Genomic DNA, 70,554 nt, shown 5'->3' with positions numbered 1-70,554 from the left:
TGGTGTTGATCAATTTTATCCAACTCACATATGTAGAATACAAATGATGCATCTCTTTGCATATTTGAAATGTACAGAAATATATTAACAAAAAATGAAAAATCTCAGCATAATGTTGCTCCAAAGAAGAAAGAACAAAATTACATCCACTTTATGATTTTATTCATATTAAACTCAAAAGTTGACTAAAAACTCATCTGGAGTGACAAAGGTAAAGAAGGATAATGATAATTATCCTCCAGAAGATAGTGAGTAGGATCCTTGGGAGGCTGGAAATGGCCTCTTTCTCGATCCAAGTGCAGGTTACAGGGATGTGTACAGATTGTGAAATTTAACCACCTTGCACACCTATCTATACACATTTTAAAAATGTATCATTCCCCAATAAATTTCTAAAGTAAAAATAGCCCTTCACCTATCTCTTATTTTATTCCCTTCTTCTGGAGTTACTATGTTTAATAGTTCTCTATTTGCTTCCAAGATATTTTTCTATTTGTTTATATTGCTAGGGGATGAATGGATGGGTGGATGGATGGATGGATGGATGAATGTGTGGTTGGGTTGGTGAGTGGATGGATGGATGATGGAGGATGGATGGATGATTGTGTATGAATGTATGAATGAATGGATGGATGGATGGGTGGATGGATGGATGGATGGTTGGATGGGTGGGTGGATGGATGCATGAGTGGGTGGGTGGATGGGTGGATGGGTGGGTGGGCAAATGGATGAATGGATGGATGGATGGATGGGTGGATGGATGGATGGATGGATGGGTGGGTGGATGGATGGATGAGTGGGTGGGTGGATGGGTGGATGGGTGGGTGGGCAAATGGATGAATGGATGGATGGATGGGTGGATGGATGGATGGATGGATGGATGGGTGGGTGGATGGATGGATGAGTGGGTGGGTGGATGGGTGGATGGGTGGGTGGGCAAATGGATGAATGGATGGATGGATGGATGGATTGGTGAATGGATAGATGGGTGGGTGGATGATGGGTGGGTGGATGGATGGATGGATGGATAGGTGGGTGGGTACACAGACTGATGACAGATTTCTAGCTAGATGGAATTTGCTTTGTTACATGCTTGCTCTGTGACTTGCTATTTTCCTTAATTATATGTCTTAGAGATCCAACCACAATAGTATTAAGTATCCGTTTTCTTTTCCCTCCCTCGCCCCTTTGGTGCTAGGATTGAACCTGGGATCCGGTGCGTGCTAAGCACATGCTCTACCACTTAAGGACACCCCCAGCCCTGTGCTCCTTTTTAAAGAACATGTGGTACACAGGACCATAACTAACTTAACGAGTGTCATATTGCTGGGAGTCTAGGTCATTCCAGCTTTTGCCGTTTAGACGATGCAGCCAGGAGCGCGCTCCTGCCTGCTCCTTGGAGTCGTGTTGTGTTTCCATCGAGCATATGGCTGAAGGGGGATTTCCTGAATCAACGTGTGTGCATTTGAATTCTAGGGGCTGTTGCCAGATCGCCAACCAAGTTGTCACCCTGGCTCATGCCTGTCTCCGTTCTTTCATTCACTCGTGCCCTTTATAAGTTATTGATTGCTTCCTCTGGGGCCTCGGTCCTAGTTCTGGGAACAAGAGGAAGTCCTCACCCTCCAGAGCTCAATCTGGTCAGGAAGAGAGCCTCAAGCAAGTGAAAACAGAATCCTACCATCTGTCTGCTGAGGAGAGGCATTAAAACAAATGAAGGTGCCTGAGCGTGCCCGTGTCCTGTGGCTTCGCCCACACCGGTGTCACCTGTCCCTTAGACCTTGGCTGATTTGATAGCCACTTCTTCTGTGGTGAGCTGGGCATGGGTTCCCCTTTGCCAGTTTTACGGCGGGGTGTTTTGTTCTTCCCTTACTGATTTGCAGGAGGTCTTGATTTATTACGGATTTCGATCCTCGGACTATGAACCCTGCTGCGACCCTTCCCTCCAACCCGCTGCTAGCCTTTTATCTTTGCTCAGGGTGTTTCACAAAGTTCTTTTGATGGGGAACCCTGGCAAGATTTATTTCAGTCTTTTATTCCAGGAAAAGTTAGGCTTCTTACTCTTTTGTGTCCCCACCCGCCATGGATCCATGCAACGGTGCATCCTCGTACTTGCTCTGGCCTCAAGGAGTCTCAAGAGGAAGGGACGCCCCTCCACCTGGAGCACTGTGCAGCGCGGCAGCAGGCATGCAGTAACCTGACCCCCGCCTCGGCTCACCTTGCTTCCCTCCTCACAATTTCATGCTCCTTCTTCTCCTGGCCTCTGGTTTTATTACATCTTCTATAAACAGATGCCTAAATTTTGTCTAAAATTGTATTTTGCAACAAGGTGGGACATAAACAAATGATTTTATTTCCTGCTCACAGAAGGAACAGATGTTGTCCCAAGAGAGGCAGCAATGTGAGCCAGGGCCGCAGGGAGTCAGTGAAGTACAGACTTACTCTCCGTGCCTGGTGGTTCTGCATCTGAAGAGGGGAACTAACTGTCTCTCTCAGTTACGGATGGTATTCATCAAAATTCTTTCAATGTCGAGTGAAAGAAATCCTATTAAATAAGCAAAGGGAATTGCTTATCCATAAAAGGGGCAAACGCAATGGGCTGCAGGCATGGCTTGATCCAGGCACGGGGGCAACATGGGTACTCTCTCCCAGCACACCCAGCTTTGCTTCTCTGTCTCTCTTTGCTTGGAAAGATCGTCCTGGCCTGCTTCAGACAGCTTCCTTCTGTGTGAGATAAATACACCATCAGCAGTCCCAAGGCTATATCCCGACAGCATAAAGAGGCAACCCTTCTCCTACACCCCCACAAAAGAAAGGATTCTGATTGACTCTTTCTGGACTTTCTGGAAAGTCCTACAAGTGTTAGGCATCTTGCATCGTGAATCAGAGAAGAGTTCCCCAGAGACAAGGAAGGGGCTGGGAGTTGATGGGCAGACACAACCTGGAGATGACCGCTTGAGACGCAGAGGATTCCCCAGCCAGCGGGGAACGTGGTGCTGGTTCCAGGCTCACATCTTCCAGGACGCACTTTGGCTCTCCGTAATGGGGACTTATCTTTCTCTTACCCCTGAGCCCTCTGTGGCCTTGGGGGCCCCTACCATCATCACCTCTGCAACAGCGTCTCTCAGCTCATCCCACCTCCCCGCTCTGGTTTGCCTTGTCCTGTCCCTTCCCGTCACCTCGACAAATGACAGCTTTTCTTACAGCCGTGACTGTGGGGTTGGCCCGTCTGGAAGAGACAGAGCCAGGCCGCTGGCTGCAGGTGCATTAGACTTGACCTGGAAGGCAGCTTCCGAGGGGCAGCTCCACGGTTCCGAGAGGTTAGGGTTCCCAGTGCAGAAGGCCAGGGACACACCTCTCCTGGTCCTGAGGGAACTGGGAGGGCCCTGAACATGGATCACCCACTGTGTGCACAGGGGAGTTTCTTAAGGGCACAATCTGCTTTAGAGCTCCCCCACCCCCTGTCAGATAAGTACTCATTTACAGACAAGGAAACTAGTGTTCAGAGAGGGAAAGGGGCTCCCCCAAGACCACACAGCCAGTGTCTCAAAGAACTAGGATCTGCGTTGTCCTATGGACCTGTCCTCTTTCCACCCATTCTTTAATAAATACCCCCCCAATTATTATTAAGTGATGATTCACTTGACAGAAATGTCTCCTAATTTAATTTGAAAATACAGAAAGCATCTGGAACGTACTCCAAGGAGGCTAGCCTTAGCAGAATTACTTCCACACCAAGAATTAATTCCTCGGTGACAGAGAAGCTGGATATATTTTTTTCTTCATGTTCCTGATGAGTGGAATGTAAAAAGCAGAGGAGATGACCAGCTTCCACCGGTCCCCTCCTTACCCGGGGTGCCTCAAACACAACAGGTACATAGATCAAGTCATTAAGATGCTTATCGATGAATGAATAAGCCCCCCTTTTACCAGATGGGCTATGCTTGTTGGGGGCGCTCATTGACCCATAGTGGACACTGGTGAAGTCCGAGACTCATCTCCCAAAGTACAGTGACAAAGTCACTTTGTTTTACAGCCAACAGTCCAAGAACACATCCAGTGTCAAGCTCCAAGTTCAGCCACTAAAACTGCAGAGGCAACCATGAACCCTTTTCCCTTTCCTTCTGTGTAGAGTCAGACTAGAAGAAGCTGAGTTTGAATATCCCAGCTTCACCACCTCTAAGCTGAGTGACCCTAGGGTGTGGCTTCTTTGAGCCTCTGTTTCTCCATTGGTGGAATGGTGGGCTGGCCCAGGCCGTGCCTCCCCAGGGGCAGTGAATGAATCTGCAGCACCTTTCCTTCCAAGTCTGTTAACAAATCATGTTTTTTTTGAAAGAGTTGATAGGGCGGGCTCTGTGTTGGTTAGCTTTCTGTCACTATAACAAAATATCTGAGAAAATCCACTTATAGAGAGAAAAGTTTTGTTTGGGTTCATGGTTTTAGTTTCCAGTGCATGACTGGTTGACCCCACTGCTTTCAGGCCTCTGGTGGGGACGCAGATGGCAATGGTGGAGAGCACAAGCAAGCTCACACTGCTCACATCATGACCACCTAAGCAAGAGGAAGAGGAAGAGGAAGAGACTGAGGTCCCACAATCCCTTTCCAGAGCACAACCCTCAATGACTTAAGACCCGCCCACTAGGCTCCACCTCTTAAAGGTCCCATCGCCTCCCAAGAGCACCCCCCTGAGGACCAGGTTTTTCAAACAGGGACCTTTGAGGGGCATTCAGCCTCCAACTGGAACAGGGACTTAAGAGTTGGGTGAGTCTGGTGCCACCTCCTGGCCATGTGACCTCCAGCAAGCTGCATGACCTCTCTGAGCCCCATGAAGCTGGTGACGGCACCCTCGTGGGTGGTGGCGGTGAGGGGGCTAAGGGAGGTGAATGGTACGTCGCAGTCACTCCTCTCTTTACCTAGGAGGTAGGCGCACCTCCTGCAGACCCCGATGCCAAATTCGGGCCTCCTGAACTTCCACTCGGCCCTGCTGTGAGCACCAGAGGCCGGCCGGCCAAGGAGGGGTCAGGAGGCGCCTGCGTTTGGCACTCTGTGGCCTCCCTCCAGCAGAGGAGAGAGTGTCCTGCCACTGGGGAGACCCACGCGCCAGCTCACTCGGAATAAACCCAGGTCCCCACGGGACCACGAGGCCTGCTGTGACCCAGCCCTGGCTGTCCTCCACCGCTCCTTCCATCACCCCAATCGGTCTACACTGCCCATCAACCTCATGCCCACCTCGGGGCCTTGCACAGCTGTCCCTCTGCCCGGAATGCTCCTCTCCCACGTTGCCCTGGGTTGGCTCCCTCCCTTTCTTCAGGTGTCTGCTCAGAAGTCAGCTGGTCAGGGAGGACTTTCCTGCCTACCACCCTGCATAGTCACTGTGACCTCACAGCTCAAGTAAAACGGGCATTCATTGGACTGTTGTCTGCTCTCCACACCCAGAATGAGTTCTAGGGGGCAGGACTCTGTCCAGCTAAAAGTCGTGTCTACTGAGACGACTTGGACTTGGACTTGGTCTAGTGATGGTGAACGTTAGACTCTCAGCAACTGTGGAATAAATGGGAGGCTGAGAGACTTGGTGGTCAGAGATGGGAGGCTGGGTAGCCACAGGTGGGAGGCTTGGTGGTCAGAGATGGGAGGCTGGGTGGTCAGAGATGGGAGGCTGGGTGGTCAGAGATGGGAGGCTTGGCGGTCACAGATAAGAGGCTGGGTGGCCATAGATGGGAGGCTGGGTGGCCATAGATGGGAGGCTGGGTGGTCATAGATGGGAGGCTTGTTGGTCATAGACGGGAAGCTGGGTGGTCAGAGATGGGAGGCTGCCTGGTCACAGGTGGGAGGCTGGGTGGTCAGAGACAGGAGGCTGGGTAGCCATAGATGGGAGGCTTGGTGGGCAGAGATGGGAGGCTGGGCCAATGCGTAGGGTGGAAGGATCACGGGAGTTTGGCCTCAGACACCGGCTCTCGTTGCAATCCTCTGCCCGCGCCCCGCGTGAACTAGCTGAGGGTCCGACCACTGTTCACACGCTGCAGCACACAGAATGAGTTCTGCCTCGGGGGCCGCTGGAGTCAGATGGTAAGATGGAACCCCCCTCGTTGTTCCTGGGTTCCTCACTAGCTGGTCAGAGTAAGAGCTTCCACCTGACGCTCCTGGGGCCACAGTAGCGACCACGTTCTCTGAGCCCAACCTCTTCGCTTCCCTTACAAGCGAGTGAACTAAATGCTTTTCGTACCATGAGTCTAGCAATTATTATGCACCAAGTGTGGATTCTAGAAATTGTTATGCACCAAGTATGATGTCCCATGACCTCCCATGGACACGAGTTAGCAAGGACCAAGCAGGAACTCCAACCAGCCCACCTGACACCAAGGTCCAGGCCAGGCATTTGTGGATGTAGAGGGAGGAACAAAGGAAATAATAATAATGTTAAATATAATATATAATAATATTATTATTAAATATAACAATATAATATAAATATAATTATTGTGATTATATAATCATATATACTATATAATAAAATATAATAATATATAATAATAATAATTGTTACTGTGTTTATTGATTTATCAGCCATAGGGCTTGACCAGAAAGTGCCATTTCTAGTGCTCTGGGGTGAGTCCAGGGCCTTCCTGTGGCTCTGGGACCATTCTGCACATCTCCGTCATCCAGGAGGCTGGCTGGAGGAGAGCGGAGGTCAGGTGAGGTGGTCCAGCGGAGGAACGGCAGCAGAGGGCGCGGCTCCTCTGACCGTCTGCAGCTGGGAGACCAGGTGCCTGAAGCAGCAGGACCAGATCAGGGAGGGAATACGGCAGTAATCCTGGGGAGGGGCTGGACGGGACCAGGGGCTCACGTGACAGAGGGTCTGAGAGAAGACGGAGGCCTCCCCAGCTGGCGATGGAGAGAGCAGGACCCTGCCCCAGCAAGGACAGCCTCAGCGGGCCCCGGGTGACTTCCAGGCCCAGAGCAAGGGTGGGGACTCTGTGGTATGAAAGACGGCCCACAGCTGAGAACAGGGCTCCGCAGCCAGGGACCTGGGCTCTGGTCCTAGCTTTGTCCCTGACACCGGCAAGTCGCTTCTCCACCTGAGCCCTGGCTTCCTCTGCGGATGTGGGGTGACCCTTTCTGTTCCTTAAGGCTGCCTGTGAGGACTGCAGTGCTGAGCATGGACGCCCTCATGGGGAAACCAGCTGCCACGTTGGGAGGACGCTGGAACGGCCCACGGAGGTCCACACAGAGGGGACCGAGGCCCCAGCCCTCTGCCAGCACCCCTCCCTGGCCACACACGTGTCACCTTGGAGGCAGGTCTCCCAGTCCCAGCCAAACCCTGGCTGTGCGCCGTCCCAACCTTCCGAGGGACCCCCAGCCAGAACCACCCAGCCAATCCCCCCAGGTTCCTGGTCCTCGGGAGCTGTTGTGAGATCATCACTGTGACTGAGGGCTAAGCCGCTGAACGTGTTCTGGAAAGGTCTATACAGCGAATCCTAGAGTCTGCGGGTCGTAGGCCGCGATTGCTCTGCCATTCTAGTGCACAGCAGCCATACCTGATAGATAAATGTGACTGTGTTCGTGACCCAGGTGACAGGCTGCGGTCTCTCTCTTGACAACTCTCATTTTAAGCTACTAAAATAATAGATTCATGCGTTTCTCCTGGAACCACTGGTCTTGCGAATCCCATGTCCGGTACCTCTCCATGGGACAGCTCAGATCTCAGGGCAGGGTCTGTGTCGGGGCGTGCCCTGGTCCCCAACTCTCAGGGCCATGCCCAGAGAAAATCTCAACCTCAGCATTGTTAGAGGAACAGATCAAGGAAAGCTCAAGGCCCTATTCACGCCCACGCCGACGCTTGGGGTGCAGGAAGACTCCCAGGATTAACGTGGCCTGGGAGGTTTCCTGGGGAAGGTGAACTTGACCTCAGCCTTGGAGGGTAGGTACAACTCGGGACAAGCTTCAGACAAAAGGAGGCTTGTTGGAGGCCACGGGGGAGAGCGGGAACCAGGCGTGGAAGGTGGACGGACGTGGTCGTGAGGTCGGCTCGTCGGGGGTCTCGAAGGTCAGGCGGGAGGGCTGCGACGTCGCCCTGGAGACCAGTGCTACTTGCACAGAGTTTAAGAGGCTTCCTGGAAGGACCCTGGGGAGAGGGACAGTGGCTTTCAAAGAACTGTGCGGCCTGGAGGCAACGAAGAGTGAGTCATGGAAGCCTCCGATGTGTAGTTAAGCAGGTCATTGATGGGGGCCTTGGCTCGGCCTGCGGGGCCCTGTGCGGACGGCGGAGAGCCCGCCTCCCAGGCACCCGTGTGAGGACGGCCGTGCCGACCGGCCCCTCCCACTGTGGCTTGGTCCCCGGCTGCTGGCAGCAGCCAGAACCCAGCACTTCCAGCCTTAGGGGTGTTTGCAGAAGGCTCCTCGGTCCTGGAAAGGTGCCTGCTGAGGGGACAGAGGCCTGTGCCACAGGTGGGGTGACGCAGGCAGTCTGCTGGGAGTCACGTGCCATGGAGTCGGGCAGGGTGGCAGCTGCGTCAGCCGGAAGAGAGCAGGGGCCTGGGGGGAGGCCCAGGCTCCACCGACAGACGCAGCCAGGGTCAGGAGCCAGGAGAAAAGAGACACCCTGGCCTGGAGACGGCCAGCCAGCTGGGTGCAATGAGAGCTGGTGGCCAGATCCTCGGCCGATGGACCAGTGCTGAAGGAATGAGTCTGGCTCCCGGGTCCCTGCAGAGGCCAAGGCCAGCCGGCCTCTCTCAGCACCTCCCTGGGCACCATGACCCACTGCAGGCCTGGGTTTCAGAGCCTCCCTGACTGTTGGAATCACCGGCTCTGCTTCTGTGTGTCCCTGGCAGGCCACGAGGACTGTGACATCAGCTCTCACCACTCCCGGGCACACAGTGGGTGCTGGGTAATGGACAAAAGAAGGAATCCACCCATGAATTGCTAATGGCAGGAACTGAAATGAGAGGTTCCGGGCAGGAGAACTCTGGAGCCCAGGGCCGCTCCCTGCACCTCATGTGAAGTCATCCTTTGTCCCTGCCGGCTACGCATTGCGTGGAATATTTCTGAACAGATACTAAGAGCTCACACCTCTTGGGCACCGGCTACACACCAGGCAGGGTGCTAAGTACTTTGCACGTACTGAATCCTTTAATCCTCATAATGGTACGATCCCCCTTGTATGGATGAGGAGACTGAAGTTCATAGTGGTTCAGTAACATGCTCAAGGTCACAGATGTAGGAAGTGAGAGAACTGGGATTGAAATGCAAGAGATCTGACTGGTCTCCATGTACCATCGAGCCTCAGTGCCTCTCAGCTGATGAATGATTACAATGCAAATAATTACCATGGCAACAACTACCACTTGAATCTGTTCAAGGTCAGCACTGTGCTAGGTGCTTTAAAGCTGCCTTGTTCACCTTGACGCCATTTAGCAAAGAAATTGCAAGGCTGGGAGGAAAGGTCACTCAGCAAAGGGCAACTCTGCTTTCAGCTCCTTCCAGAGGCTTAACAGGCTTTTCTCCTCCACCTTCTCGGGCCAGGCTCCCCACCCGTCTTCTCCACACCCATCACGACCATCTGCAGACCAAGAACCACTGCTGACCCCCATGTCCCTGCTGCTCAGCCATCAAAGACCTGCTGTCCCCTCATTATGAAAAACCTCTTTGTCCTTCCCCACCCTCCCCATCCAATTACCAAGGGATCAACTTGATGGTGAACATATTTTGGAAATATTTTCACTGTTGTTTTTAAAATTTTTTCCTTTGTTTGAAACAGTGTTTCAACTTCAACCACAAGGGGAAGAAAACCTCTACCCCGGGCTGACCAAGGCTGCAAATGTAAAACCAGAAACGACGGCACTAAATAATCAGAGCTGAAAACCACCCAAACAGTGGGGCTCCTCAGAGTTCTGGCGTCAGGAGGACTTGGGTCTTTAAGGCTGTGTCCCCTGGGGTGGGGTCGGAGAGGTTCCAAATACAGGAGGAGAGAGGGGGGTCCTGTCTCCTGCAATGGCTTGCTCCAAAGCGTCCTGAAAGTTTTCTCTTCCGTGGTTTCCTGGGTAGATGAACTGAAGCCGGGGAAGATCCAGGATGGGACCAGAAGTAGTGTTCCAAGTTGGGGGTTCCCATTGGGAGTTCAATCTGGGACCAGAGGGGGGCTCAGTATGGCACCAAGATCAAAAGTCAATGTGGGATCAGAATTAAAGCTCCATCTATAAAAAGGATAGGGCATCTGTCTGAAGCTGGAGTCAGGGCCTGGTGTGAAATGAGATTCAGAGTTCCGACTTAGTCTTGATCAAGACTAGGGTCACATAACATCAAGAATAGGGTCAGAACCCCACCTGGAACCAGGGTTCTGATTTGATCTAGGATTAGCTTCAAATTCCAGGGTGTGATGCAGGATCAGTGCTCAGTCTTAAGACCAGGATGGGGCTCAGTATGTGACCAGGGTCAGGATTCATCCTAGGTCCTCAAACAACCCAAATAGAGTCCTGACTTTCCCATTTTCTGAGAGCAGTTTGCCTATTATGCCTTAGTTTCATCTTCTGTAAGCTGCAGATAATCAAAACCCTGTCCTGAAAGTTTCCATAGTTAAATATTAGACCAAATGCGATGGCAGAGGCCAGAAACCTTGCAAACTGCAGAGTGCTGGGCAGACATTTCTTCCCAGAGGAAAGAGGTTCACTTTGGAAAAGTCCAAATGTCACTAAGCCTCCTACTGCATCTTCTACCCTAGTTTTTCTTCCGCCTATAAAACTAATAATAGCTACCAGTTCTTCGGCATGGCTGCGTGCATGTCCTGAGAACTGCATGTATACTTAACTGATTCCCTTCTCGCACAACCGTGGGAAACATCACTCTTTTCAGTGGGGAAGCTGAAGTTCAGGTAGGTTAAATAACTTTTGCTTAAAGTCACATTGAATAACTGGGAAATCTCTGATTCAAATCAGGGCGGTTTGGTTCTCAAGTTGAGGCAGAGTGTGGGAGCTGGGACGGGGGCCCAGGATGAGTATTGGAGATTCTTTGTAGAGCAGACAGACAGACGGATGGGTGAGAGAGAGAAGTCATCTCAAAGACCGAGGGGTGACCTGTGGCCCCAACAGCCTGCACTGACCCAGGAGGCTCAATCTCCCCACAGACCCCACTTCCCCAGGGGGACATGAAAGGCCAGCGGGGAGACCTGGCGGGTGGCTGGAAGGCATCTCTTTCAACTTGTTTGTTTATGGAAAGAAATTTCAAGCCAGCTGCTGAGAACCTGTATTTTATGGGTAATCTTTCAATTTATTTCACACTGGTATTAAAACAATAACAAGCCAACCCCCCGTGGAGGCTGCGATTCCACGGGGGTTGGCGAGGGAGGGGCGGCTGGCTGGCAGCACCTCCTTTGTGAGCCTGAGCATCCCACCCAGACAAGGCTGCCTGCCTTCCCTGGGGAAAAGGCAGAGGAAGTGAGGACTCAGACGGGGGTGCAGAGCTTTGACTTAAGAGGAGAAGGGGAGGAAGTCCAGGGTAGCGGGGGAGCTCCAGGTCTCCGTTTTGCAGATGACAACGAGGTGGAGATGCAAGACGAAAGCAGTAAGGAAGCCCTTCCTCTGGGAAGGGTGCTGCTCCAAGTCTGACCTGCACTACCTGATGGCTGTGGTGAGAATAAGATGCCTTGGATTGAGGTTTCACGAGGCAGACCCTGGCGCCAAGATTTGACTTCAAGAATTGGGAAAAGACCCCAAGAACCATGGCATGAGACATAAAGAGTGACACAGGAAGGGAAGGCAGCGGGCCATCCAGATGGTTCCACCATGGACAGCGGGAGCTCAGGCCTCGTGGCTCTGGGAGACCACACCACGCTTGGGCTCTCTTACCCATGCAGTGAGGGAACCGGGGCATCTGTCCATCCTCGCTCATCTCCACCTCCTATCATGTCCATTAGCAAGGGAGATGTTTTCTTCCAGTTATTGCATTTGTCGGTTCAATGATTTCAATCTGATTCTTTCTCATGACTTCAATTTCTTTGCTGAGATTTTATATGCTTTCATTTACTTCAAGATAATTCATCATGGGCTGGCGTTGTGGCTCAGTGGTAGAGCACTTGCCTGGCATGTGTGAGGCCCTGGGTTCGATACTCAGCACCATATATAAACAAACAAACAAACAAACAAATAAATAAATAAAAGATCCATTGACAACTAAAAAAAATTTTGAAAAAAAAGAGATAATTCATCATTTCTTGCCAAAGCATTTTTATGATGGATGCTTTGAAATCTTTTTCAGATGATCTCAACATCGTGATCTATTTTTTTGTTTGTTTGCTCTTTTTAGATAGACATGACAGTAGAGTGTATCTTGATGTATCACCCATGCATGGAGTATCACTTCCCATTCTTGTGATTGTACGTGAGGTGGAGTTACACGGGTGGTGTATTCTTATAGGAACACAGGAAAGTTATGTCTGATTCTTTCTACTGTCTTTGCTGTTCACATCCCTTCATTCCCCTTTGTCTAATCCAATCAGCATCTTAATCTTGATATTAGCATCTTGCTACTTTTCTCACTAAAATTGTTATCCTGATTCTTGCTGTGACAGGTAATTTTCTATTATGTGCTGGACATTGTGGCTTTTATGTTGGGAAACTTTAGGTCCCATCACATCTCTTATCTTAACAGACGATCTCGCTGTCCAGGTGTAGCACGTAGTTACCACCTGCTCTTGGGGACTGTGGGCAATAACAGGTCAGTTGTCAGATCTGCGCAACTCTGTTCTGGTCTGTTTTATTCTAGTGCCACAGGGGCTAGTATTACCCTGATACCAAAATAAGAGAGAGAACGACTACAACAAAAGAAATACAGACCAATATCCTTCCTGGGTATATTCCCAAGAGTTCCTAGCAAAATATGAACTGATAGGATTAAACAAATCACACAAGCAATAGTACACAATGATTACATGAGGGTTAATCCATCATGAGAAGACATATTCTGTATTTGAAAAGTTATCAATGTAATACTTGTTATCAATAGGCAAAAGGAGAAAAATCAAATGAATATATAAACATACAGGGGGGAAATTTGACAGAATTTAACATCCAGGCATGATACAAAAACTCTCAGAAAATAAATAGCAATAGAGAGAAACTTCCTCAACTTGATAAAGAGTTTCCACAAAAACCTGACAGCTGACAGTATACTCAATGCTGGACAATTGATGCTTTCTCACGAAGATTGAGAACAAAGCAAGGACGTCTGTTCTCATCACTCTTATTCAGCCTAGTTCTAGTCATCGCAGTAGGGCAGAAAAAAGGACAAGGCACAAAGATCAGAAAGAAAGAAAGAAAACTACCCCTATTTGCTGGTGACATTGTCTATGTAGAAAAATCCAAAAAACCTATAAAAAATACTCCTAGAACTAATAAATGGATTCAGTAAGGTGACAGGATACAAGATCAACACACAAAAATCCATTGTATTTCTATATACCAGTGAATGTGTGGACAGCAAAATTTAAAGTAGCAGTTACAATTACTAAGAGAAAAAAGAAAACACTTAGGCATAAATCTAATAGTTCATGTCCAAAACTTCTATGTTGAAAATGATAACACTGATGTTAAAATTAATAAAGATCTAAGGAGAGAGCCAGGTGTGATGGTGCATGCCTGTAATCCCAGTGGAGGCTGAGGCAGGAGGATTATGAGCTCACAGCCAGCCTCAGCAATTCAGTGAGGCCCTAAGCAACTTGAGACCTGTCTCAAAATAAAAAGTAAAAAGGATGGGTTCACCCTAGGTTCACTCCCTGTTACACACCCCCACAAAAAACTTAGACATACCATGTTCATGGATTGGAAGACCAAACATAGTAAAATCTCAATGTTCTCTGAATTGATAATGCATGGTTAGAGCAGTTCTAACCGAACTTCCAGCAAGATTTTTCTGTAGATAAAAAGAAAGGTATTCTAAAATTTAGAAGTAAAGTCAAAGGCACTAGAATAAGATAATTAGAAAAGAGGTTATATTTCTAAATTAAAATAATTCAGAAAAAGAAGAGTTAATTGAGAGGGATCAGCCTAATCAATTTGAAGATATCATATGTTACAGTAATAAAGTGTGGTACCAGCAGCAGGAAGATACATAATCCACAGAACAGAATAGATAAACCCCAAATAAATCCACACAAATATGCCCAACTAATTTTTGACAAAGGAGTAAAAGCAACTCAGTGGAGGTGGGATACCCTCTATGTGGAATCCTACCAGAGCAACAGGACAGTCACAGGCAAAGAAATGAAACTTGACCTAAACCTCACACCTTGCATAGAAATTAATTTAAATTGGGGCCTGGACTTAAATGTAAAGTTACATAACTTTTTAGAAAAATAATAGGAGAGACAGTCTTTGAGATTTAGGAGTGGAAAAATGATCTTGAACTTGACTCCAAAACCATGTTCCATAAAGAGAAAAAGAAAAAGTGGACCTCATAGAAATTAAACACCTTTAATCTGTGAAAGACCCTACTAAGAAAAATGTCAGACCAGGAGAAAATATTTGCAAATCATGTGTTCAAAAACAGATAACTATCTAGGACATGTAGGGAACTCTTAAAGCACAACTATAAAACAAAGAATCTTAAAATGTGCAAAAAACGTGCATGCACATTCCACCAAAGAGAACACACAGAAACTTATACACAAGTATTTAAGGTAGCTTTATCCTTTTTTTAGTATATGTGTAGTCGAAGCAAACACAAGGTCACTTGATTCCTCATAGCCAAATATTGGAAATTACCCAGTGTCCTTCACTGGATGAATGACTACAGACTGTAATGTATCCATACTGTGGAAGACGACTCAGCACAAATAAGCAACTAACTACAAATACATGCAAAAAATGGAATGGCTTTCAAGGGAATTATGCTGAGTTAAGAAAGCCAATCTCAAAAGGATGCATACTGCATGATTTCATTATATAAAACTTGTGTACAACATAATTATAGAGATGGAGAGCAGATGAGTGGTTGCTAGGGAGTTAGGGCTGGAGAGAAGAGAGAGGGCAGAGCCATAAAAGAGCTCTGTGCTGGAGTCTTGTGGTGGTGGTGTCGTTGGGCATCTTGACTTAGTGGTGCTTATGCCAAACTATACATGAGAGAGCACTGTATCCCAGGAAACACCTCATCCCTGGAAAATCTGGACAGTTGGTCACCTTAGCGGGACCATCATGTGGTTCTGGGGAGGAACTTGGTCTTCTCCAGGTGGAAAATCCAGGTCTTCTGGCTGCTTAGCAAAAAGAGCTTGTGGGGGCCAGAGAAGACACAGGCAGGCAAACCTGTCATTGCTAGGGCAAGAAATGAGGGTCCAATGTGACCAATGAGCCAGATGTTCACCAAACTCATTTGCTTTCCCTCTGGGGGGTATAGTCTAGCACACATCTAGACTACATTTCCCAGCTGCCCTTGCAGGTACATGTGGCCATGTGACTGAGTTCTGACCAATAGGATGTGGGTAGGCTGGTTCTGTTCCTTCCAGGGGCCATACCTCTTTCAACCACATAGAAAAATTACAGATGTGCTGAACTCTTTTTATACTGTTTTTTTTTTTCCTAAATGTATATACCCCTGATAAAGTTTAATTTGCAAGTTAGGCACAGTGAGAGATTAACAATAACATATTGTAATAAAAGTTAGGTGAATGTGATCTCTCTGAAAATGTCTTACCATTTTCACTTAAACGAAGTACTTCACAACATCACTTGGCAGCATCACTACTCCTGCACTTTGGGGCCATTACAAAGAACAATAAGGGTTACCTGAACATAAGCACTGAGACATCACAATGGTTGGTCTGGGTACTCAGTCAGCTACGAAGTGATTAATGGGCAGGTAGTACATACGGGGTGGATACACTGGGAAAAGGGTGGTGTGCATCCAAGGCTGGATGGAGCAGGTGGTGGGTGATTTCATCACACTACTCAGAACGGTGCATAGTTTAAAATCTATTGTTTGTTTCTGGAATTTTCTGTTTAATAGTTTCAGACTGCTGTCAACTGCAGTTAACTGAGACTATGGAAAGTGGCAGTGTGGATAAGGTGGGGAACTGAAGAGGGAACCTGAGTCCCAGCTATCCCAGAGGATTTACTTAGACTGGACTTCATCTGTTGACGGTGTCCAGTGTTTCCTTAGCTGACACCCCCCGGACATGCCGTAAGCATCACAGGCCTCCATGTCCTCCCTGGGTACCAGCACAGGGGAATCTTTGGGGTGAAAGGGGAGAAGGGGGAGGCAGGGAGGAGACTGGGTCAGCTTCCCACTCTCCTTAGGTCTGATGTTCTGGGTCCACTGTGGATGTCAGGCTGAGAAATCCAAAGAGCCCACTAATGCTACAGACAATCCCAGACCCTCTGAGCATCTCGGGGTGGGGAACTTGAACTCCAGGCCTTAGAACTCTAGAAATCAGATTTTGGAAAGACTGGAAGAGGTCTCACAGAACACAGATTCCATCTATGCCATTGAAAGAAAAGGGACACTGATCCCGTAAAAGCAGGAAGCACTTCAAGTCCCATAACAAATCAGGGACAAGTTGTGCTCATTCATTCATTCATCTATTCTTTTATTCAATACACCGATATTTATTAATTCCTCACGGATCAGGCACACAGGGATAAAACAGAAGGTTCCTGTCCTCATGGAACTCACCGGCAAGCACGTTACTACCACAGCAGCCAGGAGCGCTTGGCGCAATCAAGACTGACGCAGGACGAGGTGGCGAGGGCAACGGTGCTGTTTTCCTGGAGTGATGGGGGGTCTCCCTGAAGAAGCAGCCGGCCCAGGACAAGCCCTGCGGGCCTCTGGGGAAGGATTCCAGGCTGAGAGAACAGCAAAACCCCAGGACACGGAACAGGAGTTTGGGAAATAGGAGGCCCAGGCAGCTGGAGCAGAAGGCCTGGGGTCGGGGAGAAGGCGAGAGGGCTACATCCTGCGGAGCCGTGTGACCTCGAGTAGTCCTGGTCTCTGTGTGACTCACAATGTACACTGTCCCTTTTGGGCCCGGTTCCTGTGGATGCTGCCCCCTCTGGGTTGGAAATGACTTGGGGACTGCAGGGACTGGAGTGGGCTTTAACTTCCCACTTTCCTCAGGTTTGATGTTCTGGGTCCCCTCGTATCTCCAAGTGTCTGCAGCCCAGGTTCAGGCCGGGTCACTCCTGCGTCTGGAGAATTCGTCATCACGCGCTCACTCACTCACTCCTTCGTCCTCTCTACAAACATTCTGAGTGCCTGCTCTATGTCCAGCGAATGCTGGGCTCCAGGGAGGGACCCACATATGACCTCCTCTCTGGCTGGAAAGAGGTGAGTTTCGAGGGAGAACAGACACAGCCCGGTTCCCAGTCCTGGTGTGATCAGAGCTGACAGAAGGGAGGGTGGATGACCAGAAGACGCTGGGCCTGGCCTGAGAATCAGGGAAGGAGGGGCACTCTGGGTCCCGGCCGGAGGGAGTCGGGGGAAGCGGGGATGGGACTTAGGCCGCCATTCCGTGGAGAGGCCACAACAGGGAAGACTCAAGGTGAGAGGCTGAAACACTGCAAGGAGCTGGAGATCTTCCGGGTGAAAGGGGAGCAGGGCAAGGCAGAAAGGAGACTGGGGTCAGACGACCAAGCAGGTCTTGCAGGCCGTGTAGGGAGCACACCAGGACACCTTGATGCCCACCCCAGCTCTGACCTGGACCCAGAGGGCTGCCTGACTGAGGCACCCCGCCTCCTGAGGCCTCTGTGGCTCCATCTGTGAAATGGAACAGTTTGAGCCGAATGGTCCCTGTTGTCCCCCAGTGTTCGTGGTGCCCCACAGGAAGGACGGCCCAGCCGGGGCTGATTCACACACTGTTTCTCCTCTCCCTGACATTCCTCAGGTGTCTCTCGTTGCATTGGGACAACTGGAAGAGACACCCTGCTTTTCTTTCGGATCAAGTCACACAGATAGGAAGTTATGCAGTAAGACAGTGTCCAGGGTAAGTTCCTCTGGGCCTCCAAGGCACTCGCTCTTCTGATGACAATGTGTACCCTGAGAGTGGCTAGGAGAGGCAGGAGCTGGACCCAGGCTGACTGCTGACCTGCTGTGTGGTCTTAGGCAAGTCACTTGGCTTCTCTGAGTTTCCCTTTCCTCTCCTGAAAAGTACTTAGTCAAGATAGAAACTCGCTGAGTCCTTTTGAAGATGACCTTCTGTATAAAGTGTGTAGCAGGACACCAAGCACACAGGCCTGGGAAGCAGAGCTAGCAGGTTATTGTTGTAGGTCTTGGTGCGCAGAGCAACAGGGGGAGGGAGGGAGCAGGAGGGTGCTGTTGGGTTGGAGGAGCATTTTGGCTCTGAAAGGGTTAAAATGGAGCCAGCTGCCCCCAGTCCTGGTGATAAGGTTGGAGGAAACACAGTCCAGGTCTCCAGCCCTGTCACAAGCGAATTTATGAGGTGCTGGCCACTTTGAGTCAAAGAGTGGAGGTTCTCCCCAGGCTGCGGCAGGAAACACTCGGGGTCAGAGGCCAGAAGGGGCTCAGGACCCTCTTGAAATAAAGAGAAAGAGCAGAGAGAAAAAGAGGCGGGCAGCAGGCGCCCCGCACACCGCCACCCTGCAGGCGGAGAGGTGGAGAGGGATGGGGACCAAGCTAGAGCCAGAGAAAAGGCAGAGCCAGGGGCCAAGACGTGAGGCCCAGAGGGACACGCACACTGGCAGGAGTAAAGTCATAAAGGCACGGACTAGCCCGAGGCGGGAAAAGGAGGCAGAGTCGGGGGCTCAGGACAGGAAACCAGGAGCAGCGAAGGAGTGGCCCTCGGGCTGGAGGTAGACGCAGAAAGAGAGGATTTGGGGGAGAGAAGGAAAGCCACAGGCAGAGCTGGGGCAGAGCGGCTGGGAGGGACTCTCGGCATCTGCATCTGTACCTGTGCGTGCGCGCGTGTCCCGGGGCTGTGCGCACGTGCGCAGGGCAGTGCGGGTGGGGGGGGCTGGAGGGAGGGCGGGAACCAGACGCCGTGAATGGGTTGCGGGACAGACCAGGCTCAGGGACCCGCCAGGGCGACCCCCCTGCGCCCGGCCCCGCGGGTGATCGCGCCGCCCCCGCACGCCGGCTCCTCCCCGCCGGGGCAGTGCCCGCTGCGCCGACGCCCTCACTCGACCTGGCGGCGGCCCTGGGCGGACAGCGGGTCCCTGGCCGCGGGAGCGACTCCGCGCCCCGCGGATGCGCCCGGCGCGCCCCGAGCAGTCCCCGCGCCACCGCCGGGCCGTCTGGCCGCCCGGGAAGCCCCGCGCCCGCCTGGACCAGGCTGCCCAGATGCGGGCGCCACTCTGCCTGCTGCTGCTCGTCGCCCACGCGGTGGACATGCTCGCCCTGAACCGAAGGAAGAAGCAAGGTACGAGGCGCGGCGGGGCAGATCTGGGGATATCCCCTGGGGCAGCTGCCTGTTGCCTGGTGTCTAGGCTAGTCACTTCCCCAGACAAACTTCAGTCCCAACTTACAGATAGGGAGGCTGAGGCGCCAGGGCACCCGGTAAGAGAGCCATTGAGCAAGCTGGACCTAGAAGTCTCTCCAAGGAGGAAAGAGACCAGCTTTCTCCCTGCTGTCCCCTGCCCTTCCCCCACCGTAGCAGCAGTGCCAGGAGGGTGGCTGTCTGCAGACACAAGCCTCAAGAGACAACCTGGGGACCGAGGGGCTAGGCGACAGTGAGTGCTTAAGAAGCCATCCTACACTTTCGTGTTGAGTCAGGAGGTGACATCTAGGGTTTTGAGAGTCCAGATATACCATTCCCAGCCTCGTCACTGACCCTGACTCATGGCGTCACCTCCCAGAAGGCAGTGATTGGGGTGGGCCTCCCTCTCGTGAGCTCTCAGCCAGGTGTGAGACCTGAGTTCAAGTTCACTTACTCTGGGATTGACCTGGAAGAAGTTCAGTCCCTCCAAGAGCATCAAGCTTCCCATCCTTCCTCCTAGGGCCACTAGGAAGAAGATCCAAAGTTCAGATTCTAAACCTACAGGGGCTTCATGCACTGTCACCTCAGGGTCCTATTCCAAGTCTCTCTCTACTGCAGTCTGGTCTTCAGGAGGTGGGTGTGAAACTGTCCCTGCAGGGGCAGAGCCAATTAGGAGAGGAGGGCCAAGGACAGCCGAGCAGCAAATGTCACGCCTGAGCCCCAGGGCTCCAGGGTGCCTGTCTGAGAATCAACTGCCAAATGCCAGCCACCGTGCCAAGGGTTTTCCATTCACTGTTTCCTGGAATCCCCACTATATCCCCATGACATAGGCGTCATCTCATTTTATAAAGCAGGGGACCCGAGGCTCAGACAGGTTAGATGGCTGAGCTATCCAGTACGGGGTGGAGTGCCATTTTCTGACTTTCCAGCTCGGGTGTTGGGTCTGCACTGGGGAAGAGAGGGAGAACAGTATACCCTTGGGGGTGCTCTGTGCTTGTGTGGCCCTGTCCCTCCTGGACTGGAGCAGGAAGGAGAGAGGGGCTGTGGGAGAGCCAGAGGGGTGGTACTGGTGTGCAGCAGTCTGTGGCCTGGCTCTAGCTGGGGCTACACGGAGAAGGGACAGGAAGGAGTGAAGAGGTGGTGGCCTCGGAGAGCTGGAAGGATTTGCAATCTTCTGTGGCACCCCTCTGTGAATGGCCTTTGTCAGTGATTCAGAGGCAGGACTCTACCTGACTACCTGGGTGCAAACGTCCCCACATCCCCAGCCGCAGGCCCATGGGGAGGTCACCTTGCTGTTCCGAACCTCAGTTTACCCACCTGAAGATCCTGTAGGAGGTCTCTAAGAGCCTTCTCAGTTCTAAAAAGTATTTGTGAAAAAATGAAAGCTTTCCCCTCCCGGACTCATCTTTAAAATGGGAATAAAAATCATTTTAAGGTTGAGTGAAGTGGCACACGACTGTAATCCCAGCAGCTTGGGAGACTGAGGCAGGAGGATCGGGGGTTCAAAACCAGCCTCAGCAACTTAGTGAGGCTCCAAGCAACTTAGCAAAACCCTGCCTCAAAATAAAATATGAAAAAGGGCTAGGGATGTGGCTCAGTGGTTAAGTACCCCTGAATTCAATCCCCAGTACCAATAATAATAATAATAAAGTTTAAGTTTCCAACTCATCAGGAAGGTGGTGGGTGAGACTAAATGAGTTAGTGTATACAGTCATTCATTCACTTCTTCATTCAGCAAGTGTGACAGAGCAGCCTCTGTGCCAGGCCCTGTACTAGCAATCATGGGGACACCAAGGTGACCATACCTGGGTGCTCTGGAAGGCTGACAGGATGGAGGGGCAACCCTGCCCTCCCCTTCCCCAGTCTCCCCTGAGAGCTGCAGTCTGTGGCCTCAGTCTTTGACCTCATTCGAGAGGTCAGGAGGAAGGACTTGCAGGGCCCGGCAGCCACCCCGTCTGAGCCTTTGCCCTCCGGGCCTGGCTCCCGCAGACCCGAGCTTCCTCAGGCTTCAGCGTCACTGTTATTTGGTGAAACCCAATTTTTCTGTTTCTAAGACAAAAAAGAATGAAAGAAAAGGCTTGAGAAAGATTCTTGGATCTCAAGTGTCTCTTACAAAACATTTTGATTAATTAAGTATAAATGAATAAGAACCAGATGGGAACTTTTCTCTTGAAACATGCTGGGGTGTCCTGGCAGTGGGACAGTCAGGCAAAGTGAGGGGGCTCTGGTGTGTGTCCCCTACCCAGAGATCTGGAGCTTAATTTAGGTGATGAGGAGAAGCCCGACTGTGACTAAGTTTCCCCACTGTCCCGGGCCTGCGGGGAGAGATCCCCACATTTACATGCAACTGTTAGGTCCTTCTAGACTGGAAGCAACCAGGGGCAGAAGGAGGAGCCCTGGAATTCAGGTAGACCTGGATTCATATCCTGAGCCCTCTCCTGCCCCAGCTGCGTGAGAGGCCACAAGCCTCTCGATCTGTGAAATGGGAGCCACTGTACCTGCCTCTCTGGGCAGTTGGGAAGATTTAGCACAGTCCCAAAAGGAAGGTTCCAGAAGGAACAGGACAGGGGCTCTGTAAGGATTCGACCACTTCCCATCTGAGGGCAGAATGGGATGCACCTGGGCTGGGCAGAGGGGCGTCTCACACGGGTTGTGTCACCAGTGCCTCTGGCTTGTTTTGCGACCCTACACGAACCGTGACCCTCTCTGAGCCTCTTTTTCATGTGCTGTGAGATCACTGGCTCTGGACGCCCGTTAGGTGGAGCGCGTGGGCCATTTCTGTGTACCGTGCAGGGCTCGGTGTGCAGGGGCAGGCGGGCCCACTGTCAGCTGCACACAGAGCAGGTGTCTGAAGGCCACGGAGAGGACCCGTGAAGACCTGGCCGTCTTGTCTTTAGGCTAGGCCACGACTGGGCACAGAATGAGGTGTGTCCCCGGATGCAGGCATCCAGGCACAGCCAGGTCCACATGCACATCAGGGGCCTGCAGAAAGGAAACGCAGATTGCTGCAGGGCAGAGTGGAGGGGTCTCCTGGCGGCATGGGCTGGGCAAGCCATTCTGCCCTTCGCGGGCAGGGTTTCTTTATAGAATAGTGTCCAGCTGAGAACTGGAAAGTGCAGTACTCCTCACGGGCTCCACTCGCCCTCTCCCTCTGAAGCCAAGCAAAGCGGGTGCTGCTTCTGCCTTCTGCTGCTGTGCCCTGGGCAGCCTCTCTCCCTCTCCCAGGGACGGAAGCTATGGATCGCTCCCATGCTCAGCCACTGCAGATCCTTGAGGCCACCGAGAGGAGGGCTGGCCGGTGTCCCGAGCACTGCCTGGGGTGTGAGTCCTCGCTCTGTCACGGCCTTGTGCCACACCCACTTCCCAGGCAAGATAAGTGAGGCTCAGAGAGGGATATGGGCCCGCCCGGGAGCTCACAGCTGGGCCACCGATCCAGGGTTTGGGAGGCTCCATGGCTTGTGCCTAGAAATAGAAATGAATCCTGTCCCCGAATGGCAGTCACAGACTGGCTGCAAGGTGGACATATCTAAGAGTGGCAGGGTCATGACTTTGTCAGGTAGAGGTGGCAGCAGGTTATGGGGACTCCAGCTGGACAAGGGGAGAGTCCGGAGGAAGTGGCGGTCCTGTTGCAGACAGGGACAGAGTCCAGTCATGAGGGCCTTGAGTGGAGTTATCTGCCACTTTGATCATGAAGAAATATTGATTGGGCCTCTCCTTCCCTGAGCTAGGCATTGAAAAGGACAGAAGAAATGGCCACCCCAGTGTCCCTGAGAATGTCACCATAGGACCCAGCTGCTCCTCTGCATAGCCCAGAGAAGCAGGCTGGCCACAGTCCCAGTCTCAGCTGGGGAATCTGAGACTCAAAGAGGGGACACAGCTTGGCTAAAGTGTCGCATGCAAGAAGTTTATTCATCCATCTTCCATCTGGTGAAAAAACTGAAGTTCACATTAATTCAATTCGGTTTGCAACTCGTCAGCAGATGAGGGAAATAAATTTAGTAAGTAACAACTAGTATTTTTGAACGCAGTGGAATGGAATGGACTAGAATAGAATAGAGTAGGTCAGCACACGTGATTTTTTTATTTTGGGGTGGGGGGTAAAGGGCCAGGGCATAACCATTTCGGGGCTTCGTGGATCTCTCAGGATGTGACAGGCATCCCACTGTTCTCAGCTCCTGGGTTGCAAAACCAGCCAGATTTGGCCTGTAGGCTTTGGCCCATGGATCTTCATTCTCAAAAATGTCAGAGTGTGTTGCAGGTGTTAACACTGATTATTATTTTGAGAAATGTGCTTCAGCTCGTGTATGTATTTGTGTGAATGAGCGGGTGAGCCTGCAGATGCGTGCAAGTGGCTGCTGTGCACACACACGGATGCACATGAGTGTGTGAATGCGTGCCGGGGGTGTGTGCGCTATGCGTGCTCCTGGCGCTGCCTGTGGACTAATACAAAAATCCACTTCTACCATTGTCGATCGATCAACACTCAACCAGCTGAGCCGTTGTCAGGTGACACCATGCAGGTCCTCATGCATGCAAGATGCAGGTCCTTGGGAAGGCAGGAGGATCTGTGGTCTCCAGATGAGGAGACTGAGGCCCAGCAGGTTCCACGGGGAGAGCAGGAAGCTGGGGGATGAGCCCGAGGCGTCTGCCCCAGGGACGTGCTGAAGGTCCTTAGTTTGGTGGCTTGTTCCTAGTCACCCTGAATCTGGTGGCCACGTCCTTCCCACATATGTGGATTTTAGCCCCTGGAAGGTGGAGGGATCCATCAGGACCCTCAGTGTCCTCCCGCATCGGACACCCTGGGGTGGCCTGTGTGCGTCCAGCATGACATGTTCCCTTCACCTGGGTCCTTGCCGAGTCCCACCTGGTGACTGCACTTGCCCTTCTCCTACCTGAGAAGATGGAGGCTGCTGTGGACTTCTCCAGAAAAGCAACCAAATGCTTCCATGAACCCGCCCCTGCTTGGTACAGCCCTTCACAGTTTGCAGACTTTCACGTCCAGTAGGATCACAGGATCATAGAGTATCAGGGCAGAAAAGGCCCATTGAGACCCTTCAGACCAGTACGTGTCCCACTGGAGACTCCAGTGCAGGAAGAAGCACCTGTCCTGGGTCACCTGCAGTGTGATCGTAGGTGCAGCCACACAAGGCGAGGACACTGCGTGGAAGGGCGTAGGAAGACAGCCCTCCAGAGCCCACAGGGAAGTGGACCCCGCAGAACATGTCTCCCCTGTGTGACTCAGGGGTGCTCAGTCTGCCTCGCCTCCCCCACCCCAGGATGGGGCAAAAGTCAGACCAAAGAAGCAAAGAGGGCTTTCAACAGATCACGACCCTGCAGACAAGGCCGAGGAGCCAGAGGCTGGCCCAGGTCATGGCCTCCTAAGGGCCTCTCCAGTTACGGGGTCTGTGGCATAGCCGTGTGGTCCCCAGCAGGGACCGTGCTGAGCCATCATGGCCTCGAGGTGGCCCTTCCTCAGGTCCTTGAACTGTGGACACTGCCTGGACACAGAATGGCCCCGGGCTTGGGGGACAGACACTCAGGAGCCCGTGCCTCACCTGCTCTCCATGCACATGTGCGTTCTTAAAAACATGTTGTTGTTTAAAAAAATAAAAAAGCAGCTGCCCCTCAGTACCCTGGAGGGATTTCTCAATTTTTCTGCCTACAGAAATGGCAATTTCATGTGCTCCGACTCACACTCCTCTCTCTTAATTCTGTTTCTTCCTCTGAAAATGTGGATGATGACGGTCCCCTCGTGGGACTGCTGTGAAGATGAACTGAGGATGGGGGGCCTTCTGGAAGCCAAAGCCAGAGAACGCTCCGGTCCCTTACATAAAATGGCACAGCGATTGCCTGCAACCTGCATGTGTTCTCCATACTCTGAATCTTCTCCAGATACAGCCATAGAAACGGAAAGTTGCACCCCATTTGTGTCCAATGAATCAAAATGCAGTCTGTAAAAAAAAAAGAAAGAAAGAAAGAAAGAAAAAAAGAAAGAAAGAAAGAAAGAAGGGAAAAAACCAGTCAATAGGAGAAAAAAAAAATCTCTAGAATCCTGCAATGTAAATGCCACAAAATAGCTGTTACACTGTATCGTGTTCAGGGAATAATATAAGAAAAATGTCTGTTTCTGCTCACTCCAGACACCATTTTATTTTTTTAAAAATATCTGCTATTTGAGGCTGGTGGAAACCCTGGATGCAGAAACCAACTGTACTTAACTTTCTTCGGCATCAAAGGTGTAAAAAAGGCTGTTTTGATTTGGTTTTATGGTTGAGCTTTTATTCTTTGCCAGATCTTACCAGCATTATTTTTATTCTATTTAGTAACATCAGACACTGTTCTAAGCCCATTCTGTGTATTCATTTAAGTTGACTAAATTCTCTTAATAAACCTGTGAGGTAGGTACATTATTATGCCTATTTTAAAGATGAGAAAATTGGGGCAAAGAGTGGGTATGTAACCTGCCCAAGGTCAATTCTGCCTGGTCCCAGAGCCTAAGCCCTGACCACTGAGCTTAACTGCCTTGTGACCTTCTTGGACCCTCATTGCCACCCAGTGAGGGACCATTATCATTCACGTTTTATAGAAAAGGAAACAGAAATAAGAGAGAGGGTTCTTCATTCAAGTATATGAGATTGTCATTTTTGTAGGTCAAAGACAGTCAAATGTTAGCAATTTCATATTTCAAATGCTTGACAGAATGAGTTTGGCAAAGCCAGAGCTTAAGTCCATCATTGATTCCAAAGCTTCCTGGGTCCGTAACCACCACGTCTGGGCTTCTCCCCGTTCATCCACGTTATATCCCCCTGAGGTGGTTGGATCCTATTATTCTCCCCATTATTCTCCAGACGAGCCCTCCACCCTCAGAGGCGGGAATCGGCTTGCTGAGGACAGAGCCGGGGTCGGGAGAAGTTGGGATGGGCTCTGGCTCCTCCTGAGGATGGCCCGGGCCTCCGTGGGCTGGAACCTCCTTCTGCCTGTACAAGGCCACACCATCCAGGACACACACGTACTGCCCTGCTCCCTGTGGGGCTTCCTCCACACCCCACAGGGAAAGGGCTGCTTCCGGCCTTGATGGGGGAGGCTAGCTCTGCCCGGCCCTGCTGGACACCGCAGCTGCCTGGAATGAGTTCTCGTCGTGAGGACCCATTGATTCCAGGACCGCTGCTCTGTGGCCCCAGGCTGGGTGCCCTGCAGCCGCTGGGGGAATCTGCTTCAAAAGAAAGGCACCCCCAAGCCGGGGGGCCCAGACCACACGGGGAAACCGCTTCCTTTCACCAGAGGCCTCCGCTTCTGGAGCCTGACAGCAGAGCCACATCCGCCAGGGTGGAGACGCGCAGAGAAATGTCACAGTGGCTCTTCAGAGCCAGCTCTGGTGTAGGGAGTGGACATGGCTGCCCCAGACAAGTCCAGATGAGCACTGGGGGGTCTACGACCTCTGCCACTCACTAGCTGAGTGGACCTGGACGGGTCATCTCCCATCTGGGCCTCTGTTAGCTGATTTGCAAAGTGGGACGTGAACCAACGAGTTCCAGCACACAGGAGGCAAAGCCCTGGGCCATGACTCTTAGGAGTGTCTGGTGCCAGGCAGGGAGTCTGGGGTTTGGGCTTTGTCAGGCCTGGGCTCAGCTCCCAGCCCCGCTACTGCTCGGGCTTGGGTGAAAATGTTTCCCTCCTGAAAGTCAGTGTTGTCCATCAGGATATGGGGCCAAGAACAGCATCTGCTTTCCATGGTCATCGTGAAGATGAACACTCTGCATGTGACCCGTCTGGAAGACAGTAGGTAGTTCATCAATGGTGCTAATGGTCATGCATCCTAGGAGATTGACTTTTCTCGCATGCAAAATGTTCAAGCCTGATGTCACACACGGTCCCAGCTGTGTTTGAAGGTCCTCAACAGATCCGACTCGTCCAAATGTCATTCAAAGGAACCTAGATTCCAAGACAAAGTGGTCCTAAGTGCTGTGCAACTGTGTCAGAGTGACCCACCCTCTCTGAGCTTTTCTTTTCATTCCTCTGTGAAAATGGATCTTAAAGGATGGCAGTGAGGATAGATGATTCAGTGTGTGTGTGTGTGTGTGTGTGTTAGCTGACACATTACAAAATGTATAAATGATGTGATGGCTGTTTGCGGGTGAGCCCGTGGTGGGGTCTGACGTCCTGCCCTCTGCTCACGGCACACTGGAAAGACCAAGTCAGATGGACTTACTTGGGACACGCCTGTCCTTCTTCCTCTTCTCTCAACCTCCACTCACCCCCCGCATCTGAGCCCATCAGGCTCCTCCCACAGACCTTTGAGCCAATCAGGCCCCACCAACCACCAGGCATTTGAGCCAATCAGGCTCCCTCATGCATAGCACTTTATTAGCACCAGTTTGGAAAGACCCTGCTCTTGCTTTGGGTTTTCATTGTTTTTCTGTATTTTTCTAATTGATACAAGTAGCTGGGTTTTCTTATTTTACTCTTAAAATTTTACTTCATTTATTTACAAAATTTTTATTTTATTTAACCTGCTGAAGTTATTTTTAAAATTATTTTTTAAACTAAAAGCTTCTATTAATTTTAAATATAATTTATTTAAATGTATTTTACAGAATTCCTTTTATTTTATTTTTACACTTTGATTTTAGGTTTTTATTGTTTAATCTTTATTTGATAATTTAATTTTGCTTTGAAATGCTATTTTATTGGAGAACTCTTAATTATCCTTATTTTATTTTTACTTCCTCTTCTTTTAAAATATTTATTGTTTCTTTTTAAATTGAATTTTAATGTTACCCTTTTGCGGGGGACTACTGGGGATTGAACCCAGTAGTGCTTTACCACTGAGCTACATTCCCAGTTAATACAGGACTTGCTAAGTGGCTGAGTCAGACCTTGAACTTGGGATCCTCGTACCTCAGCCTCCTGAGTCACTGGGATTATAGACGTGCACCACTGCACCCAGCTAACTGCCTATTTTTAAATTGAGTCTCCTGAATGTTCCCTGTGACTTTTTAGGGCTTCCTTCTGTTGGGATAGGAGGGCTCTCAGGGAGGCAGGCAGACCCCCTTCCATGATTGTCTCTAGGTGGATGAACAAACTCTAGCACATACTTGTACCAGATCAGGTAGAACAAGGACATAGTCAACTTAAATGTCGTCAGATTGAAACACCTGCACAACGTGCTCACGACTGATTTAATGCTGATTTATGGCTACACAGCGTAACCTGGAAGAAACATTCTGATCCCCAAGTATCAAATGACTGACGTGGGATTTGATTTTCACAAAAGTTCACCTGGGAACCTGCACTTTTTTCCCCAGGAAAATCCTGTATACAGTCAGAGAGCTCAACCCTGGGTGTGGCTGTCGTGTCTTCTCTGAGAGGCCGCGGTGGTGGGGGGCTCAGCACCCTGCCTTTGCTTTGATAACCTTTGAGAATCTGCTTGTGCCTTGTTTTCAACGCATCCTGAAATTCGTGTAAGTCAAGAACCCGCCAGGGCTGAGTTGAGGTCACTGTCCCCACAGAGGGTCCTCATCCGACCCGTCTGGTGACGGTAGCATTTACATGTCCAACCCCGTTATTTAGACATTGAGAATATCTTCCTTCAGTCTGACGCGTGCCCGGACTGCGTGTGGCCCTTGGAGAGGAGAAATCACTCCCCATGTCGCTGTCCCTGTGGTTAAAGCCATCGGTTGTGTGGTGGGGAGAAGGGAACTGTCCTCCTCATCGTCTGGGGGTTTAGATCCTAGAAACTAAACCTTATAAGAAGGCCGTAGAAGAACTCGCCCGATGTGAGCCGGCCGGGACTTCCCTTCTTGGGCGGGATTCCTCCTCAGGTCTTCTGGGGACACCACTCGACTCTCACATGCAGGCGACGGTTCCGTGTCACTCTTCTCCCCAGCTGTTGGCACACAGCTGCTGACCCTTCTCTGTACAGGGGACCCTGTCCTGGGGGTCCTCCGACTGGGAGGGAGGGGGTAGGCCCGACAGCGGTGAGTCCTCGTGGCAAAGGCCAAGACTGGAGGCTGCCTGCCTCCAGAGACAGGCGACCTTGGCTTGAACAGCACCCTCAGGGCCAGGGCCCCCCTGCTGGGGGCTTTACACTTCCTGCTGGAGGCGGGTGCACTCGGCTGAATCCCTTGGGTTCGTGGATCCTGGCACTAGCCCGCACCCACAAGCTCTCCTCTCCCACCCCCCGCCCCCCAAAAAAGAAAGAAACCCTGAAAACACGCGCACTGAGGACATTTTCCGGCAAAGCAGACTTTATGGAAAGTCTGGGGACTGCTATTAAGGACATCCCCAAGCGAAACAGTTCCAGATTAAGGCTGGCGGTGAGTTGGCCCCAGCAGCCTCCCCTCTCCAGGCCTTGGTGGATATAATCTTCTTACATCTCTCCTTGCAGGCAATTTGGGGTCCACCGCTGGTGAGATGGGCAGGCATAGTTTTAAAAGGCAGTTCCCAGCTTTGGAAAGTCTACCGGGCGGGAGTCAGCGGAGAGACTGACAGGCCCGCAAGCAGGCTGGCCCGTGGTAAGAGGCGGGGCTCTGTGCTGTGCATGCTGGAGCCACTCCCTTCACCTCTCTGAGCATCAGTTTTTTCATTCATGAAAATGGGGTAAGCGGAAACCCCGACTTGTAGGACTGTGGGGGCCTGGCCTGTTCTCAACTTCGAAGGTGACTTAGGGAGTGTCACCCCAGGCTGGGGCAGCAGGTGTGCACGCTGCTTAAAAGCCACCATCAGAGGGAACCCAGAACCGTACCCGGTCCCAGCAGCATGAGAGGGTCAGGAGGCCACGCAAGGTCAGGGGTCAAGGAGCATGACGGGAAGGATGAGGGGGAGAAGCGGGGGTGATTCAGGACAGGCGTGGGGGAGGCCGCAGGGTGGGCAGGCCTGGAGTCAGGGCCCTTTAGTGCTAAGGACAGGAAACCTCCGCCTGGTGCCGCTCCGTGCCACCCTGTGCACTGGGCCATCTTGAAATAGGCCACGGGTGAAGCCTGACCGTCCCCCTTCCCGGGTCCTGGCTTCTGTCACCTGGATGACCACGGCGCCTGCACTCCACTGTCCATTCCCCTCAGCACCAGAAGGAGCTTCAAGATGGCGACCCGCCTGGGCCGGTGCCCCTCAGGCCTCCCAGCCCCGGCCAGACCTCCCCGAGCCACCTGTCCAGCCGAGCTCTCTCCAGCCGCGGGAGCTTTGTCTCTGGCGCCTCCACCATGAGCATCTCTCAGGGACGTGCTTCTGGGGGCCCGGGCCCTCCCGGCACTTCGTCTGCTTGGTTCAGTTCCTTGTCACTATCTGCCATGACCCCGTCCTGCTAGGATGGAACTCCCTGAGGGTCAGGGCTGTCGTGTTGGCTGGTGTCCCCCGTGCCTGGAGCAGGGCCCCACACACAGGAGCATCCCTCGGTGTCCCAGGGACGGGGTCCAGCACCCCCAGGGCTACCACGACCCCCAAAGCCCAGGTCCCTTACGTAAAGTGGCATAGGATCTGCAAAACCTGTGCGCGTCCTCCCTCTGCGGGAAGTCACCTCCAGGATACTGGTGCGAATGCTGTGTAGATAGTTGTTCCACTGTTATTTGGGGAAGGGGGATAATGAAGAAGAGTCTGTACATATTCAGTCCCAACTTCTTGTCTTATTTTGGTTTTGGTTTCTGTTGTTGTTTGTGGTACTGAGGGTTGAACCCAGGGGCATCCTGCCGCCAAACCGCATCTCAAGCTTTTTTTTTTTTTTTTTTCATTTTTTATTTTGATATAGGGCCTCATTAAGTCACTGAAGCTGGCCTCAACTTTGTGATCCTCCTGCCTCAGCCTCCTGAGTCACTGGGATCACAAGTGTGTGCCACTGCACCCAGCTGGACTTCTTTTTCTCCTCAAGTATTTTCGATGTGGGACCCGTGGGTAGGGGGGCTGGCTGTCATGAACCCTCAAGAAGTATTTGTGGAAAGAATAGTCTTCTAGGCTGGGTGATCGACTCAGGGTGATATGAGCAAGCTGAGGGTAGGTGACCGTCCCAGGTGTCAAGGACGGGGCTGGGATTCGAGGGCAGGTTTATCTGGTCCCAGACCTCGGATTCCCACTTCTCCCTTCTGGGTCTCCCTGCTGAGCAGGACCGATTGGGAGCCTCTCTCTGAGGGAAAGAGTGGCAGGAGGAGACGCCCCAGCCATCCTCAGCCCCAGAGCAGGGAGCCCCAACGGGAAGAGCAGCCCTGGTCTCCCCAGTCAGAGGCCAGAGGCCACGCTGTGTACAGTCCCAGATGGGGAGGAACAGCTGACTGAAAGAAAGAGCCAAACATAATCAGCGAGTCCCTGCCCTCTCTGTGTGGCTCTGAACAAGTTCCTACCCCTCTCTGAGCTTCCTGGCACCATCTATTACTGGCTACCACCACCCTCTGTGTGGCAGTGAAGAGACACTGCCCAAACTCCCTTGCCAACGGGAGTCCTGGAGGCTATTAGCTTTTTGGATTTTGCCTATCTTGAAGGCCATGTAATATTTCATTCTTGTTTTAATCTTCATTTTGGAAAATTAGTGACGTGGAGCAGCTTCTCATGTGGTTACTGGCCGATCTGTCTTTCTTCTTTGAATTATTTGTAATATCTTGGCCCATTCCCACCCTCTTTTTCTTATTGATTTATAGGAGCTCTTTGTATATTAAAGACAGTGACCCTTGGCCTACTTTGTGGGTAACTGGCTTAATAATCAGGAAGTTATAAACATGGCATGTGCCTTTTTTTCCTCTCCAATTCTGTTTTATTTCCAAACCCAATCTTTAATAACTTTGGCCGGACCTCAGAGCTTTTTCGGTAACTTTGAGGCATTAAATAGCCCACTCAGTGCTAAAATTTTAAAACACAGGTCTGATTCAAAGCTCTCTCTCTTTCCCCGGCACTAACGTGGCTCCTGACGCCCCTGACCTGCCTGTGGGGCGCTAGGCCTTGCTCTCACTCCCTCTAGGATTTGTTCTCCTCTGGGCTGGTCAGCTTTCCGCCACTCTAATGAAATACCTGAGGTCAATAACTTAAAAGAGAAAAGTAATTTAGCTCAAAATTCTGTAAGTGCCCGTCCCAACTGGGTGGCCCGTCGCTGTGGGTGCTGGGTGGCAATGGTGGGAAGCTTGTGGCAGAGGAGCAAGTGTGACTGGGAAGCCAAAGAGGAAGGAAGAGAAGACAGCGTCCTGCGTCCCCCTTGAAGGGACCCACAACTCCAGGGCCCTGCCTCCTGGGGTTCCACCACCTCCCAGGAGGGACGCGAGCCTCCGACACACAGGCCTCTGGGGGACACTCATCCTAGCCATGGCGTCCCCAGGGGTGGGGAGCAGAAGCAGGGCTGGGGACAGAGACAGCTGTCACATACTCCCAGGGCCTCCTGTGGCCTCCACAACCCAGGCCCCGTCCCCAGAGAACAACAGCGGGGGCCAGGACCTCGTGTTCCTGTGCCCATCTGTGTCCTCCGTGTGTGGCGGGTGCCCTGGTCGGGGCACCCAGGCCTCGTGCCCACGTGGCTGGGAATCTGCAGCTGCGAGCAACCCCGACGGCCTCCTTCAAGGTCCCTTGACTGGACAGGAGATTGGCCAACAGGAGGTGGTGCCATGGCCCCAGAACTGGTCTCGCCCCTTCCGCATCTCTTGCTAAGTCCCCCCTCAACCTGCAGGCACAGGGCGGGTCCCCGTGTCATCCAGTCAACGTGCCCATTTCATCACCTCCAGGTGCCCTTCAAGTGACCAGCCCGCCTGGAGGAGGCCTGCCCCAGCGAGGCCAGACGACCTGCCGTGCCCGGGGAGGCCGGAGGGCAGGAGGCGGCAAAGGTGCCCCCTGCCTGCAAGTCCAGGAGCGGGTATCCGGCCCCAGTTTTGGATTCGTGAGGCAGCTTCCTTCAGCGCATAGACTGGGGGAACGGAGGACGCGGGCTTCGTGTCCATCCTGAGACACAAGTTCACTGCCATCCCTTCATTCATTCAACAGGCACTGGCAGGGCCCCGCACAAGGTGCTGGAGGGTCGTCAGTGAGCAAGACAAAGTCCTGGGAGGTTTTATCTTTCCAGTCTAGTGTTACTTCATGAATCTTTCCACCCTTATGTTCCTGGAGTCTAGAAAAGAGCCTGGCATGTAGTAGGTGTTCAAGAAATATTTGCTGGATGGATGGTGGGTAAGTTTAGAAACACTGAGTTTAGCCAGGCGCCGTGGCCCACACCTGTAATCCCAGCAGCTCCGGAGGCTGAGGCAGGAGGCTGAAAAGTTTGAGGCCCTAAGCAACTTAGCGAGACCCTATTCTCAAAATAAAAAAGTATAAAGGGCTGGGATGGGGCTCAGTGGTTCAGCGCTCCTGAGATCAGTCCCTGGTACCAAAAAGAAAAGAAAAAGGAAACTGAAACACCGAGTGTAACCATCCATGTGGCAGATGGAGAAATGGAGGCCTGGAGATAGGGAGGGGCTCCCCTAAGGACCCAGAGGACGGGACAGGAATCCTCATCAGGGTTCTCTCCTTTGCACTAGGGCTCGAGGGAGGCACCTGTGTGGATAGAGCAGACTCATAATAGGAAAATTCCCTGTCCAAACTGGATCCTCAGCTTTCTGGTGCCTGGGGGCACCTGGGGACCCCCAGGTCCTGTTTGGTGGTCTGTGTTCTTGCCGTCACTAAGACTGCCTGGCTTGACAAACCAGCTTGCCCTGATGGCTGTGTGAGCCTGGGTAACTCACCTACCTTCTCTGTGCCTTAGCTTCCTTGTCTCTCAGATGAATTCATAACACCTACCTTCCAGGGCTGCTGGGACAGTGTGCGAGCTGCTTGCAGCTGTCCCACGGCTGTGACCTGCCATCGGCCAGACTGTTCTGGGGTGAATCACACACACATGCAGTGAACCTGCAGGACGGTGTCTAAAGGCAGTTTTATCCCCGTTTTACAGAAAGGGAAACTGAGGCACAGAGAGGTTAGGTTGGATTTGAATCCAGCTTCTCTGCCTCCAGACCCGGTGCTTCTGGCTGCTCCAAATTCTGCAAATACTCCCCTCCTACTGCTGCTATCACTGTGGGGCTTTGGAGGGGTCCCAAGCCCTCCAGGGCTACCGAAGGGAGGCACAGACACGGGGCACAAGGTCCTCACTCTGACCCTCCCCTCGCCTCAGCCACAACAGCTCAGCTCTTCTCCGCCTCATTAGGTGAACTCTCGTCCCATATATGGGTACAAGGGCTGAGAAAAAGTCCCAAAGTCCGTCATCGAGACACGCCTTTGTGTTCCGATGGGGAAACTGAGGCACGGCGGGCGTAGCAGGGCCCTGCCAAGGTCGTGCGGTGACGGAGACTCTGCCAGGACGGGGATCCCAGCACTGACCTCTGCTCACCTCAGCACGCGCCTGTGGAGACGGAAGCAGCGTGTTTGTAGGGCAGGTGACAAAACCCCGTGTCTTTCTCCCAGGGTCTTGAGAGTCACCTGGTTCCCGCCCTCCCTGGGCTCCTGGGGCTTCCTGGGTTTGGACCCTGGGAACCGCCCCATGCCCTGCTTGAGACACTGAGCCTCCCGATTGGCCGGACGTGTCCTGCCAGGGTCCTGAGTACTGCAAACACCCGCTCTCCAGGGACAAAGCCTTTACAGCTTCCCAAGAGCCACGGCCATAAGAGGGCTCTGCAGCCATGAGGAGCCCAGGAATCAAGCTCCTCAGGCGAGGGAAAGGGGGTCAGTAGCCGTGTTCCTGGACCCCAGCCTCGCCAGGCACCTACTGCGCAGGTCTCGCAGTGCTTTCCGACTGTGGAGGTTAGGTCGCCACCCAGGCCACTCTGCTGTGGGACAAAGTCACAGTTAGAAAGAGCCAGAACTGTGGGAGTCGCTCTGTGACCCTGGAGAGCCACTGGACACAAGCTCACTGGGACTTCCTGTGGACCAGGTGGTGTCATTACAGGAGAAGCTGAAGCGCAGGGCACAGTGGCAAGTCACTCGAGGCCACACACAGCAGACCCGTCCCTAGGGCACGAAAAGGAACTCAAAGGTCATTCCTTGAATGAAGGGCAACACACATGCCCGACAGTTTCTCGACGGTTTTACCCACAGGACAAGTGCAGGGCGGGTCTTCAGGCAGTTTCACAGACTTGACATCATGGTGACTCTTTTGCACGTGAGACACTTCTGGGACGTCTCCACGGACAGGCTGACGCAGTGACCGCTTCCCACTCAGGGCAGCTTCAGGGCCGTCCTGTGTTCATGGACAGCAGGGCGCTGCGCTCTGGAGAGGCGGGAAGGGCTCTGGGCCCCAGCCTCCTCCCACTGCCCGACCCCCAGCAAAGCAGGCAAACGACAGGAGTCGAGGACAGCCACCCGTACAGTGCTTCTGAGGGACGCTGGTGGCCGCCCTGGGGTGCTCAGCGCCCCCCCAGGAGCACAAATGTCCTTCCCCTAATGAGGACTTAATAGAGGGCAGAGTCCATCCGGCAGGTCCAGGGCGGGCCTTAAGGAAAGGGGAAGCAGAGGTTTGGCCTGTGCGGAGCGGGGCGGGCAACACTCCCTGCCACGGGCCCCAGGCAGGCCTGACAGGACAGCCCAGGGCGGGGCTCAGGCCTTCTCCATGCCTCGGCCCCCGGGGCACTGGAATCCTGTAGAGGTGGGTCTCATCTGCTGGCACACACCTGCCACTGTCCTGGGGACACACACAGACCCACCAACCCTGTTCCTTCCTATCAGTGACAGCAGGGACTGTAACCAACTCAGGCCACTTGGGAAAATGCTAGGAGAGGCAACAGGATCAGGTTGCCCCTCCCAAATATCACCCCCACCTTCCCACCCTCCTGTCTCCGTCGGGAGGACACGGGGCACTGTGACGTGGTAGCGGCGGGTCCCCGTCAGCCTGGGTCCAGCCTAGCTCCACCACACGCAGTCTTCGGTCTTTGAGCCTTTGCTTCCCCAGCTGGGAAGTGGGGAGTCACAACAGTGTCCCACAGTGAGACCAGGTGGGGGCCATGCCACCTGCTTTCCCAGAGCTTGTTAGCAAAGGAGACTCGCAGGCCCGGCTTAGATCTTCTGCATCCAAACCCACCTTCAAACCTCCGATTCCTGCGCCTACTGTGTGCGCATGACAGTGTGGGAAGCCCGGACTGAGCCCCTGGGATCGTTCTTGAAGAGCTCACACGTTTATGCACATACACCACCAGGCACACAGGGTGCTCTTGCCGTCCCAGCCAGACAGTCCAGTTAGAATCCGTCGTGAGAGTGGCTTCTATGGACCAGTGATGGAGAGGGTAGTGGTATAGCCAGGGCTCGAACCCCCGTCTGTTGATCTCCTGGCCACGACCCTCAGATCAACATTACATCAGAAGCACCTGAGGCTGCTTGTTAAAAGCATGAGGTACTAGGGGCGGTGGCACATGCCTGCCATTCCAGCTGCTCCAGAGGCTGAGGCAGGAGGATCGTGAGTTCAAAACCAACCTCAGCAACTTAGCAGGGCCTGAGTAACTTGGCGAGACCCTGTCTCAAAATAAAATATAAAAACGTCTGGGGATGTGTCTCAGTGGTGAAGCATCCCTGGGTTCAATCCCTGGTACCAAAAGAAAGAGGTGCTGCCACCCCTCAGCACATGGTTGGCTTTGCTCCCCAGGCGGCTCCTCCCTGGGGGGGTGCAGCCCTTGACCCTGTGCTCTGTGGAGAAATGGGAGGGGCGTGTCCTTTCCGGTGCAGCCTGTGCTGCCTCTGCTAGGCCGCGTTCCTGCCTCAGTTAAAATCAAGCGGACTCCACAGGAGGCAGTGGCCTTAGCCCAGCCCCAGGGAGGCTGGGCTTGCAAGGCCTTAGTGAGCCGCCTGCTGCTCTCCATGGAGGATTAGGGGGCACCTAGGTGGCGCTGGCCAGAGGTGGGGCGGCCTGGAGATCACGCCCTCAGCTCCTGCAGGACGGGTGCCCTTCAGGTCCCGCCAGTTCAGCGCCGGGAGGAGGCCATGGCTGGAAGCCTCTCTCTCTGCACCCCTGGGCGTCTCCTAGCGGGGACTCATCTCCATGACCCACCCCTGGCTGGGGATGGTGCAATCTGCACCGCCCCCAGCAGGAATGTGCCGGGGGCTCCTCCGAGCCAGCCTCCAGGGGTGGCAACTGCCTCCCAGATGTGGCAGTCTCGTCGGCAGGCGGGCGTCCAGATGTTGTTTATTTCCCTTGGTCATCAGGGACATGCGTCCCCCACTGCCAGGAGGGAACTGGGACGTGCTGCTCAGCACCCTCTGCGTGGGGCCCTCTTGCGTGGTTCTGAATCCTTCCCAAGGACAGAGCGGGGACCAGGGCAGGCAGGGCCTGGCCCTCCTCAGCCTCGCTGCCGGGGAGAAGGGGCATTGGTCCCCTCTGTCCTCTCATCCTCTTGCCCCTGGGGAGTCCTTCAGGACAGCTGTATGAAATCCTTAGTCCACCATAACTAATGATGTTCTCATGCAAGACTTACTTCCCTGGGCACACCCCAATTATGAAGAAACTCTACCCCCAAAAATGTTGGCGTCAAAGAAAAAGCACTGATTGTCAAAGGAATTCCAGAATCTCAGATGCCAGTGGAGGCAGGGCAGGTGGCGAAGGTCACAGTAGTGACAGTGATGACATCGAGACCCTCTTAACTACCAGACCCCGCAACGTGCCTGTGAGGCCCACCAGCAGGGTTACAGGTGGGAAAGCCCCAGGCGCAGAGAGGTTCATGAACTAGTTCAGGGTCAGACGGGCAAGGGCTGGGACCCAAGCTGCCTGATGTTCAACCCTGCTCCACACTCGCCGTTTCCGAAGTGCGATTCCAGGACCCGCATCACTATCACCAGGAGACCTGTTAGCAATGCAGACTCCCAGGCTCGACCCAGACCTGCCAAAGCAGCAACTCTGGGGGGAGGCCCAGCCACCTGCGCTCGCCACAAGCTCTCCAGGTGACTCTGGTGCACGCCCAGGGTTGGGAACTCGCGTTCCACCCAGCTTGGTGGCGCACCTGTAGTCCCAGCTACTCGGGAGGCGAACACAGGAGGATCGCTAGAGCCCAGGAGTCTCAGGCAATGTAGCAAGACTTGCCTCTTAAAATAAAAGTAAAAAGAAACAAAGAATCCCTGCTCTCCCGTACCGGATGCTCACCTGAGTGAAGAGGGCGGACGACGTAGCGCAGGCATGGTGATATTCAGCAGTGACCTTTGCCCTCTGTGTCAAGGGCAGTAAGAGGCAGCAGAAGGGTCTGCAGCTAACTGGAGCAAACGCCTTCCAGTTATGTAACACCAACCAATCACTGCCCTGGGAGGGTGCAGGCCCGGTGTTGGCAGAATGTTCTGGCTTTTTCCAGAGAAGTTCAAATTCCAACTTTTTATTTGAAATCCCTTGACTTTATAAATGTTGGCAATCTGTCCAAATTAGTCTTTAAAAAAAAAGAAAAAACACGGGACCAGCGTGCTTGGCCTGGGTACTAAGGGTATTTCAGTCACAGGCTCGCTGGGTGGCAGAGGTGAACTTGTCTGGGATAACATGTAATTCTCAGGGTGATCCCCCGAGCCTATCCAGCCCCTCAAGGGAAGTGCTGCGGAGTGGAAGTAGATGGGACGTGTGACGTGGCAGAGGTGACTTTAAATCTACCCAAAGGAAAAGAACGTAGAGGTCAATTGCAAACGTTGAGCCACTGACTCCTGAAGGCGGGGGTAGGGTGGGGAGTGCTCAGGCCCATTTTCAGGATGTGGGTGACCTGGGACTGGGAAATGTGTTTGAGAAGCAACAATCTTTCCTTGTTCCCAACAAAAAGAATAAACCTAGCCAGGCACCGTGGCACATGCCTGTAACCCCAATGCCTTGGGAGGCTGAGGCAGGAGGATCTCGAGTTTCAAAGGCAGCCTCAGCAACTTAGCAAGGTCCTAAGCAATTTAGTGAGACTCTGTCTCCAAATAAAAAATAAAAGGGGCTGGGGATGCTGTCAGTGGTTAAGCACCCCTGGATTCAATCCCCAGTGCCAAAAATAAATAAAGAAAGAAAGAAGAAGAAGAAGAAACCTGCCCCTTGATCCCTGCTGTTCACCCTCCAGCCTCACCAATGTCTCTGGCCTCTGTGAAAGGGGGGAGGGACCAAAAGGCGGTTCGCAGTCCCACTGTGTGCCATGACAGTGGGGGGACAGGAAGGGAGTGTGGGTGATGGAGGAGCACCTACTATGTGCAGACACTTGCTGGATCTTTGGCAACACCTCTGATAACAAGGTCTATGGGGAGTGGCAGTCACAGTTTTTCAGATGGGGAAACAAACCTTCAGGGATGGAGGGACTTGTCCAAGGTCACTCAATGAGTGCTGAAGCCAGGATTTCCACCTGGGTTCCTGTACCATGACACATGTCCTTGGATTTTTAAGACCCGCTCAGGCAGGAAACACATCGCCCTCTTCAATGTAATATCAATGCTCCAGTGTATTGGCTGCCTGCTGTGTGCTGGGCTCCAAGAGTTTTGCATGTCCTTCTCCTTTAATCCACAACAACACTGCAGGGTAATAATTATCCCCATTTTACAGCTACAAAACCCAGGGCACAGAGAAGTAAAGTAGCAGTGCCACCAAAGCCAGTGAGCTTCTAGCCCTGGATCTGACACACAGTAGGGGTCCAGAACTATTTATTGAATGAATGAATGCGTCACTCAACCCGGGGGGTAACGCATGCGTCCAGAGGTGCACAGCCGACATGACTGTGTGAACTGTCAAGTCTGGCGTGATTATCATTCTCTGTAAAATGGACATCCAAGTCTCAGCTCCTCCCCCTGGATGCCTGGGGAAAGATGAGTGACTCATCAGATGTCATTCAAGCCTCTCCAGCAGCTGGAGCCATGCAGGGCCATGCATAGGGGGCCAACTGGCATCTTGACTTGGAGAAGATGGGATTGGTTATGGCAGACAGTTGCTAAGTTACGTAAGATGCCATCCCTCTTGATACCCCAAGAAAACTCAGAAGGTTGCAATTAGAGCTTAAATGCTTTTATCTAGAAACACAGATCTGAGCTGGAAGAGAGCAGCAATGGAGGTCAGGATTCCCCCGAGGTAGAGAAGGATCCAGAAGTTTCCAAAGTGTGCTACCTAGGACCTCAGGGTTCCTTGGGACATGAGATTGGGTGGGTGAGCTCCAGACCCCTGTACCCTGCAGAAGCAGAGCTGTTCCATGATGATCTGTTTCCTATCTAGTGAGTTTCACGCGTTTTGATTATAAGTTGACAGAACAGAATTAGCTCAAGTGGAACAGTGACTTTCTTTAGGGTTATGGGGCAAGCCAAGCCTTGGGAGGGACTGGAAGGTGTTCAGAAGCTTTGTCTGTCTTTTGGAGCCCGTGAGGTTTCTGTTTGTTGCTTCTCTTTCTGCATCTGATTTGTATGTTCCCTCTTTGTCTCTGCATCTGATTTGTTCTCTCTCTCTCTCTCTCTCTCTCTCTCTCTGTCTTTCTGCTTCTGTTAGTCAAAAATCATTTGGTTGCAAATGACAGAAAACCTAAGTCGAAGTGGCTTGAGAAGAGACAAGCATGTTTGACTTGCCAGGGTTAGATCCGGGTGCACAGATGGCTCCTTTTGTAACTTGTCTTTATTTCCTGGCTCTCGATTCTGTGTGGCCTTATTCTTGGGAGGTTCTTCCTTACCATGGCACCACCTACCATCTCTGACCTACATCCTCCTAGATCCACAGAGTAGAAAAGACAACATGCATTCACACACACACATGCATGGGCACACACACACACACACACACACACACACACACATATACCTACTGACAAGCAAAAATTCCAAGACCAGCCCTGGTTGGGCCACATGCCTGTATCTGCACCTACAGCCACTGAGGCCAAGGGGACCTGATACCCCATTTGCCCAAGCCCAGATAAAGTGTCAGAGTGGAGATGGCTCCTCAAAGTCAGGGAGTGTGGAGGGAAGGGCCTCTGTTAGCAAAGGGAGTGGCCATTGGTGCTGGGGCCTGCTGGTGTCTTTTGGCCACCTTACTGTGGGGAAATCATGTGCACTAGAACAGGCCACCTTTCCCACCTGTGGCTATCCGTGGGTCAAGAGGCCAATCCAGACCATTGTCCATCATCCTCAGTCAATCTCAAGAGAGATGACCTAACTGGCCCAGCCCAGATGAGCCATCGGTCAGGGTCAGGTTCATACAATACAAGCATGGTTGCTGGCATTAGTTCTCAGAGAAGGGAGACTGAGCGGAGAAGACATCTCTGAAATATCTATTAAATTTATTTTGGACTTGTTAAAATGCACATTCCTAGACCCAAACCAGATACTCTGTAAGCCTCCCTAGGATTCAGATGCATGGTCAAATTTAAGAACCATCGAGTCGGAATCATTTTAGAGCAGTACTGCATGAATTCTAGTTGTCTATTATCAAAATGAAGGGATGACAGCCACACCCTGACCTTAAGGGGGTGTCATTGTCTTTTTCTAGTGAGTTACAGAGATGGCATAAAAGGCCAGACAGAGTAAGACCAGAATTCATAAAGTCAGAGGTGCCATTACAACTTGGTGGCACTAGAGGGCATCCTAGCCAAGTGCCGGGCCAGAGATGCGGCAGGAGACAAACATCTCCCTTCAAAGATGTGAAGATCCATCCCGCGTTCGCCGGCACACACCCTCTCCGAAGTCAAAGAAAGGTTCTTCTTGGTCTCTGAGCCGTCAGCATGTTGAGTCACCATTCCATAAATAGTGCTGACGTCTAACTGGGGCTTCCTTGGGGAAGGCTGCACTCCTTTCAATCTCTGGGTCCCCAGTGAAATTGCACTAGGACTGAGTGATACTTAACCTCTTGAGCAGCGTAACAGTTTTGCCTTGTCCTGGTCTTGGGGCCCTTAGCTCAAGCCTCTTGTTATCACTTCTGTGGCTTCAGTCCTTCCGATCGGGTTGTGAGTCTTAGGGGTCAGAAGCCCATGGCTCTGACCCCTGCCGCCCCAGCTCTGCCCAACACTGAGGAGGTCCCAAACAAGTGCCCTAGGAGGGCCCTGTGGGGCAGACTGAGCTGCGCCCTGCCCCTATTGATTCTGCATGACACAGGATGACATTTTACCTCCCTGAGCCTGGATTTCCTTGGGGGCAAAAATGTCAGTGCTCACACGTCAGGTCATCTCAGTCCACAAACTCAGTCTGCCGGAAACACCACTTCGTTTTTCTGCAACTGAACGTTCATTTGAACTCCTGTTCTACCGGGTGGCAGGGATTCACCTCACGTGAATCGAGGGACCCCTTGCCCTCTGTCAGTGTCCTGGAGCATCTTGGCTCCAGGGGGCTTACATAGTGCCGAGGCACCGAAGAGGGCACCCTGGTGCCCACTGATGTCACTCTGACCTGCGTGACTGAAGAGGCGACAGCATCAGTCATTCTATGTCAGAAAGACCCAGTGGCCCAAACAGGATGCCTACGCTTTCCTTCCCGTCCCATGGAAGAATCTCTGCAGCAGGGCTGGTGTAACTGCACTATGAGGTTCTTATGGCAATCAAATGTCCGTGCTGCCCGCCGCTCCTGTAGCGACCAAAAATTCGGGGTCAGGAGTTGGTGGAAGAAACCAGCCTTGGAGAAGATAGAGCGGCTTTTTCACCCCAAATTTCCTTCGTGGGGGGCGGGTTCAGGGTGCAAAGGGCTTTCGGTACAGTGAACAGAGAGGCCACGCGCTGGGCGGGGCCTTGTTCACAGGAGGTGCATCCTTTCCTCGCGCGGGAACCTTTGCCCTCCTTGGCTAGTTAATTAAAACCTAAGAAGGAGCTTCTCTTCAGCACATAGGAGGGGCGGACGGCGAAGGGAAAGGAAGGGGAGCAAGGGACAGTTTCAAAGTTCTTCTATAAGGTCCTTCCGCCCTGACATCTGCCGGGACTCCAGCTACGAAAGCCTGCAGTCGGGCTGGCAGGCGCAAGCGAGTAGCCTAGAGCTCAAGCGTTTCCCAGGATTGCCCAGGACACGCCCACTCGGCTCCCATTGGTCAGAATCAGACATGTGATCATACGTCGCTGCAAAGGAGCCTGGGAAATGCAGTCTTTCTTAGGCGGCGTGAATGCCGCTAGAAATCAGAGTTTCTTTCCTCAGGTGGACAGAGAGAAGGAACACACAGGACTCCTAGTACAGTGCCCAGTCTCCAGAATTGGTCCCTTTCCCCTGCCCACGACCTCAGCTTGGGGATGGGGCAGAGTTTGGCCTGGGGATCTGAGAAGGAACAAAGAGAATGTGGTCCTCTCCCAGCCCAAGGGCTCTGTAGGAGCTAAATTCTTTTTCTTTAAATGGATCTTTATTATGAACTATTTCATACAGTCAAGAATAAAAACTAATTAATGAAAATGGTTTCGACAATTTTGATCAAATCCTGCTATTTTCACAGTTGCTTCTGATTTTAAGAAATGAAATGTTACAGATAAAAGTGAAGTCCCTAGTCGTCTTTCCCATCCCTTACCCTATGCCTGACCCCAGAGGTGGCACCATTCTGAATTCAGTGTGTGTTATCCCTTATATGGATTTTACTCTTCATGCATATTTCTGTATCATAAATGTTACCAAGTGTGGTTCTGTAGGCTTTTGAATTTGATATAAATGGCTCATACTGTGTGATTCATGGTGCAAGTTGGTTCTTCCTCTAGGCATGTCTTTGAGTTGGGCCCACAACGATAACTGTAACTCTACCTCCATCAATTATCATGACTGGATTGTGTATGTAGCATATGGTTGAGGTATGTGATTCTACCACCATGCGTTTACTTCTTTGAGAGAGTTCATTTTTCAAAATTGTTTGCTATTAAATCATTCTGCAATAAACGTCTTTGCACATGCTTCTTTGTGCACATATACAAGAGTTTCTCCAGTCTGGTGACTCTCAAAGTGTGATTCCAGGACCAGATAGCAATGCATATTCCCAGACCCCTCTGAAGACCTGTGGAATCAGAGGCTCCAGGGTGGAGCTCAGTGATCTGCACCGTAGGAGCTGGTGATGTGCTAAGGGTTATCAAATCACTGCGTTTGAAGAGACACATCTTCAAGTTACTAGACACTGCTAGATTTTTCTCCAGTTTCCATGCCTATCAGATGCAAAAGTTTCCTCTCGTCCTGACCTGTCTTTGGTATTATGAGAATTTAAAACTTGTTGCCAAGTGAGTGGGAATACTCAGCTCTGTTAAAATCTGTTGATGTTGTTCTCTCGGGTTCTGGGAATCCCTGTTACAACATCACACTTTCTCTCTGTCCTCGGGGCCCTGCCAGGCCTACAGTTTTGGAGATACAAAAACAAACATACCAAAAAAATTCACTCTACTCTCCTGTTCCATTTTCCCCTTCTAGGGCAAGAGAATGAAGGTGCATATAAGTTGCGGGGTCCTTTGCATGAGTCTGCCTGCTTCTGTCAGGCGACTTGGTTGTAAGCAACAGAAATGGAGTTATCAGGTTATCAGCTGGATCCATTGGGGGCTCATGAATACAGGGGGCTGAAGATTAGGTTTGGGAAGCAGCCATGCTCGACCCAGAGAGAGAGGGGAGACAGGGCAGAGAGCTTTCACTGCCTCCAGCAAGGACCCCATTCCTGTGTCCCCGTGTGTCCTGGCCACAGCCAGGAACCCTCTGCTGACTAGGGGTAGGGCCAGGCCTCCTTGGTTCCTGTTCCAGGGACAAGCACCCGGAGGAAATGCCTTGACAAGGGAGATGGGACATGGGGAGGAACAGGAGAGGGGCTAGGAGCTGGAGAGCCAAGAACGACCCTCGTGGGGTGGCCCTGGGGCTCCGGGAGTGTGGGTGTATGCTCAGAGCGTTACGCAGTGCGACCTTGGGGGGGTATAAGGAGAAGCAGTTCAGAGGTTCCCCAGGTACTCCCTGTAAGAAGCTACTCTGTCCTTCACTTCCGGACTCTCCCCAGCTCCTACCCCCAGCGGCTTACACTGCTGCCTCTTTCTGTGGGGCACCTGCCAGCCTGGTGCAAGACAGCAGCAGAGACCGTTCAAGCCTGGCTCCTCCTAAGGTGCCCTTGCCACCGAGAGCCCTCTCGTGCTTGCCTGGAAGGACAGGCAGCCTCTGCTACTGCTGTCTCTGCTCTCATCTCTGTCCCTCTCTCCTGATCACCTGTCTGTGATCAAAAAGGTGTGGGCACAAGGCCCTGGGTTCGATCCCCAGCACCACAAAAAAAAAAAAAAAAAAAAGGTGTGGGAAGAGGACAGATCTGAAAGGCTGTAAAGACACGCTTAGGTCCAGCTGGAGCAAAAGAGGCCGACATCTCTTCACGGAACCCCATAACAGCGCTGGGACAGGAGCGCTACCTTCCTCAGGAATCCAGGCTCTTTTGATCTTGTTTCTCCATCATCCACTCAGCATGGTTTTCACCTCATGATCCAAAATGATTGCCTGTGCTCCAATCATCATGTTCTCATTCCACCCGATAGACATGATGAGGGGACATCAAAGGGCACACCCCCCACCCCTGCCTTGTTCTAGAAGCACATTACCTTACATTCCATTAGCCAGGTTTGGGCCACTTGACTGTATCTAGTTGCAAGGGGAGTTGGGAAATGTAGTCTTTTCTTTGGGTACCTACGTGCCCAGTTCCTATCCCAAGGAGACAGTCCGAGCTGCTCACACATGGCGTGACCATCTCTCTCTCTCTCCCTCTCCTTCCTTCCACCCTGGTCTGACTGGCAGTGGGCACTGGCCTGGGGGGTAACTGCACGGGCTGTGTCATCTGCTCGGAGGAGAATGGCTGCTCCACCTGCCAGCAGAGACTCTTCCTGTTCATCCGCCGGGAAGGAATCCGCCAGTACGGCAAGTGTGTGCACGATTGTCCCCTCGGCTTCTTCGGCATCCGCGGCCAGGAGGTCAACAGGTGCAAAAGTATGTGCTTCCTCTCTTGTCCTGGGCTGAAGGTGGGCTCCTGGGCAGGGCTGGTCCGCATCCCACCCTGTCCCCCAGCACATCCAGAGGGGAAGCTGGAATCTGCCTGAGTCCAAACTCTGATACCTGCTTGGTTCCAGACTGGCTCCGAGGCCAATCCCCTCTCTGCCTTCATCAGCATTAAACGTGACACTAATAGGTCTCAGCCCTAATAGGACAGGGAACTGTGACTTCTGCTCTAGTTTGCTGTGTGGCATTGGGCATGTTACTCGCCTTCTCAGGGATTAGCTCAAATAGGGAAAGGAGTCCTAACTCCTAACTCTGTTTTTGCTATGACCTGGGACAGATCATCACTCTCCCCGAGCCTTGGTGGAAACAGAGTTGGGGAGTCCTCACACCCAGCCCAGATTTGCTGTATGACTTCAAGCACGTCACTAGTTCCTTCTGAACCTCAGCTCAAAGGAGAGGGGGAAAGCTCCTCACATGCAGTCCAGACTGACTCTGCCAAGTCTGAACTTCAGAGGAGACACTGAGTCCTGATCCAGTGCAACTTAACCTGGGGCTGCTCAGGCAGACCCACAGGATCCCCCGCCCACAGCCGCTCTCACCAGGGTTGTCCCTGACTCTGTTACAGAATGCGGGGCCACGTGTGAGAGCTGCTTCAGCCAGGACTTCTGCATCCGGTGCAAGCGGCGGTTCTACCTGTACAAGGGGAAGTGCCTGCCTAGCTGCCCGCCAGGCACCCTGACCCACCAGAACACACGCGAGTGCCAGGGTGAGTGGGGCCCTGGAGCAGGGTTTGGGGAGAGGTGTCAGGAGACTGGGAAGTGAATGTGGTAGAAAGTCACATGGCCATGGGAGGCTCAGCACCACCAAGTCGGGTACTCCTGGGACCTACACAGAGGGACCCTCCCGTGTGCTAGAGTCGAGACAGGCACCCTGATTGTGTCACCGTCACCACCTACACCGGCAGCATTACATCATCACCAAGGAGGCAGCAGGGTACAGAAGAGCAACAGTTTTGGAATAGAACAGATCTCGATCAAGCGCTGGCTTTAAAACCTGACCACTAGTGACCACAAGCAAGGCACTTCTCTTGCTTTCTCCAAAGGTTAAAAAGAAAATCACAGTAGAACCCAGAACCTACCCCATGGGGAGGGGCTGAAAGATTAAATGCATTAAATGTTATGAACATTAAATGTATTGCTGTGACTTAGTGCTTAATATGCCCAATGCGGTTTAGCGTCAGTATTATTACTGCTCTGATTACTGACTGACAGCAGCTTATCCGACCCTTTGTGATCTTACCCTTACCCCAGGCTGTGCCCTGGCATTCTGACCGGAACCAGGAGGCGTCTCTGCCCACACCTCCCCGGACACTCATTCATGGCTCTTCCAACAGCAGAGAGTTCCCAACTCCCCGTCTCGCTGAGCAACAGCCCCCTACACCACCAGCCTCTGGAGACCTTTCCCAGCTTCCCCGCCCCTCTGGAAGTCCCTCCCCTTCTCCCCCCACCTCAGGAGGCTCCTCCCCTTCCCCGCCCCTTCTGGAGGCTCCTCCCCTTCCTGCCCCTCTAGAAGCCCCTCCCTTCCCCGCCCCTCTGGAGGCTCCTCCCCTTCCTGCCCCTCTGGAGGCCCCTCCCCTTCCCCGCCCCTCTGGAGGCTCCTCCCGCTTCCCCAGTCCCCAGCTTGTACTTTCCCAGGGTTCCTTCTATCAGTAACCAGCTGAGAGGCCCCTGGGTGGTCATGCCCAGGACCCAGGTGCCAACCTCTCCCTCAGTCTAGGAATCATCACTAGTGCACCTGCCCGGCTAGTCTCTTTCCTAAGTGATGGGACCTTAGTCAGCAAACCAGCTTCTACCCTCACAGACGGGTCTCTCAGCCGGGCTCTCAGCGGGGAGACAGGAGAATAAGTGCGTGATATGTTGGTGGCAGAACTTCAAAGAAAAATCTGAAGCAGCATAAAGCTCCCAAGCCTGCCCACCTGACACGCCTGATCCCTGCTCCACCCTCACCTTCCACATCTCCACCCTCTGCCCGTGGCTAGGATTATGGCTGCAACCTCCTGCCCTTCTCCTTGCCTCGATTCTCTCATCCCGCTTTTCACCGGCAGCCAGGGTGATTGTTTCAAGATTATGTTCGGTTCAGGTTTCTCTCCTGCTCAAGGCCCTTCTGTGGCTCCCGTTGACCTTGGGCAGAGCGCTCCCACCCTAGGCCTGGGCAGTCTGGCCCCACTCTGGAGCCTCTCCCGCCTCATCACTCTGCTGCCCTCTATGCACAGGCTCCGCCAGCTTGCCGTTCCAGGAGAGTCTCCTGGGTGGAATACCCTGGGGACCTCACTGGGATTAGCCCTTCTACCTGAAGCACCTCCTGCCCTCCCTGTGCCTCCCACAACATGCCACTTAATGGTTCAGTTCAGGAGTGCCCTCCAGGAGACCTTCCCAGTCCCCCAGGCTGCGCCCCGTGTCCTCTCAGCTGGCTCTGCCTCCCTGACGCACTGAGCACCCCTGCCCTCCCAGGTTCAGGGGAACCTTGTGGTGACAGGTTCCAGGAGTCAGGCTTGGGTCTGTCCTGTCTTTGGCTGCCCTCTGCCCACAACAGCAGTGGGGTGGCATACGGTCACTCTTGAATGCATCTAGTGGTAGGACCAACGACGTCCTAAGTTCTGGAAACCTGCTTTCTGGGCCCCACTGCCTCTCGAACCTGCTCTGTGAGAGCCCCAAGCAAAACCCTTGACTGCCCCAGGCCTCAGTGTCCTAATCTGCAAAATGGGGGTATTCACAACCACCTGTGTTCTGCTCTACCTCGGCATCAAATGTGAAAAAAGAACTCTGTGTGTGTGTGTGTGTGTGTGTGTGTGTGTGTGTGTAAATAAATTACCTCCTATTAAGAACTGTTATGTCCATGACCTGATTGTCCTTCCCAGCAGCTTTGGGTACCTTCTGCCTTCATCAAAAGCAGGTGATCAAGTTTAAGGCCCGTGTCCTGCTTCCGAAGGCTTCCCAGCCAGCCTCCAGACCCCTCTGGACCTTCGCCCCAACTCTGGCCACCTGGCTTCCAGCATGGGGCCAGGGCTTTGCACACTAGACCGGGCTTCCTTTCCCCCACCTGAGGAGTCACCTCCTCTGGGAGCCTCTTCAAAGCCAGGAAGTCCTCCCCCTGGCTTCGGGCCCAGAGCAGGCGCTGCATGCCTGAGCATGCTTCCATCGCAGGTTCTTCTGACTATTGTCCCCTTTTTGAATGTGTCCCCTCCACTCCTAGCAACAGAGTGAGCCTTAGGGGGGTATGGTGTCCTCAGACCTCTAGATGCCACCTAGGGCCTGAAGGGTGCTCACTACCAGAGGCCTCATCTGTCTGTCTGTCTGTCTGTCTGTCCCTTCGCCCTGCAGAGGAGTGTGAACTAGGCCCCTGGGGCAGCTGGAGCCCCTGCACGCACAACGGGAAGACCTGTGGCTCCGCCTGGGGCCTAGAGACCCGGGTTCGAGAGGCTGGCCGGGCCGGGCGGGAGGAGATGGCGACCTGCCAGCTGCTGTCTGAGTCAAGGAAATGTCCCCTCCAGAGGCCCTGCCCAGGAGGTGAGTGCAGGGCTGCCTGCGGGCTGCCATAAGCAGGGTGACTTCTAGTGGCCTTGGGACATCGACCCCACAGATGGTACCTGCAGAGCCGCATGAAGGTCCACCAGCAGCCACGCCTTCCTTAAGACCAAGCTTGTCGGGAGTCCTGGGCCCTTCCACACTGACCACGCCCCTTTCAATAACACAGACTTGGGAACACGCTGTTTACTGATCTGAAATGAAATTCATGGATAATGTGACCCACTGACAGAGGTCACTTCTGAAACAGCCTAGTTCCCTAATTGGAATATAAAAGAGAAAAGGGAAAGAGATTCCATGATGGTGGCACTTTGGCCCCACATGCCAGAGGACACTCAGGGGACGGCTGTGGTCAGCGCCTTCAGTGGGTGCACCTGGGCGTGACAGAGGATGGCTTTCCAAATGGGGACAGGTGATGAGGAAAGTCCAAGCTTCCCAACCTCTTGTTTCCTGCCACACTGGCAGTCCTAGAATATTCCATGAGAGGAAGTGTCACAAACACTCAGCGTTCTCCTGAAACAGCTCAGCTCTAAGCAACGTGAGGGTGGAGCAGATGTAACAGGGGACTGTCTTATGCAGTACCCCATTCTGGGCCACTGAATGCCATGGACCCCCTTCACTGTGGCATCCAACACCCTGCACCGATTTCCAAACACCCCAGGGGAGCATTAAGAACCACCAACTTAAAGAGGACACAGGGTGGGGAGGTAACATGTGACAGTGGGCTCCAATAATACAGAATCGGCAACATTAACTGTGCATGTACTATGTGACAGGCCACTGCATTAAATTTTGCTATAGTTGTTGACTCATTTAATCTGCATAATGATGCTATGAGGCAGGTATTATAAATGTGCCCTTTTATGGAGGAGATGGAGACTCAGAGAGGTTGACTAAGGGCCACACAGTCAGCTAAAGGTAGACCTGGAATTCAAACACAGATAAAAGAGGCATCTAAAGTCATGGTTAAGGATGGGAGACCTGGTGTAGGCCACTCAGGGTGGAACCAGGATTTGAACCCCGGGACTCGCCTGGTTTTGGAAAGACACATGGTACCTGAGGTGGGAGTGCAGATTGCAGAGATGGAGCCTCTGGGAGTCATGCCAGCTAGCTGGGGACAGACCATGAGATGGAGAGAGGGCCAGAGAAATGAAGGTACCCCGGATCCAGGGAAGCAGCCCCAGCGACAGAAGACAGTTCTGTACTGTGGCCCCAGCTGGCCTGGATCTGGGAGCTAGTGGCTGACTGGCTTTGGGGAAGCAGGCGGGAAAGCTCTCCCCCCAGACCATAATACCAACGGCAGCGGCGGGGGCAGCGGGGGCAGCAGTCAGAACGCACTGACCAGGCGCCGGGTGCTGCACTTGGTCCTGGACCTCAGGACGCCATGGTCTCTCTCCACAACATCCGGGTCTCAGCTCAGATGCCTCCTCCGCCGAGATCTTCTGGGTCCCCCTCCCAGGCGGCACTTTCCGTCACTCACACCAGAGCACTGGCACCTTTCTGAAGCCACCTTGCTGGTTCTGTGGCAGCCTGTGTAGCTCTGTGTCCTTACCAGACCACGGTCTCCAAGGACAGCAAGGTCTTTGCCCGCCTCGTGACAGACGTCTCTCTCGTGCCTCAGACAGGGCCTGGCATGCACGTAGCAGGTGCCCGGTTAACTTTGGTTGGCTGGGTGGCTGGGTGGGTGCTTAGGGCGGCGGGTGATGGGCGGACGGAAGGACGCATGGACACGGCAGCTGTCAGGCTGGCACGGGAAAAGGAGGAGGACACAACCAACCACTCCCCCAAGGCCAGTAAGGGCCACTCGCAGACCCCATGCCTGTCCCCAGATGCTGTGCTCACCTGAGCCCCGAGAGAGGGAGCCGAGTGGGAGCCTGCCTTCAGAGCTGGGGCTGGAGCGGTGCCTGCCCCGGGAGGAGAGGGCACACAGCTGACCCCAAAGCAACACCCACCCTCTCCTGGGCTCTGTCTGCTGTTGGCTCTCGGAAGGGGGCTGGGTCTCAACTTCATCAGGTTCCAGCAGGCACACGGGCAGGCCGGGGGACACTGACTGGAGGAGAGGAAGCCGGGAGCCCTGACCTCTTATGCTGGGACTGTCTCCCGCACGTGGCGGCTGGTCACTCAGTTCATCTGCTCTGCCCTAGTGTGCCACCTAGCAGGAAAAACACAGGGCTGGACTCCAGAACTCTGGTTCAGGATGTGCCACTGAACAGGCTGGTCCCTGGCTGGGCCTCAGCCACCGCCTGCTAACCAGGACAGCCAGGCGTTCATGTTGGACACCCACCTGGTGTGGGGCATAGTGGGTGAGATGCACACCCCTCCCCATGGTGGGGACGGGGGCAGGCCAGACCCCCTCTGTGCCTGTGGAATGGGGGCGAGGGGACACTCCCTGAGCTCCTGGCTGCTGTCACTTTAAGTACATGAAGCCCTTGGGGCGCAGCTAAATCCTGAACTAGGGAGTTGCCCCTCGTGGTTGGAGGTGAGTGGTTACGGGTGCGGTCTCCAGCACAGAGCCTGAGCACCAGGGGGAGGGTCATGGGCACCCCCAGAGGCCACCCCGAGTCCCAAATGGGGACACCACGTGAACCTCCAGGACCATGAGGCCAGATATGTCTGTCCTCAGCAGGTCAGCGCCTCCCGACCCTGGGACAACCACACAGCAGAAGGGGATCGTCAGGCAGTGCCCAGTGTTCCCATCCCTTTGTGGCGCTGGGCAGGGCACAGGGCTTACCTGGCGGAGGAACCTCCAGGACCCGGCGGGCCCTGCAGATGGAGGGTCGAGGCCCCGTGCTTTTCTTTCTTCTTATCTTTTTTTTTTTTTTTTTTTTTTTTTGAGAGGGGATTGAACTCAGGGGCACTCAGCCACTGAGCCACATCCCCAGCCTTATTTTGTATTTTATTAGAGACAGGGTCTTGCTGAGTTGCTCAGGGTCTTGCTAAGTTGCTGAGGCTGGCTTTAAAAGAGCCATCCTCCTGCCTCAGCCTCCTGAGCCGCTGGGATGACAGGCGCGCTTTTCTTGCAGAGAGAAGCCCCCGCCAGAAGAAGGGCCGGAAGGACGGGCGCCCGCGCAAGGATAGGAAGCTGGAGCGCAGGCCCGACGGGAGGTTGCGCCAACCCGGTGCTGCGCAGTGACCGCCTCGCTCTCGGCCCAGCCCCTACGGTGGCCTCCGCAGCCTCCTTTTCCATCCGCCCTTCTCGTTCTCCCTTCCCCTCTCTTCTTTTCCTGAGCAGGCTAACTTTTTTTCTGTTTTCTTCCATCTCTGTTCTCCTCTCCTCCCTCTTCCCTCCTTTCCTTCCCTGCGTCCTCCTCTGGATTTCTTTCCCTTTATCTGCCCACCTCGATTTCCCTCTCCTCCTTCTCCCCTTGTTCTCCACCATCTCCCTCTCCTCCTCCTCCTTCTCCTCCTCCTCCTCCTCCTCCTCCTCCTCCTCCTCCTCCTCCTTCTCTCTTTCTCTCCTCTCCCTCCTTGTCTCTCCCTCTCTCTCCTTCTCTTTCCCTCTCTCTCTCACACACACACATTTTAAAAGAGAGACCTCCGTCCTGTGCCCTCCCCTGGCCTCTCTACTTCTTAAAGAGAGTAAACATGTTTTTCCAGGTCTTTCCCCAGCCGGCTCCTGCCCCACCTTTGCAGAAAGGCAGTTTACAAGGGGCGGTGGACAGGCCACACGGAGTCCCGACACAGTGAGCTTCTATACCAGGGAGACCCCAGGACCCGAGGGCACGAGACCTCCATCCCCTGGCCAATTTCCATGCCCCTCCGCATCAGCTCCCACAGGAGGAATTTCCGGGGAGATCCGCCAGGGACCCCAGGGCTGGATCAGCTGGGGCTGCCACTCCTGGTGGAATAAGCAGTTCTTGCCGGATGAGGCTTGGAAGCAGAGGGTGCTCTGTTCCCCACGCCCACCTCCCCTGGCTGTACGGGCACATCCAAGGCCGGAGAACCACACGTTCAGCTTGTCCTTGGCGGTGGCCCTGCTCAGCACATCTAGAGCTGAGAGGAAACTTGGAGGGTCTCTCAGGGAGGGGACAAAGGAAATTGTTGGGTCAGGAGCCAGGGGAGACCCCACCCACCCACATTCACATGGATACCCCGAGCCTTTGCATCTCATGGTGACACCCACACCCCAGGCAGGAAGCATGCTGGGAGGAGTCCCCAGGTTAGACCAAGCTGAGCAGCAAGTGCGTTCTCGCCGCCTGTCACTCGGTCTCAGCAACCCTTCCACCTCTGCTCCCCAGAACCCCCTACAGGGTCCTCCTGGTTGGCCCTGACCGCGGGGTTCAGCAGCAGGGAGCAGAAATGGGCAGAGAAAGAGTCTGAACCCCGAGGACTGGGGAAGGAAGTGGCTGCGGGTTGGGGTGAAGCCTCCACTGGTGAAATGTCACCTCCCTGACCCCGAGACAGTGACCGTCAACACCTGCTCTCCACCTGGCAGGTGGGGGTCCCCCAGCGCTGCCGCGGGGCCACCTGGCCCTCACACCCCTCATCTCGCCTCCTTGAGGACAGCTCGAGCCCCTCCTCGCCTGGCCAGGCCGCCAGCTATGCCTCTGAAATGCTCTATTGGTTTTTGTTTCAAGATCCCCAATTTTTTTTTTTTAAATAAAAGAAAAAGAAAAAAGAAACTTGCAAATGCTTCTTGGATATCTGGCAGGAGTCACAGAACCATGAGACCCATGAGTTTGGAGCAGCACAATGGAGAACATGTGGGGTGGTTTCCACCGGGACGCACTGGCTGCCCGGGGTCAGGGTGCATGGGGACGGGGGACGGGGGACGGGGGACGGGGGAGGGCTTCAGCTGGGGCGGCAGGGGGCTGAAGAAAGACGGGGGGCCTGCCGCTGCTCCAAGCCCCTCTCAAGAAGTGGGCTCGACCAGAGGCCAGAGACGGCGACACTACGTCCCCAGCACCTCTCTGTCCCCTGAATCCCAGGCATGGTTCCGAGAATCCACGTGTGCGCTCCGGGCTGAGCTCTGGGGTCTGGATTGAGGGCTGCCTCTCCTCCACCTGAGTCTATAGTTCCGTATTTTCTATCTTCTGCTAATACTCAGATCCTGGGGTGCCAGAGGGTCCAAACTCCACAATTTTAAAAAGACCAGGGTAAGAGGAGAAGGTTCCAGCCCTGCCGTTTTCTAGTTGTGCTCTCTCCCTCCCCCCTCCCCCCAGGGAAGAAGCCTGGTCCTCGTCTCCAACTGGAGGCTGTGGGCAGTGCATTTTAATGTTCTCACATGAAAAGATGAAGTTCCTCGTGAAACCTTGTCACCTTTGGTTCCCAGAGGGTCCCTCCTGCCAGCTCCTAACCCTTTCAAATCCCAGCCTCTCCCACTTCTGATGATCCAGGCATCTTCGTGGGAAGGAGACTTTCCACTGCCAGGTGGTCAGCCGACAGCAAAGCCTGAAGACATTCACAGAGAAGCTCAGAAACTGCCTGGGTCACCGGCCCAGAAAGAGCCAGCCAGGGTACAGCTCAGAGGGAGGCTCCAGCAGCTGCGGGCCCCTCTGGATGCTATTCCAACGGGAAAGAACAGCTCGGCCTGCCACCTCCTCCTGGACCCCCATCCCAGCTGGGCCACACCAGGGCCTTTGCAGGCTCGCACCCTCTGCACCCCTGCTGGGTCCCCACCCCAGCCTGACCCTTCAGAGGAGCTGCCTGTCATTCCCACATCTGGCCACTAGAAGGCGCTGCTCAATCAGGAACAGGGCAGCTGCTGGGACTGTCACTGTCAAGTGGGGACAAGCTGCTGTTCTGGAGGGCAGGGGGCGGCTTGCCCTTCTCAGACTAAAGAGAAACTGTTGCAATGGTGACTTCCGCTGAGTGGCACAACAGCACAGAATGTCAGACTCCAAAGCCCCGGCCCACGCCCCTCCTTGCACAGAGCAGAGGCCTTACTCAGGAGGCCCAGTGAGTGCCCAGGAGCCCAGGAAAGTCACCCTGACATGACCTTCTGCCAAGACATGAGCCCCAGGTGGTATGGAGCATTACACTTCTCCATTTCACATACAGAAAATTCCATTCATCCTGTGTGATCCTTCTGATTTGGAAACATGCATTCTGATAATAATAAAAACAATAGCAATGATGGTATCTTCTATTTAGTGAGCACCTACTATGTGCTAGACACTGCAAAGAGCCTTGCGCACCCTGTCTCATTTCCCTTGCTTCTGTCTCCTCAATACAGATCCCTGTGACTCCTCTCTAACTTCTTCCTGGGTACCCCACATTTCACTCCCTTTATCCCCTCAACCTCCTTGGTAACCCCGCAAACCCACTTACAGAAGAGGAGACCAAGGCTCACGTCAAAGTCCCTCACATCCATCTGTCTCCTCTAGTCACCCAGTCAATTGATATGCATAAAGTGCCCACTGTGCGCCAGGGACCTGTGGGGTGCTGGTACTAAAGATCCCAGCCTTGTCCCCGAGTGTTCAGTGTGGAGACATGAAAGACCTTCCACAGGGGACAGGACCTAGAAGGAGGGACAGAGGATCCAGGCACAGCCCAGGGCTCAGGGAGCTCCTCCCGCAGGGCCAGAGAGCCCTGAGCACTGAAGGTGGGGGGCACACACGGGACAGGTGGGGAGGGTCCCACATCGAGGAGCCCAAGTGCGAAGGCCTGGAGGGGAAGCTGTCAGATCACGGGCCACGACGCAGCGGTGACCATTCTGTGCCTGTCAGGTTGGGGAGGGTTGCCTCACAGCTGGGTGCGGGCTCCATCCTGGCACCTATCTCCTAGGGTTGGGGGGCACAGGTGAGATTCGTAAGAGCAGACAGCAGGGCCACCCATCCTGTGTTCAGCCTGGCCAGCCATGAACCTATACGCAAGATCCTTCTCTTCTCCCTGAGCCTCAGTTTCTTATTTGTAAAAGGGAATAATAAGAGTACCACCCTTGGGATTGCTGTGAAGTTTACATAAGTTAATGCATGAAAAAGGTTTTAGGTACATAGATGCTCAATTAAAGTTTTTATTACACATATTTTATTTATTCATTCAGCAAACATTTCCTAAGCACATAGTCTGAGCAAGGAACTGTGCCGGGCATTGACCGTTATACATACAATCCTTCCTCCCCAGAGCCTCTTAAGTGAGTTCTATGATTATTCACAATTTTTTTTTTTAATATACAGGGAACCCAAGACTTGGAAAGTAAGTAATGAACGCTACTCACCTGGTGCCTCCACCAGGCAGCCACCTCACCCCAGGTCCCCACAGGAGCCAGTGTCCGCAGCCCCAGGAGTGGGGACTGAGGCTCCTGCGGCACAAACCACCCGGAGCCCCACCACCGTCCCTCCTGCTAAGCATTGCACCGTCCTGCTTCGACCAGAAAGGGGATTCCACACACCTAGGAACCTTAAAAAAGACGGTCCGCCCTGCCTGAATTAAATGACAAGAAATCACACGGAGCTGCCATGTGTCACCTATCAGGTTAGTAAAGAGCCCAAGCCCTGGGCCCTGGTGGGCTGGGGTGAGCGCCACCCTCCTGCCTTCCTGGGGGAGGTGACCTGGCCCAGGCCTTGCAGAAGACCCGAGGGCGACAGCTACCAAAATAACCATGAGGATCAGGAGTTCAAAGTCAGCCTCAGCCACTCGGTCAGACCCTGTCTCTAAATGAAAAATAAAAAGGGCTGGGGACGTGGCTCCGTGGTTAAGCGCCCCTGGTTCAGTCCCTGGAACAACAAGAAAAAATCGCCGTGAGCCCGCCTTGGAGCCACAGCCACCTCTGTGGTTCTTCCTCCGGTCACCAAGGCGTCGGGGCCCTGGGTGCACAGCTGCTGCCTGCAGCCGCCGGCGGGATCCCCAGCAACCAGAAGCACCCTCCGCGGCTCTGCTGGGCTGGAGGAGCTGCCCTGTCCCTGCCCTCAAGGGGACATCTTGGGGCTGTGAATCACGTGGGGAGGCTGGCTGCCGTGGCACGGAGCAGTCCCCAAGAGGCGTGCTGGATTGGCGTGCGGGCCATGCCTAGGAGCCAGAGGACACCCGGACACCGGCGACCCGACAGTTCTGGGGGACGGGGTGCCCAGGGAGGGCTGGGGCTGCAGGGGTGGAAAGGAAACGGACATTCCTCTTTGTTCCTTCTGAATTTTAAGCCATGGAAACATATTACTAAGTCAGAAAGAAAAAGAAAGACAGGCTTCAGGGACATTCTGAAAACTGGTTGTTAAATACCCGTAAGAACTCAAAGGACTTTGGCATAAATTCCAGAATGAAGCATTCTTCAGTGTCTGGGAGACATGTCCTTGAGATTAAGGAGGGAGCCACTGTCCTGAGCCCCCTGTGTGCCCAGCTGCCTGCCAGAGCAAAGGGCCAGCTCCGTAGTCCAATCCCTGCAGGTTGCATGGCCAGCTTCCTCCGGTCCACGCCAGTCCGCTCCCAGCCCCTGTGCAGGCCTGCTGTGACTCCCAGATCGGGGTGACCTCTGCCTGACTAGAGCCTGGGCGCCCTGGTTCCGGGGTGCACCCCACAGTGGGTGAGAGAATGTACCAGCAAGCCGTGCTGCTCTGGGTGCCTCTCCTAGCTTGTTTCCCAGCTGCCCGCTGGACCTTGGGCAAGTCACTTTACCCCAGGGGACTTCCCTTTCTGTAGCTGCAAACAAGGCCGAAAGCAATAGTTCTGGATCCCACATGCTCTTGGAGAGGCAGAACTAACATTGCCTAAATGGCCACACTACCAAAAGCACTGCACAGATTTCAAATCCCAATGACATTCTTCATAGAGATATAAAATGCAATCATGAAATCCATTTGGAAAAATAAGAGGCCCAGAAGAGCCAAAGCAATCCTTAGCAAGAAGAGTGAAGCAGGAGGATTCACAATACCAGATGTTAAACTATACTACAGAGCCATAGTAACAAAAACAGCATGGTATTGGCACCAAAATAGACATGTGACTAATAGTACAGAATAGAAGACAGAGAGACGACCCACATAAATACAGTTTTCTCACACTAGACAAAGGTGCCAAAAACATACACTGGAAAAAAGATAGCCTCTTCAACAAATGGTGCTGGGAAAACTGGAAATCCATATGCAGTAAAATGAAATTAAATCTCTATCTCTCACCCTGCTCAAAACTCAACTCAAAGTAGATCAAGAACTCGGACACTAAAACAGAGACCCTGCACCTGACAGAAGAAAAAGTAGGCCTGAATTTTCACCATGTCAGCTTAGGACCTAACTTCCTTAAGAAGACCCCTAAAGCACAAAAAGTAAAATTGAGAATCAATAAATGGGATGAAATCAAACTAAAAAACTTCTTCACAGCAAAGGAAACAATAAAAAATGTGAAGAGAGAGTTACAGAGTGGGAGAAAATATTTACCACACACACCTCAGATAGAGCACTAATCTCCAGGATAAATAGAGAACTCAAAAAACTTAACACCAAAAATACAAATCACCCATTCAATAAATGGGCTAAGGAACTGGGCAGACACTTCACAGAAAAAGATATACAATTGATCAACAAATACGTGAAAAAACATTCAACATCTGTAGCAATTAGAGAAATGCAAATCAAAACTAAGATTTCATCTCACTCCAGTCAGAATGGCAATTATCAAGAATACAAGGAACAATAAGTGTTGGCGAGGATGTGGGGGAAAAGCTACACTCATACTTTGCTGGTGGGACTGCAAATTGGTGCAACCACTCTGGAAAGCAGTATGGAGATTCCTCAGAAAACCTGGAATGGAACCATTTGACCCAGCTATCCCACTCCTCGATTTATACCCAAAGGACTTAACATCAGCATATTATAGTGATGAAGCCACATCAATTTTATAGCAGCTCAATTCACAATAGCTAAACTATGGAACCAACCTAGATGCCCTTCAACAGATGAATGGATAAAGAAAATGTGGTACAGATGCACACTGGAATATTACTCAGCCTTAAAGAACAATGAAATTATAGCATTTGCCTGTAAATGGATGGAACTGGAGAATATTATGTTAAACAAAATAAGCCAATCCCAAAGAACCAAAGGTCAAATGTTTTCTCTTGATATGTGGATGCTAATTAACAATAGGGGTGGGGTGGGCTAGGAAGAACAGAGGTACTTTGGATTAGACAGAGGGGAGTGAAGGGAGGGGAGGGGGTAAGGGGATAGGGAGGATAGTAGGAGGAATGGGACGTTATGACCCTATGTACATGTATGATTACATGAGCTTTGTAACTGCACATCATGTACAACCAGAAGAACGAGAAGTTATACTCCATTTATGCATGATGTGTCCAAATGCATTCTACTGTCATGTATAACTGATTAGAACAAATTCTAGAAGGCAATAGTTCCATTCCAGGGGGGCTGGAGAATGACGGGAGACGAGGTAGGTAAAGCCCTGGCTAAGCAAGTTGGCTGCCCACGTCCTAACCACCCATTCATTGTTTCGTTCACCAATCTCCTTAACTCCTAAGCGCATCTGTCCTTTAACACAGACACTGCTCCTCCAGGAAGCCTTACTTGACCCACGACCCCTTCCCCAGCCCCAAGCCGCTCTTCCTCCCGTGACTCCTCCTGGAGTCCTTTCACTTGGACGAGGGACGGATTTCCACTCCTCCGGAGCACTATACCTGTCTTGGCCACCAGAGGGCAGCACTGCCCGGCAAGCCGGAGTTGGTGCTGGAAATCTCTACAGAGAGCACCGCCCACAGCTCACGTCTGCGCAACCCTACTGTGTGCCAGACGCCTGCGGAGCGCTCTGCCGGCTTGCGCTCGCCAGAGCCTCACTGCTGCCCCTGGAGGAAGGCACTGGTATGGCAGCCTTCCCACCCCTTACCTGCGTTCACCACGGTGTCAAGGATGACATTCTCAATTCTTGCAAACGCCTCTGTGGCTTAATTTAATTAACTTGATTTCCTTCTTGATGCTCTCTGCCCGCCCCCTCCCGCCAGGCGTCCGCTCTCCTGAGTCTGTTCTGTGTCCTTGGAGGTGCATGAATACCTGTAAAGCAGGCAGGGAGGTTTTGTAGGTGCCTACGGTTTTTTATTCACAGAGATGGTCTCCTCCAACCTTTTACTTTCTCCGCCCCCACCTGGTGCTTCTTAAACACACCTGAAGCTCACATTTCCTGCCACAGGGACCCATGACCTCTTACAGTCTTGTCCTTGCCCAGCAGAAGAATTTCTGTAGCCTGTAAACCCTGGAGGGAAGCAGGATCGCTGAAGAGGCTCCTGCTGACGATTGCTAGGTACTGCACCAGTCCCAGCACCCAGTGGGACCTGGGACTCCCATCTCTCACATCCTCGCCAGCTCACACTTGGTAATTTGGGGAGGCTGGGCCTCTCTGCGAAAGGAGCAGTGCATTGGGACAAGTCTGGGGGTGGCTAGGGCTGTCCATAGATGTTGACAAAGCTAGGGGAGGAGGGCAGAAACCAGGAGCCACCAGGACCAAGGCTCTGGAGGGTGCCCGACCCCATGCCAGGGCTGGTGCAAACTGAATGTTTCCTGGCCTTTACAATAACTCCAGCCTCCTCGTGGAGGCCAAGGGCCCTCCTTAACCAGCCCCAACTCCCTCTCTGAACCTCCCTGCTGCCCCCTCCAGCCACACCGTCTCTCCTCATTGGTTCTTTAAGCACATAAGCTTCTCCTGGCTTGCCATCCCCTCTGCCAGGAATGCTCTCCCCCTAGATCTCCCTCTGGCTGGTACTTTCTCTTCCTTCGAGTCTCAAATACCACCTCTTCAGAGAGGCCTTCCCTGACAACTTATCTAAATGATCTTGCTTCTGTTCAAGTCTTCTCTGTTTAGTACATTTGAATTTTTTCTTTCCAGCCCTTTCTGTGATTTAAATTGATCTTGTTGATCTAATTGCTCACCCCCTGCTGGTCTTCCCGCCAGACCATGCACAGGGGTAAATCCGCCTCATTGAGCATCACGGCCCCAGGACCCGGAAGAGCACCGGCCCATGGTAGACCCTCAATCGACAGCCACAGGGTGAAGGAAGGAAGGAAGGACTGTGGGGGACACCGGATCACTCCCCTCTGAGCACCCCGGGTGCCAAGCAGCTCCCCCCTCAGACAGCCCAACAGAGAAGGGAGCACTTTACAGAACGGTCAGCAGAGGCACAGAGATTCAGTCCCTCTCTGGGTCACACAGCTCAGTGGCTTTGAAGCTGCACGTTGTCCCAGGTTCTCATACCTTCTATACTGCACTGAGAAGGCCTTTGTCCCAGATATGTCCCCCACCACCCTATCCCCTGTACCCCTCCCCCCCCAAGGGGCCTTCTGTCCTCAGTCAGAGGTACCATTGCATTTCAAGCCCCGCAGCTCCTTGCAAAGGCCGGTCTCTGTCACGGAGGCCTCCCACTTCGCCTCCCGCCTCTAGAGTCTGGCTTCTCACCCGCACCACGCCTTGGAGAGGCATCTGTGTTTTGGTTGTGTCAATAGTTCGTTCTTTTTTATGGCTGAGTAGTATTCCATTGTTTAGCCATTCCCCCGTTAGTAGACAATTGTGTTCAGTTTGGAGAGATGGCAACAACTGCTGTAAAGATTTGTGTGCAAGTTTTTATGTGAACTCCATTTACATTTTTCCTGGGAATGTCCTACATTAGAGCAGGACAGCAGGACCATGTGGTAAGTGTATGTTTAATTTTTTTTTAAATTCCCAAATTGTCATCCCAAGTGTCGGTTGCTAAGTAGCCTTGTTAACACGTGGTATGGCCTGTTATTTTTAATTTTATCATTCTAGTACATGGGTCGCAGCACCCATTGTGGCTTTGATTTGCAGTTCTATGATAACTAATAATGTTGAGGGTCTTTTCATGTGCTTATTCACCCTCAGCTAAGTTTCTATTTTAGGGTGCAGTATCTTTTTTTTTTTTTTTTTTTTTTTGGCACTGGGGATTTAACCCAGGGGGCAATTTACCACTGAGTCTCATCCCTAAACCTTTAATTTTTTTTTAAATTTTGAGACAGGGTCTCACTAAGGTGTTTAGGACCTTGCTAAGTTGCTGAGGCTGGCCTCAAACTTGCAATCCTCCTGCCTCAGCCTCCTGAACAGCCAGGATTATAGGCATGCACCACTGTGCCTGGCTTGGGGCACTATTTTTTTAAATATTTTGCCATTCTTGCTGGGTTGCTTCTTTTCTTATTATTGAGCTGAGAATGCCCTGTATATATAATCTGGGTGCAGGACTTTGATCAGACCTGAATTTTGCAAATACCTTCTTCCAGTCTGTGGCTGATTTTTTCATTATCTTAACAGTGTCATTAGAAGAGCAGAACTTTTAAAATATAAGTCCAATCCATCATTTTTTAAATGATTCATCATATTTATGTCTTTTTGTTTTTTAAATCTCTGCCTCATTCAAGGTCACAAAGACTTTTCTCCTGTGTTTTTGTCTAGAAACGTCATGGTATAATAGCGTTGAGCTCTAGGTGCGTTTCAAGTCAACCCTGGCGCAGGCGTGAGGTAGGGTTGGGGTTGCTTTCCTGGGTTTTGTCCAGCAAATGGAGGTTGAATGCAGTTTCACTTCTAGAGAATCATCCTCCGTATCTTGTCCCACAGAGGCACGAACTGGGTACTCACGGCAACCTGGACGGAAAGAGAAAACCCTGGAAACCAACCGTGGCCTCCCCTCGAGGTCTGCTCAGGGCTGGCGGGTCCCTGCGTGGGACAGAAATCTGTGCGCACAGAGCTGGCGTGGGCCCTGCCAGAGCCGCTCAGCTGCCGGGTGTCCGGGCTGAAGGGCGGGTGGGGCTTGAAGCCACCTTGCTCAGGCGTCAGGAGAGCCGCATGCTCATGGAGTAGGTAGGGCGCTCTCGGGAGGACGCGGGGGAGGCGGCGGATTGGCACAGGGGTGATGGGGACCTCCTTGCTTGCGCATAAAATGCCTCTGGGAAGATTCTGGGGAAGAGGAGTCCCGGGCTCCAGAGGGCAGAGGTGGGGGAGAGACGGGCTTTTCACTGTGTCCCTTCGGTACCCTGGAGAGTCTTTACCAGGACATCCAGCAATGAAGCCGCCGAGAGCGGTCGGGCGCACGGCCCGCGGCTGGGGACCGCCTCTCCGCGGCTCCCGCGCCCGTCACAGAGCGCAGAGCCTGCGTCTTCCTCAGATGGGACACCGAGGCTCTGAGCAGAGATGGCATTCCCAAGGGACGGTGTCTGGCATCCACGGGGTCAGAGGGACCGGGAACCAGGGGACCCTGGGGACCGGGACCGAGTCACTTGAGGTACTGCTCAGAGCTGAGCCATCTGGAAGCCATCGCCACCCCACCCGGGCTGCGGAGGAGGCGGCGGCCGACTGGGTGCATCTGGTCCTCATCAGGCTGCCGTGGACCCGAGCCAGCCCTGGAAACCCCATTTCCCAGCCGGGCGGGGTCGCCCTGGGCGCCACCCTCTCCACTGGGCTGGAGCAACCCCAGGGGCATGTGGCGAGGGGGCCTAGGGAGCAGCAGGCGCCTGGCCGGCTGGCCCCTTTACCTCACCGGCTCCCCGTCAGGGATGCTAAGCACGCTGGACCGTCAGTGTCCCTTAGTAAGAGCTGTTATTGTCTCCAGACGTCCCTCCTGGCCTCGCTACCATCCCGCAGGTGACCAAATAATGACACCAACAGCTAAAGTGCCCAGAGCTGTTTCAGGCAGAGTGTGGACTGATCCATCCACGCTCCCCAACAGTCATCTGAGCTAGGTGTTCCCACCAGCTTGGTTTTTCTGATGATCCTTCTGAGGCTCAGAGACACTGAGTAACTTGTCCAAAGTCACACAGCCCACAGACAGCAGAGGGAGGATTTAAACCTGGGCACCTGGCTCCAGAGCGCCCCCTCCCAGGCAGTCCCTGTGCTGCCTGGGTGTTCCCACACCTCTTCCCACTGGTACCTGATGCCTGGGTGGGGGGCCCTGTGACAGTGTCCCCTGAGATGCAGATGGACACTGATCCCCGCCAGTGTTGGTTGGCCAAAGCTGTGGGACTCAGGGAGACTGCAGCCATCTGGAGGGGGCAGGCGGCCAGGATGGAGGAGCGGGTTAATGGGCACCTCACACCTGGGCACAGTTGTCCAGATCGGCTTACTGCGGGGCAGGACTCGGCAGACCCCACATTAAAGAAAACACACCGTCCGCCAGACTCCCCCTGGGGATCCTGTCCATGTGGACCAAGAGACACAAACCCGGACTTCCCTGCCGCCTCGGAGAAACAGAAGGAAACTGGCCACAGCCCAGATGTCTATCAGCAGCAGATGGCTCCCCGACTGGTGGCCCAGCCGCACTGCGGAAAACTATGCAGTGATGAAAAAGCCTGACGCAGGGCTCCTGCGCTGACAGGACTCCGTCCAGAGCCCATTGTTCTGAAGACAAAGGAAGCTGCTGGGCAGCGTGTGCAGTGCGCAACCAGGGCAGCCGTCTACGCAGGGAGCTGGGAGTGGGCGGAAAGCGGGGCCAGGACTGGACGGGTGGACACACTGTTAACCCTTCACCTTACACCCTTCTAGAATTTTTTTCCACAGAACTAGTAATTATTATATCAGAATAAGAAGCACTGAGAGTGGGCAACCCCAGGCACCAGGGAGTCACGGCCCACATCTAAAGTAGGCCGCTGGTGACCAGGGCTGGGGCACAGGTGTGGAGAAGGTCGCCAGCCTCAACCCTGGAAGGTGGCCCCACCTGCCTCATTAGGAGAGGTTTGATGGAGGAGTTGGGAGCTGGAAGGCCAGGACCAGGGGCCGGTGGGTCTGTGAAGGGCCGTCTGTGGGTCAGGCATCACCCTAAGTGCAAGGTCTTCTTTGCCATCCATTTTACAGACGAGGAAACCAAAGCCCAGAGGGCTTACCCACTTCTCAGCTAGCAAACAGAAATGTGGGCTGCAGACCGGGGCTGCCTGACATCAACCACTGCCCACCCTGTCCCCCGGGACCCCTGGGCTGCTCACACTGCCACCCCCACCCAGACCTTCCCACCTGGCCTGAACCCTGGGCAGGGAGTCTGCAGCCTGGCTTGTGGTCCACTCTGGCCTCTGCTCCCTCGTCCCTTCCAGAGTTGGATAAGGGCAGCCAGGAGCCGAGGGCCACTGGGCCAAGAAGGCTGGGAGTGATTAGGGCCAAGCCAAGTGTTTTGGAGAGAAGAGGCTTCTGCATTTTAATGGAGTGGGGCATAACGAGCCCGCTCAAGTTGCTGCTTTCCTGGAGGGCGGGGCCGCGTGTGGGAGCCTCCCCTGGGAGGAGGAGGTGGAGCCTCCGCGCTGAGGGGGAGGGGCGGGGAGCCGTCCCTGGAGGCTGCAGGCAGGTGAAGGCTTCCCCGCCTTCCTGCCCGGTCCTCCTCGTCCTCCTCCGGCGGCCTTTCCAAACCTCGCCCTCGTGGTCAGTCAGGCCTTGGAGACGATTTCTGGCCCTACCTTCTTTTCCTGGTGGAAACTTTTTCCAGAAGTAAACCTTGGGTCACTGCAGAAGAGTGTCCAGGCGAGCTGACAGGCTGGGCAGGTGAGGTAGCGGGACACTGACCCCAACCCTGGCCACTGAGCCGGGCCAGTGTGCGAGCCAGAAGGGACCTCAGCCAGGATCTGCTGTGATACGCTCGGGGCAGCACAGCGAAAGCCCTGCGTGGCAAGATGGTAACCGCAACAGTGATTCTGCCCGCCCATAGTTTGACCCTCACCGTAAGCCAGAGCTGGGAGGCTGTCCTCTCACAGGTGAGGCTCAGGGAGGTCAATAACTGGCCTGAGAACACACAGCTGGAAAACGATGGTGACAGACCAGCCCCCTCCTCAGACAGGAAAAGGAGACCCAGAGAGGGGCAGAGACCAACTCCAGGTCACAGCAAGTTAGAGGCAAGGCAGGGCCTGACTCTCAAGACAGTCCCCGTCCCCTGCCCGGTGCCAGGCTCTCTGGAGGCACAGAGACTCCAGCCTGGAGCCTCATTCTCCCAAGAGATCCAGCCTCCACTCACACAGGCTTAGGGGAAAGAAACGAAGAGAAAGGGAGGGAGAGAGAAACAGCCTAAGTCAAGGGGAGAGGAGGAAGTAAATTTGGGCTGACACTCTGTGACCTCTTCTTGGGACATTCCCTCCCCATACCCACCCTGGAGCCGGCACACAGATGAGTCCTGACAGAGAAGTCCTCCATGCCTCCCGCACTGCTTCCTCTATTCCAGCCACGCCCTCCTTCCTGCCCCACCCCCCAGCATGACAAGCTCATTCCAGCCCCAGGGCCTTTGCACATGCCGTTGCCTCTGCCAGGAACACTCTTCCAGACCTCCCCTGGCTCCCTCCTTTGCCCCAATGCACCCAGCTCTACATCAGCCAGAGTGCAGTCATGGGGGAGGGTGCTCCTTAGCCCTGGAAATGCCCACACCCTCTCCTCCCCAGCGCCCTGACAGCATCTTCAAGGTCTCGTCTGAGTCCTCTCGTTCACTCGTGTGCCCGCGTGCTGGTTGGCTGTTTTCTGCGGGTTTCCGTCTGTTCTTCCCACGCTGTGAGCTCAGTCCACAGACACCTGGCCCTTTAGGGACTGAAGGGATGAGTCCAAGGGCAGCCGTGCTGGGAGACAGCTGGTCTCCGGCACGCTGCTGCTCCGAAGGCTGATCCCTGGGACGCTCCCTCGGGTCCGCGCGGGCCCTGCGTTGCTGTCTTGCTGGGTGCTGGCAGGCGTAGGTGAGGCGGGGCGGGAGGAGGCCGCCGGCCCTGCAGAGCGGCCGCACTCTGGAAATGGCGGCAACGGCCAGTGCCGTCCTCCTCCTCCGCCTTACGTCGCCTGCCTGGGCTCCAGGCCCGGGGTCTGTGGGGGCTGCTGTCAGGAGTCCAGGCGGGGGACCCCAGGCCCGTCTGGTCTCCACCGGCCGGGGCCTCTCCCCCACTCCCTCTGCCCCTGCTGAGGCCACCTGGAGTGGCCCTGCGGCCACCACCAGGGCCTCATCCTGCACACTTCCTGAGGATGTCCCCTGTGGTGGCTGCAGGGTGACCTTAGTCAAAGACACAATGTACCCAGCCCCAGAGAGCCGTGCTTCTCATTCACCAAGTCCAGCCCGGCTCCCAGACTCAGGCCGCCCCCTGGACCCGGCTCCCTGCATCCCGGCCCCGCCCGCCCACCAGGCTCCCCAGGGCTCTGGTCAGGTGCTTCCAGCCTGTGGACGGGGAAGGGGTGCGGAGAGTGGAACTCAGTCCCATGGCCACTCCTAACAGCAAGGGAGGCTGCGAGGCCAGCGGGCTCGCTCTGGTTCCGGCCTCAGGTGCAGCAGGTTTCCTTTTTTCTTTTTCTTTGTTTTTCTTTTTGGGTACCCGGGACTGAACCCAGGGCGCTTAACCACTGGGCCACATCCCCAGCCCTTGTTATATTTTATTTAGAGACAGGGTCTCACTGAGTTGCTCAGGGTCTTGCTAGGTTGCTGAGGCTGGCTTTGAACTCGCGATCCTCCTGTCTCAGCCTCCCAAGCCACTGGGATGACAGGCGTGCGTCACTGCGCCCAGCTGCCAGCAGATTTTCTACCTGGGGCCCTGGGACTGTCAGGAAGGGTTTGCAGAGAGAGGATCTTGGATGTCGCTACCGGCCACAGGGTGCTGGGGTGGTGTGGCGCTTGGTCAACCCCTTCTGCCAGCCTCCCGTGTCTTCTGTCCCCGCTCCAGGGCCACCAATGATAATGTGCCCCTGCTGGTATGATGGAGCAGGCTTGGACACAGGTGTGCTCGGCTGGATTCCGGGGGGCAGAGGACCCGGTGGTGAGGGGTGCTCATCTTCCTTCAGGGTAACAGGACTGAGAAGTGACAGGATGAACCCCAAGTCCCGGCAAGGCCAGGGCCAGGGCCTGAAGCGCAGGGCGGACACTGCACAACGGTGCTTAATGCACTTTTTATGGCTCGTTCTTTATTAGTAGGAAGATCCCCTGGTTGCCGGCTCCTCCGAATCACCCCTCCCCTGGCCCGCCCCCGTGAGAGGCCCCGGGATAAACGAGTCCGGATGGCGGCCTGCTTGCCTCGCATGCACAGGCCCTGGGGCCCATCCCAGCACCACTCGAACGCCAGAAAAAAGCAGGGTAAGCGAGCCAGTCTCTCCATGTTCCAGGAAGCCACGGCAGAAACCGAGGCCAAGAACAAGGTATTTACTGTCCGTGCTGACCAGGGCGCGGGGCCTGTGGCCGCCGCTTCCCTACTTGGCTCACAGCCTGCCCGGCTCCGCCAGCACCCCAGCCACCCACCCGCAGCCTGCGCGGCGAAGGTGGCCACCGCAATCGGCTCTGGGGTGGCAGCATGTCCAGAGTGGGGGACAGAAGGATGCCAAGGGCGCGGGGAGTTCGGCCTGAGGAAGAGTGGCCCTTGGGCACAATGCAGTGTCCTCCCAGGAATCATGGGGACTTGGGGTGGAAAGGCACATCACTGAGGAGGGCGTTCGGCCATTGAGGAGCAGGGAAGTTAACGCCGCGGCCTAAACATTAGGGCTCAGTGTCTCTTAGGGAAGAGTCGGGAACTGGGGGTCAGGCGCTTAGCGGGGTCGGGAGCCGGTCTTGACCTTTCCCTTTTTCCTTTCCATCGAGGTTGGCGCACGCTCCAGGCATCTTGCTTGCGAGAAGGCGCAGCGAAGCAGCCACATCTGCCCCTGGGAGCGTAACAGCAAAACTGTCACTTCCTTCAACATAGGTTGCACGGCTCCAAATTTGTCACATAGCTGCCTAACTGTCTGAGAGACAGAACCATTTGGCCACTCAGCCTTGGTAGCAGGAGGAGGCGGATGCAGAGGGGTTCTGAATTAGTCAATCCCAAGTCCTGCTGTGAGGCACTTTCCCCCTGGGTCTTGGTCCTTCGAGGTGGAAGGGAGAGTGGAAGACACAGTCCACGGTGACATGAGAGCCCCTCTGAGATTGGAACCAGTTCCGGTAATGGTGTTCGAAGTGCTGGATCCAGCCACACCTGAAGGCTGCAACTCCTGGATGTGTGTGTTAAACAAGCAAAATAATAACAATAATTACAGGTGGACTGTCCTTTGCTTGAGCCCCCTTGAGCGGGACCTAACCTCTTCCCTTTGCAAGAGCAGCCTTGCGGTAGAGGAGTCGGTGCTCGAAGTTTGATGCTTAATCTGTAAAAGGGGCTGTGGTGTGGAGCCAGCCAATGTGGCAGGTGGACTGCCCCGGTGACTGGCCCCTGGCTTTGCTCCCGTGGACATTTGTGGATGTGGAGGTGGAAGCCCCAGCGAGTTTGCTGTGACATTCGTTGGGATCTTTTTTCTTCAAAGCCAAGGATTCTGTCCAGATATTCTGTTTTCCTAGCACAAGGCATGGCGTACAGTAGGTGGTCAGGAAATACATGAATGAGAGAGTATAATACTTCCTCCATCTACTCCGTTAACATGTATTGAGCACCTACTGTATGCCAGGCACATTGAAGGCAAGAGGGATGCAGAGGTGAGGGACTTGGGTGGAGTCCTTGCTCCCCAGAGCCCAGAGCCCCAGGGAGGAGAGCTAGTGTCGGATGTGACCCCGCCCCTGAATCCACAGCTGCAACCCAGTCCCCGGGAGGGCCTAGGAAGCGGGGCCCTGCCAGGTGATCAGCTATGGCAGTGGAGCCCTCTTGATTGAGAGACCCCCTCCACCCCTCACCCCCATGTGAGGTCGCAGCTAGAAGTCCCATGTGTGGACCAGAAGGTGGGTCCGCACCCGGCAGTCTGCCGCACCTTCAGCGTGGACCTTCCAGGGCACTGTGGGAACTGCACTTCGTTGTTTATAAGTCTCCCAGTCTCTGGTATTTTGTTACAGCCGCGTGCACAGACTAAGACAGGGAGGAGTAATAGACAGACGAGCAAAGGGATTGAGAACGGAGCCAGGTCACCAAGGGTACCGGGGCAATCCCTGCAGGGCAGACTTGGAGCCCGCGGGGATGACGAGACACCCCA

General features: G+C 53.5%; 1 protein-coding gene across 1 annotated transcript; it reads left to right on the top strand.

Moving 5' to 3' along the window:
- The first annotated feature begins 19,127 nt into the window (after nt 1-19,127).
- On the top strand, nt 19,128-53,050 carry Rspo4 (R-spondin 4). The gene is made up of 5 exons (XM_047536206.1): nt 19,128-19,348; nt 45,980-46,168; nt 46,803-46,943; nt 49,558-49,743; nt 52,785-53,050. Exons 1-5 carry the CDS (start codon nt 19,177-19,179, stop codon nt 52,892-52,894), a joined length of 798 nt encoding a protein of 265 aa, XP_047392162.1. The 5' UTR covers nt 19,128-19,176; the 3' UTR covers nt 52,895-53,050.
- The last annotated feature ends 17,504 nt before the right edge of the window (nt 53,051-70,554 follow it).

The sequence above is a fragment of the Sciurus carolinensis genome, chromosome 2 (assembly GCF_902686445.1).
Source record: "Sciurus carolinensis chromosome 2, mSciCar1.2, whole genome shotgun sequence".
In the NCBI taxonomy this organism is placed as follows: Eukaryota; Metazoa; Chordata; class Mammalia; order Rodentia; family Sciuridae; genus Sciurus; species Sciurus carolinensis.
The sequence above is the reverse complement of the archived record's forward strand: the minus strand, read 5'-3'. Positions and strand labels throughout refer to the sequence as shown.

Excerpts from the sequence above, each read along its gene's own strand:
- Rspo4 (XM_047536206.1), top strand. The coding sequence starts at position 19,177 with ATGCGCCCGGCGCGCCCCGAGCAGTCCCCGCGCCACCGCCGGGCCGTC. Across the intron at positions 19,349-45,979 it reads GAACCGAAGGAAGAAGCAAG|TGGGCACTGGCCTGGGGGGT; the intron begins GTACGAGGCGCG and ends TCTGACTGGCAG. Across the intron at positions 46,169-46,802 it reads GGAGGTCAACAGGTGCAAAA|AATGCGGGGCCACGTGTGAG; the intron begins GTATGTGCTTCC and ends ACTCTGTTACAG.